Raw genomic sequence first — 72,089 nt, forward strand, 5'->3', positions numbered from 1 at the left:
AGTCCCCCACCTTTCTCCATAGAAATGACTGTCAATTGTCGGGTGCGATATGTCATTTGTCGAAAGCACAATCATTTTTATTTAACAAATCCCTCTTTTCCTCTGCTAGCCAATAACTCAGGGCTAAAAAAAAAGTAACCCAATACTGCATTGGAAGCAATATATCTTGTAAACCTAGGATCTGGCGGGACAAAGCCATTACTTTTTGTCCTTTTTAATGCCAGTACCTGGGATTTTCCCACGTGCTTTGTTTTGCTTAATATGGAGTTATTGATATGACACGGCTGGTCATGACATTTGTATCTACATATAATCCCTTAGATACAATAACAGAACCAGATGTTCAGCGGAGCTGGATAAATATACACAGTAGCGTCGAACAACGTGGTATCGTATTTACATATAAGAATAGTTTATCCATACGCTCTGCACAATGTATGGTTATGGATTTAAATCTCCTAATTCTAGTTAGATTTGTACATTGGTAATGAGGCGAAAGGAAGCCATTGTATCCCGTACTAATTGTTCAGTCCCTGAATTGGCAGAAACAGATGAGATGTAAAAAGTGCTGTAACTAAAGATCAGTGGATCAATGAGCGCAGGATTGAGTCCGACTCATATTTCCTAAAATTCAGTTTCATGTTAATCTGAAAATGTTGAGATTTGATTTGCAGTTAGCAAAAAACTTGCCTGGCACAATTTGCAACACTGTTGAAGCAAGACAGAGCTTCCCCACAATGTTCTCCTGCAGCTATTACAGTACATGTAGCAGATTTTCATACCTTGTACAGTGGTTGCCAGTACTCGGGCCATCACAGATCAGTGGTTTCCAATAGAGCATAATTTACAGCCGACTCGTTTGCTATCTTCAGAGTCACTAGATCTCACTTCTGTTGAGTGTAAGCTCTTATGGTCAGTGGAGTACTCTCTCTCCTGTAGTGTAAGTTCTTATGGCCAGCATAGTCCTCGCTTTCTCTAATTTTTAGTGTGTGAGATCACTTATGGTTAATCAGTTTCTCTCTCTCCCCTGGAAAGTGTAAGCCCATATGGTTACTGGGGTTCTCTCTCTCTTTCCTGCAGAGTATAAGCTCTTATGGTCTGTAGGGCCCTCTCTCTCTTTTTCTCTCTACTGTAGAGTTTTTGCTCTTGTGGCTCATGAGATCCTCTCTGTCTCACCTTTAGAGTGTAAGCTCTTATGGTCAGCAGAGTCCTCTCTCTCCTCTAATGCATAAGCTCTTATGGCTAATGGCTTCCACTCTTTCCGGTTGAGTGTAAGCCTGTATGGTCAGTTGGGTCGTCTCTCTTTCTTTTGTCTCTGCTGTAGTGTTTAAGCAGTTATGGCTCATGAGATCCTCTCTCTCTCTTTCTCCTGTAGAGCGCTGATGGATCTGCAGGGTCCTTTCTCTCTTTTCTCTCTCCTGTAGTGTGTACAGGAAAGATGTATATCTTTGTACCGTGTTAGTCAGTGGATAGAAAAATATTCAGGATTGAGAGTCCTCAGTAGTTGATACCTTTTAATGGCTAACTGAAAAGATGGTAATACATTGCAAGCTTTCGAGACTACTCAGGTCTCTTCATCAGGCTAGACTAATACAAAATCTGAAGTCACATATTTATGCACAATACAGCCTGTAGGAGCTGTATATCGCTGGTCGGGATCGCTGGTGCATCGCTAAGTGTGGCAGTACCTTAAAGTAGCTGGCCTCCAAAGGAAGGAGGGTGTCAGTGGCTGGAGAGGAACACTCCAGAGAAGTGGTGTGTGTTTTGCTTAGGCCAGAAGCATGGGTCTTTCTAACCCTGGGTAGGCTGATCCCCACTAATTCAAGGACTGTATCTAGTGTTGCTGTTTTGTTTTTGTTTTGCTGTTTTGCCCACAGGGCCATATTTATTTTTGTGCTTAAACTTGGTTATTGTTGTGTCTAATAAACCAATTGCATCTTTAAAGCCGCAGTGTTCCTGTACAGCTGAGTGAGCCGATCTACCACAGTCCGTATGATCAGCGGAGTCCTCTCTCTCCTGTAGAGTGTAAGATTTTATGGTCAGCAAGGTTCTTTCTCTTTCTAAATCCATCTACTATGACCTCTCAATAAATTCGCAGATGGGTCGGCATGGGCCTAACATATATCAGGCATGCTTTGACAGTGCACCCAATAAGACATGGCCTGTTAGATTGCCTATGAGTTTTTTACTAACAAGCCATAATACCTTGGTTTTCTGAGTATCATACATTGTCTCCCAGTAAGACTATTATTTATTGTTTTAGGCTTTGTCCCGCCCATAGATCTTAAAAGCTATTTTACAAATTATTAATACATCGGATCTCAGATATCAAGGTATCATTTTATTCCGCTTCCTATGACCTATATGCCCATGTAGACGTTATAGCAAGGTTCATTCTAATGACAGAATCCCTTTGAAAGCAAAATAAAACCATTTTTTTCCATAGCATATATGCTAGTTTTCTTTTCATTCTGCCTCCTTAATAAACAATAAAGCATATACAGTGGGGAAAAAAAGTATTTAGTCAGTCAGCAATAGTGCAAGTTCCACCACTTAAAAAGATGAGAGGCGTCTGTAATTTACATCATAGGTAGACCTCAACTATGGGAGACAAACTGAGAAAAAAAAAATCCAGAAAATCACATTGTCTGTTTTTTTTTCATTTTATTTGCATATTATGGTGGAAAATAAGTATTTGGTCAGAAACAAGCAATCAAGATTTCTGGCTCTCACAGACCTGTAACTTCTTCTTTAAGAGTCTCCTCTTTCCTCCACTCATTACCTGTAGTAATGGCACCTGTTTAAACTTGTTATCAGTATAAAAAGACACCTGTGCACACCCTCAAACAGTCTGACTCCAAACTCCACTATGGTGAAGACCAAAGAGCTGTCAAAGGACACCAGAAACAAAATTGTAGCCCTGCACCAGGCTGGGAAGACTGAATCTGCAATAGCCAACCAGCTTGGAGTGAAGAAATCAACTGTGGGAGCAATAATTAGAAAATGGAAGACATACAAGACCACTGATAATCTCCCTCGATCTGGTGCTCCACGCAAAATCCCACCCCGTGGGGTCAGAATGATCACAAGAACGGTGAGCAAAAATCCCAGAACCACGCGGGGGGACCTAGTGAATGAACTGCAGAGAGCTGGGACCAATGTAACAAGGCCTACCATAAGTAACACACTATGCCACCAGGGACTCAGATCCTGCAGTGCCAGACGTGTCCCACTGCTTAAGCCTGTACATGTCCGGGCCCATCTGAAGTTTGCTAGAGAGCATTTGGCTGATCCAGAGGAGTTTTGGGAGAATGTCCTATGGTCTGATGAAACCAAACTGGAACTGTTTGGTAGAAACACAACTTGTCGTGTTTGGAGGAAAAAGAATACTGAGTTGCATCCATCAAACACCATACCTACTGTAAAGCATGGTGGTGGAAACATCATGCTTTGGGGCTGTTTCTCTGCAAAGGGGCCAGGACGACTGATCCGGGTACATGAAAGAATGAATGGGGCCATGTATCGTGAGATTTTGAGTGCAAACCTCCTTCCATCAGCAAGGGCATTGAAGATGAAACGTGGCTGGGTCTTTCAACATGACAATGATCCAAAGCACACCGCCAGGGCAGCGAAGGAGTGGCTTCGTAAGAAGCATTTCAAGGTCCTGGAGTGGCCTAGCCAGTCTCCAGATCTCAACCCTATAGAAAACCTTTGGAGGGAGTTGAAAGTCCGTGTTGCCAAGCGAAAAGCCAAAAACATCACTGCTCTAGAGGAGATCTGCATGGAGGAATGGGCCAACATACCAACAACAGTGTGTGGCAACCTTGTGAAGACTTACAGAAAACGTTTGACCTCTGTCATTGCCAACAAAGGATATATCACAAAGTATTGAGATGAAATTTTGTTTCTGACCAAATACTTATTTTCCACCATAATATGCAAATAAAATGAAAAAAAAACAGACAATGTGATTTTCTGGATTTTTTTTTCTCAGTTTGTCTCCCATAGTTGAGGTCTACCTATGATGTAAATTACAGACGCCTCTCATCTTTTTAAGTGGTGGAACTTGCACTATTGCTGACTGACTAAATACTTTTTTTCCCCACTGTATATCAATAAAGCATATATCATATATAAAATATCAACCCCAAAGTAGTTCTATTAAATTATGACTCGTCTTGGAAAAAAGAAAAACTCCCGATATATTTATAGCAAAAGAAAATTGAAAAAAGTTCTAGCTCTTAAAAATACAGTATCTGTGTCTATAGTTTTTGCATTTTTGCAAAGGTCTAAGTGCGAACACTTTAATAAATCTGCACCAAGGTATTAACTTGTTCTACAAAAAAAAGGTTTATCGTAGTTAATATTCTTTACAATTTTTTTATGCATTATTTAGGTGTCACCATTCTCCATACTTGGATCATTATTAATTTTTTATTATTTTATTATGGCAGGTTGTATTTCATACCAAAGTATCACGTGACCAATCACTCGCAATTCTAGGAGAATTGTTGGAAATTCTTCTCCCTGGCTCTGTAGAAACATCAGAAAAGAGAAAGACGATTTGCAGAAAACATGTGGTTGTTATTTAATGAATGTGTTATCATTTTTCATTGTGACATTGAAGCGGTTGTATAGAGAGTTCAGGGCGCTGCACATTGTAAGAGGTAATGTGAACTGAGGGCTACCGCTCCTTACCACAGGAAACGTGATTCACAAACAATTTCAGAGTAACGGCCAGGTGATGGGCCACAGAGAACCAGAAGCTCTAGAAACGTTAACCATTGTTTCTGGACAATATAATACTTTGCAGAAAATGACTTAAAAGAGCCCAGCTACATTGTTTCCTCACCCAGGAGGATTAGAAACCCCCTGCCAGACTTTTTCCTTCTTAAGTTACCAAATATTAACACATCTTCATGTACGCCGCATGGGATTGTAAAGCAGAAGATAAATAGTCAAACTTCTAGTAAAATCTCCATGTATCCTTCCTCCATCATCATTTTGTAAAATATATTAAAAGGAGTGTGACGTGTTAATATTAGGTTTTCATTGTAAATGTATTGTGGTTTTTTTTTTTTTTTCATTTTCTTATATTTTATATTAATTTTTCACATCATTATATATCTTTAAAGGGAACCACAACCAACATGATTTTTAATCTGGCTGCATTATTTCAGCCGCGAATGTTTTAGAAACTCTATGGCACTTCAGAGAAAACATACTTTGAATAGCTGTCCAGTATGAATATACATCTTAATTGACTAGCCTCCATCATGGTACCCTAGACGGACAGGTCTCTGTCACGGGGCGACTGGCCCTGAGTGACGTGACCCGACGATCGGTCGGTTACAAAACCAACAAAGACAAACAAGGGGACATCGGGGAAAATAACAGACAGGGAAAAACAACAACACTTAGCTTGCTCTGCAGTCATGCACCGGACCGCAGAGTAAGGCACCCGAACACAGCTTCTGGCAGGATAACCACTGCTCCAGATCAGCTGCAAACAGCACTGCTCAAGATAGCTTCTCTCTTCAGCACGGTTGGCTTCCAAATGACCAGTATTACCAACAGAGAGCTGCAGCACCAGGTGGGCTTATAAAGGGAGGTGGGAGGGGCACCATCTGCATAGATAATTAATACAATGCAGTAACACCAGCGGCCTCAGGGGGAAAAACCCAACAGCATGCTAACTAAAGTTGTTATAACACCAGCGGCCACTGGTGGGGAAAAGCCCAGCAGCAGACTCACTAAACTTGCTGTAACACCAGCGGCCACCGGGGCAAAAAACAATATTAACCCCCGAGGGTCAGAAAGGAAAAAGGTTTATATAAGAGAGTCCACACTCTGACACAAATCCAAAAATGGATCGTGACAGTCTCTTTCTCTGTGGATGCATAGGGTGCATAGGGAGAAACCTGTCAATCAAATCATTCAGGGAGGGGAGAAGCTGGCATAGGACTGCACAGCTGAGACACGAAGCAGTTGTTCACTCCAGTCTTGATAAATTGGGACCATAATCTCTGGCCAACTTTTCAAGGTATGATTGACTCTAAAACTCGGTGGCATTTTCGAGAAAAAATACTTGAAATGTTGCCCAGGGATTGTGCTTTTTGGATGACTTGTCTCCGCCATACTGATGTATAATGACAGGTCTCTCTGTGGGTGCATAGAGAGAAACTTGTCAATTGAATGAATTGGGGTGGCAAGAAGCCATGAGGGACCTACTTAGGATTGCACAGTTGAGATACATAGGCCCTGATTCATCAAAGCTTTCACTTCTTAATTCTGACATAAAAGCTTTGAAAAGTTACAAAATTTAGGCGCAACTCCACTTGTTCCTAAATTTTGCAACTTTTGGCATTTCCACTCCAGTGTCTCTCAACTAAGTCAAAATGGGCACAGCTTCAGCAGGACAGGGTCATTGGGATTATGACACTACAGTTCATCAAATTCATGAAAGCTGTGGCCTTCCATATGTAGGGAAGGTGACCTGATTGGTGGACGGACTTGTCAGACTAGAAAGAGAAGGGTTGCACACTTTAGACAGATATCAGTTATGACAGTGGGAAAACAGCTAGGAAAGTGTAGATGACGTGCAGTACCTTGGGTTGACCACAAGATGGCAGGGAGGAATGTGAGTTCAGGACTTGACAGCAGCTTAGGGCTTTAGAAACCGTTGGTCCAGGGGGTATGGAGTTACAGGGAACCGGGAAAGATATAAATTTGACAGGAGGGTTCCAGAAAGTTCCAGTCCCCGGGAGGAGCTCAAGAGACAAGAAGTCTGTGACAATTGGAGTGTTGTGAGGAGAGCCTAACCAGAGGACTGAGGAGAAAGGAAGTCAGGGGCGTGGTCCTGACAGAAAGTACCGCAGTACAGACGAGGCCCCGGGGGAAAACATACCGAATTAAGGATGACAACAGATCAGTAAAATTGCTGTCGGTGTACAGGCCTTAGGCGGCCACAGTGACTGAGCTGTCAGGAACGTCGCTAAGTTTGAAAAAGGGACGGTGCGTATATTTACGTCTCTAGTGCAAAGTACGGTGTGTACCGGGGCCTAGAAACGGAAGGCCGTGAAAAGGATTGCAGTGTATTGCTGGGGCCGTCAGACGGACGGTGAGAAATAAACTTGGACCTGTTGCACCCGAAAGTTGCCTCCATCTTGTGTCTGTTACGTCACTGTGCGGTATACAGAGGGACCACCCCCCAGTCCGGCCCACGACCCTACACATACACCAGAAATCTCACCCCAATCCCTCACTGGAGTAAGATTTCTGGCATACTGCATGGAGATTCTCACTGTGGTATCCCACAAAGTGGCCATTTCTATGGGATACCGGATATATAGCGTGTTTTCATATAAATGCTGTGAATTTTTATGTGGACTGTGCATTTTAAATACATTGTAAGACCTGCTGACAGGCAGCACGAAAAGGGTTAATCTTCTCCTCCCAGGCTTGATCAGGTGACCCAGCTCTTTTTTGGTATGCAGAAGGTTTTGGAAAAACGCCTCAGGGCAGTCAGCCAATGACTGCATCTCTTCAATCACATAGAAGGGGGAGGAGACAAGTCCTGGGGGATTAGGTTTTAAATTTGAAGTGGCAGTTGGTGGTCGGACATCTTGAGAAGAGGAAGCAATTTTGTAGGTGAAGGAATTACCTACTTTCTTCTCCATGCCAGCTTTGCTTAAAAAGGGGACTGGCACTATAAAGGGAGTTAATAGTCTTCATATGAGGAAGACTACCATTGCACCTCTAGGAGGAAGAATTACCTCAGTGCAGAAACAGCACAGTGCTGAAGAAGAGAAGAAGAGATATTCAGACTTAATAAAACCAGAGGTTACTAAGATCTGCCTGTCTGCAGGTACACAGCAATCATCAACCATGAGTGTAATCCTGTACCTCAGTTTACTGCTGCTTGCAAATAATAATTTGCCCCATTACCTTCAGTAAAAAGACTTCTGTTAAAAATTCTTATGGCTGCTTCATGACTGGGGCTCAAATGCACCAACTACTACCACCATCATCATTTTCTGCCTAGAGGCAGTTACTGTGCAAACAGATAGCTTGGCCACCGTAAGATACATCATACCTTGTCAGGACAATAGACACAGAAAAGAAAAGCGATCAAAAAAGGTCCAAAAAAAACTAGATAATTCAAAAGATAAAACATTAAATCTTTATTGAAATATGACCAAGGTACAGGGAAAGTGAAAACAAGTCAAACATGACCATGGTAGCACAAGGGCGACAAAGTGGGGCATACATTGGGCTTATGGACAGTGTAGGGGAAAGCAAATTACTTAGGCATTGTTATGTTGGCAACATTGAAAATATAGCACCCATCCCCAAAATACACATATTATAAATACCACCCAACAGGATATATTAATATGAAGACACTAAGTCAAGGTATACACATCTTTACCTGTTGGAATGGGAGATGGAAGTCCACCCAGGTATGACCCCCCCCAACGCACGTTTCGGCAACTGGCCTTTCTCAAGGGGTAATGGGAAACAAGGGAAGTGAGGGATATTTAAGATAGAGTCCACCAATAAGATGGTAGATCACACACATGTGAGAAATCAGGCCAATCATATGGTTAATAGGAATCACTCACAGGGGTGGCGCTTGTAACCATGGTTGCATCACAAAAACCACATAGCTCCATATGACAACAACTCATGTAGCAATATCCAGCAGGAAAAGGGCAGACAAATGCTACATCCAATATGTAATTATAATACAAGAACCATCACTATCCCATGGAGAGTATCACAAAAGATCTCTAATGTATGAACATGGAAAAGCTGCGCCCAGTCCTATATTGATGACATCAGCGGGCACACTAGTAATGGGCAGTAGTAGCGTCAGGACGGCCACTCCCCCTACTGGGTCACATGAGAAAGCACGTCCTGTCATAGTGACGCGGTCACGGAGGAGACCACGTCATGAGCTCCTCCCCTTAAGGACTCAGAGGTAGCGACACGTCCAACCTTAATGACGCACTCCGTCACCTTGGCAACCCTGGCGGCGGACTACGTCAGCATCGCCCAGTCATGCCCATGTCACCAGCTCCTCCCCCCTATGAGTCATATGTGACGCAGCGTCCAACCTTAATGACGCGCTCCGTCACCCTGGCAACCCTGACGGCGGCCAGCGTCGGCATCGTCTGGTCATGACGCCGCAATGGTTGGTCACATGACCCGATGCCGAAAGCCGACCGACATGTGGGAGACAGTGGCGCGTGCGCGTACGGCGGGATCGCCTAACACATATCAGAGAAGCATGTTGATACAAAACATAAACACATACAAGTGTTAATACTGTAACTACAGGAGGAAGAGGGGTCAAAGGCAAGTATAATAATAACAATTAGATAACATAACATTAGTTACTAGTGCATGGAGCAAATGTGGTTATTGGATCATACGTACAACCATATGAGGATTTAGTATAAATATATAGCGCTAACAGGGCATATGCAGACAGAGGAAGAAAGACATAACATGGATATATTATAATAGCATTATATAATAACATAGATGGAGCATCAATAGAGGTACACCAAAGACCATAGATAGACGATGTACGTTGCCACGAAGATACCCATAGCATTCCTCATCTGAAAGACTCAATATGCCCAAAGGTATCCAAATATGAAAGGGCCATAAGGATTTCCAAAAGTTAAAACACAAACGTGTAGGATTGGAGAACTCTAAGAATAAAAACATACAAAGTTAGAAACTAAAAATAAAACATAAAAACATAGGTCCAAGGCCACAACACGGCCATGTAAACAGATAGAAGCCGTTTAGAGGAATGGAGCAAAACTGATAGCCTCGTTTAATCCCTTTGGATGAACCGTATCCAATAACCAAATCCAGCGTGTCTCACACTGAAGGAGTCGCTGGGTTAGATTACCGCCACGAACTCCTGGATTGATGGCGTCTATGCCGCGAACGCGGAGCAGCGATGCGTCACAATCATGTTTCAATTTAAAATGACGCGGTAAAGTCCTAAGTGTGGCTGGATCATCATGACCGACTGCCGCCTGTATCCCCAATACATGCTCGCGGACTCGAATCTTCAATGGCCGAGTAGTCATGCCTACTTATATCAAGGACATATCAAGTTACAAGGACATAATGCAAAGTAAATGACATACCGGGTAGTACACGATATACGATGCCGAATAGTAAATGTCCTATTCCTTGATGAATTGAAGAACGCGTCCGCCTGATCAATATTGGGGCAGGCGACACATCGGCCACAGGGAGCACAGCCACACCTAGGACGTCTCACGTTCAAGAAAGTATGTTTGGGTTCGGACTGGTAATGGCTATGAACCAAATAATCTTTAAGATTCATAGAATGCCGAATAGTAATACTAGGTTTGTGAGGAATTAACTGGTTCAAAATGGGGTCCGTTTGAAGGATGGGCCAAGCCCTTTGTAAACAACTTCTCATTTTAGAAAATTGAGCGTGATAATTAGTGATAAAGCGAATTTTATTACAAGATCTATTATCTCTCTGCTTGTATAGCAGGGATTGGCGCGTAGACCATCTAGCACGATTGTAAGCTCTCTTAATGGCTCGCCTGCTATAACCCCTCTCCAAGAACCTATCCGAAAGATCCTGGGCTTGGGATTCAAAATCTTTGTCACTGGAACAGATCCTGCGTAAACGCAGGAACTGTCCAATTGGAATCGAATTTATCAGTGATTTAGGGTGAGCTGAGGAGGCATGAAGCAGCATATTAGAAGAAGTTTCCTTTCTAAATATGCTAGTCTGGAGTATGTTATCATTATCTCTCCACACATTGACATCGAGAAAGCTTACCTTGGTCATATCATAATGATATGTTAAATGAATGTTTCTGTCATTTGAGTTTATCCCCTCCATGAAAATGGATAGTTGTACCTCATTTCCCTGCCAGACCAGAAAAATATCGTCGATGTACCGCACCCAAAAGGGGATGCGGTCCATCGACTGATACTGGTCAGACAGGGGGAGGTCCCTCTCCCACAGCCCCAGGAACAGGTTGGCATATGATGGTGCAAAAGATGCCCCCATCGCTGTCCCCTGGAGCTGCAGGTAGAAGGACCCCATGAAGGTAAAAAAATTATGTGTTAGGGAAAACTCAAGCAATTCCAGAACCAAGGAAACAATCTCAGAAGGTAAGTTGGACATATTAAGAAAATATTTTATAGCTGAAAGTCCATCTTTATGCCGAATGCTGGTGTATAAGGATTCTACATCACCTGTCACCAGCATAGTACCGATGCCAATATGAAGCCCATCAATTCTCTTTAAAAATTCACCCGTGTCCAATAAAAAGGAGGGCAGGCTCTCCACAAGAGGCTGTAGCTTAGAGTCAACCAGTTAATTCCTCACAAACCTAGTATTACTATTCGGCATTCTATGAATCTTAAAGATTATTTGGTTCATAGCCATTACCAGTCCGAACCCAAACATACTTTCTTGAACGTGAGACGTCCTAGGTGTGGCTGTGCTCCCTGTGGCCGATGTGTCGCCTGCCCCAATATTGATCAGGCGGACGCGTTCTTCAATTCATCAAGGAATAGGACATTTACTATTCGGCATCGTATATCGTGTACTACCCGGTATGTCATTTACTTTGCATTATGTCCTTGTAACTTGATATGTCCTTGATATATGTAGGCATGACTACTCGGCCATTGAAGATTCGAGTCCGCGAGCATGTATTGGGGATACAGGCGGCAGTCGGTCATGATGATCCAGCCACACTTAGGACTTTACCGCGTCATTTTAAATTGAAACATGATTGTGACGCATCGCTGCTCCGCGTTCGCGGCATAGACGCCATCAATCCAGGAGTTCGTGGCGGTAATCTAACCCAGCGACTCCTTCAGTGTGAGACACGCTGGATTTGGTTATTGGATACGGTTCATCCAAAGGGATTAAACGAGGCTATCAGTTTTGCTCCATTCCTCTAAACGGCTTCTATCTGTTTACATGGCCGTGTTGTGGCCTTGGACCTATGTTTTTATGTTTTATTTTTAGTTTCTAACTTTGTATGTTTTTATTCTTAGAGTTCTCCAATCCTACACGTTTGTGTTTTAACTTTTGGAAATCCTTATGGCCCTTTCATATTTGGATACCTTTGGGCATATTGAGTCTTTCAGATGAGGAATGCTATGGGTATCTTCGTGGCAACGTACATCGTCTATCTATGGTCTTTGGTGTACCTCTATTGATGCTCCATCTATGTTATTATATAATGCTATTATAATATATCCATGTTATGTCTTTCTTCCTCTGTCTGCATATGCCCTGTTAGCGCTATATATTTATACTAAATCCTCATATGGTTGTACGTATGATCCAATAACCACATTTGCTCCATGCACTAGTAACTAATGTTATGTTATCTAATTGTTATTATTATACTTGCCTTTGACCCCTCTTCCTCCTGTAGTTACAGTATTAACACTTGTATGTGTTTATGTTTTGTATCAACATGCTTCTCTGATATGTGTTAGGCGATCCCGCCGTACGCGCACGCGCCACTGTCTCCCACATGTCGGTCGGCTTTCGGCATCGGGTCATGTGACCAACCATTGCGGCGTCATGACCAGACGATGCCGACGCTGGCCGCCGTCAGGGTTGCCAGGGTGACGGAGCGCGTCATTAAGGTTGGACGCTGCGTCACATATGACTCATAGGGGGGAGGAGCTGGTGACATGGGCATGACTGGGCGATGCTGACGTAGTCCGCCGCCAGGGTTGCCAAGGTGACGGAGTGCGTCATTAAGGTTGGACGTGTCGCTACCTCTGAGTCCTTAAGGGGAGGAGCTCATGACGTGGTCTCCTCCGTGACCGCGTCACTATGACAGGACGTGCTTTCTCATGTGACCCAGTAGGGGGAGTGGCCGTCCTGACGCTACTACTGCCCATTACTAGTGTGCCCGCTGATGTCATCAATATAGGACTGGGCGCAGCTTTTCCATGTTCATACATTAGAGATCTTTTGTGATACTCTCCATGGGATAGTGATGGTTCTTGTATTATAATTACATATTGGATGTAGCATTTGTCTGCCCTTTTCCTGCTGGATATTGCTACATGAGTTGTTGTCATATGGAGCTATGTGGTTTTTGTGATGCAACCATGGTTACAAGCGCCACCCCTGTGAGTGATTCCTATTAACCATATGATTGGCCTGATTTCTCACATGTGTGTGATCTACCATCTTATTGGTGGACTCTATCTTAAATATCCCTCACTTCCCTTGTTTCCCATTACCCCTTGAGAAAGGCCAGTTGCCGAAACGTGCGTTGGGGGGGGTCATACCTGGGTGGACTTCCATCTCCCATTCCAACAGGTAAAGATGTGTATACCTTGACTTAGTGTCTTCATATTAATATATCCTGTTGGGTGGTATTTATAATATGTGTATTTTGGGGATGGGTGCTATATTTTCAATGTTGCCAACATAACAATGCCTAAGTAATTTGCTTTCCCCTACACTGTCCATAAGCCCAATGTATGCCCCACTTTGTCGCCCTTGTGCTACCATGGTCATGTTTGACTTGTTTTCACTTTCCCTGTACCTTGGTCATATTTCAATAAAGATTTAATGTTTTATCTTTTGAATTATCTAGTTTTTTTTGGACCTTTTTTGATCGCTTTTCTTTTCTGTGTCTATTGTTATGTTTTTGCGATTGTCCACATGTTCCCTAAACCCTTCACTTTATTGTATACATTAGTGTTTATGGGTTGCTTATCCTTAATGTGGCTATATATCATACCTTGTCAGGAGTACAACCCTCAGCTTATATAATACCATGGCTGCCGGGGGGTAGCCTCCTCAGCCGCTCCAGTACTCACAGTGCTGGAGGCTGTTCCATCCCTAGTACGCTGCTCACCTTTGAGTTTCAAATTACTGCAGACAGCGGCTGGAAACAACTTAAACAGTTCAACTTTATTCTCTTCAGGGCACAGCACATCCCAAACGCCATCAGGACTCTTTGCATGATACCAATAGTACATGGTCTTCTACAGCAGCACAACACTTCTTCTGTTACACACAAGTGGACCACACAAGCAACCGAGCATGCAACACAGAAACGGAGATCATGGCACTTCGACCCCTCTTCCTGCGACCGACTTCAGCCCACGAAGGTACCTGTCTACTCCGTTATAGTTCACCCCTTTACGGCACTGTTGCTCCTGTACATGTACTAGGCTTGCAGCTCACTTGATTCTTGAAACAACTCCTGCACTCTAGCTGTCACTTCCACAGGGACTCACTCACTGACCTCCCTGGCTTGACCACTTCCAGACATGGGCTAATTTCCACAGACTGGCTTTACTGTAACTTCAGTTCCTCGACTCAGGGTGACTTGACTCCAGAGGCTCTCCTGTTAGCCTCTCTAGCCCTTTAGCTCCCAGTCTCTAGCTAAAAAGGGCCTCCAGTGACCCTCCTCACTGGCTGCTGCTGTAGGCACTTTCTTCAGACTTCTGCTCAGGATGGCTACCCCAGGCTCAACTCACTTAAGCAGGAAATCTCTCTTCCTTTTGCTCCCGGCTAGCCACTCCACTCATGTCCCTCTAGTTAACCGTTCTAAAGGCTCCCATCTGGTTGTGCTAAGTGCCCCCATCTAGTGTCCCTTTACTAATACTACATCACCTATTGTGTCTCTACAATACCCTATGGCCGTAAACACATATTATACACTCAAATATGTCAGTTATAACCAGGCAAATCATGACAGCAAATTAGCCAGGCCTAAGTCCTGGCACCCTCTTACACATACACCACATGAGAACGCCACATCACCCCTCATCAGATGCTCCAGATTTACTCAGAGGTGTAAATAGATGCATATTACTCATATGAACTGGCATGAACAGCACCAGTCTTCATGGCCCATAATCTTGGCCATCTTTTCAAAGTATGTTGGTCTCTGAAACTCTGCAGCATTTCAGAGAAAACATACACTTTGAAACATTGGTCATGGATTATGCTACTTGGCAGACTAGTCCGAGGTAGGTATTGTGAATCGTGGATCCTGTGTTATCTACTGTATATAGAAGTGTTATTAGTCATTGTACAGGAGGAGGTGAGCTGTGAAATCACCTATTGTGAATGGTGGATCTTATGCTATCTATTGTATATAGAGGCATTATCAGTCATTGTACAGGAGTGAGAGGAGGTGAGCTGTGACATCACCTATTGTGAATGGTGGATCCTGTGTTATCTACTGTGTATAGAAGTGTTATTAGTCATTGTACAGGAGGAGGTGAGCTGTGAAATCACCTATTGTGAATGGTGGATCTTATGCTATCTATTGTATATAGAGGCATTAACAGTCATTGTACAGGAGTGAGAGGAGGTGAGCTGTGACATCACCTATTGTGAATTGTGGATTGTGTGTTATCTACTGCTTTTAAAAGTATTATCAATCATTGTACCGGAAGTGGGGGAGGTGAGCTGCGACATTGCCTATTGTTTCTGGCGCCATGGGAGTGATTCTGAGATGCTTCAGATACATTTTGCATTTTATACAGTCTTGCTTTTAATTTATTTAGGAGGCCGTAATGACACAGCGAATATTAAAAACGTAGGACTGCCCCATATGAGAATGCCTTGGCATGGTGGGGTGGCTCAAAAAATTGATCAATTATTATATAAAGTACAGTTGGAAATTAATATGTGTATATGCACTTTATGTATTGCGTTCTAACCTTACGCAGCGCTGGCTTCTCTTTTTTATTGTAAATGTTGGATTATGTGTCATACACAGTATATAGAGGTTTTAGCAATCATTCTACAGGGAGAGGAGGTGAGCTATTATATCACCTGTTGTAAATGTTGAATCTTGTGTAATCTACTGTATATAGAGGTTTATTGAGTCATTGTACAGGAGGAGGAGGTGAGCTGTGACATCACCTATTGTGAATGATAGATCATGTGTTATCAACTGTATATAGAAGTGTTATCAGTCATTGTACAGGAGGAAGAGATGAGCCATGATACTGAAGCATCAGCGTCCTGGCATGCTTCTCCTCTCGCCCAGCAGGGATGCAGAATCACTCACTGCCCTGACCCCCTTCCTCCTACTTTCTTTTTGGCTGCTGCCCGGGGTCTTCGCACTGGGCGCAGATCCCCGAATACAGTGCTTAGGGCTCACAAACATGCGCTCCCTCCTTCTTAAAGGGGCCGTGCACGCTGTCCTAAAGTGTCCCTTTGCCTGCGCAGCGTTGTTAGTTTGTTCATAGAATCATAAAATCATAGAATCGTAGAGTTGGAAGGGACCTCCTGGGCCATCTTGTCCAACCCCCTGCTCAAAGCAGGATTCGCTAAATCATCCCAGACAGATGTCTGTCCAGCCTCTGTTTGAAGACTTCCATTGAAGGAGAACTCACCACCTCTCGTGGCAGCCTGTTCCACTCATTGATCACTCTAACTGTCAAAAAGTTTTTTCTAATATCTAATCTGTGTCTCCTCCCATTCAGTTTCATCCCATTGCTTCTAGTCTTTGCTTGTGCAAATGAGAATAAAGTTGATCCTTCTACAATGTGACAGCCCTTGAGATATTTGTAGACAGCTATTAAGTCTCCTCTCAGTCTTCTCTTTTGCAAGCTAAACAATCCCAAATCCTGCAACCTTTCCTCATAAGACAGGGTTTGCAGTCCGGTCACCATTCTGGTTGCTCTTTTCTGAACTTGCTCCAGTTTGTTGATGTCTTTTTTAAAATGTGGTGCCCAAAACTGGACACAATATTCCAGATGAGGTCTGACCAAAGAGGAGTAGAGGAAAATAATGACTTCACGTGATCTAGACTGTATGCTTCTGTTAATACATCCTAGAATTGCATTTGCCTTTTTTGCTGCTGCATCACACTGTTGACTCATATTCAGTCTGTGATCTATTAGTATACCCAAGTCTTTTTCACATGTGTTGTTGCTTAGGCCTATGCCTCCCATTCTGTATATGCTTTTTTCATTTTTATTGCCCAGATGTAGTACTTTGCATTTCTCCCTGTTAAAAACCATTCTGTTAGTTGCTGCCCACTTCTCCAGTTTATTTAAATCTTTTTGAATCCTCTCTCTCTCTTCTCTAGTATTAGCTATCCCTCCTAGCTTTGTGTCATCAGCAAATTTAATCAGTTTACCCTCAATTCCTTCATCTAAATCGTTGATAAAGATGTTGAACAATACAGGGCCCAGGACAGAGCCCTGTGGTACCCCACTTGAGACATTCTTCCAACTGGATGTGCAGCCATTTATGACCACTCTTTGGGTCCGATCACTAAGCCAGTTATGAATCCACCTAACAGTTGCCTTGTCCATTCCTTGTGCCCAACACACTTGCTAGTTCTCAGATTCCCGTCCATTAGTTCCCATTTAGTTCCACTAGTGTCTATCCACTAGTGTCTATCCATCCCTAACCTCCATGCCAGTACCTGCCTTGTCAGTCTGTATTTTAGCTGCCAGAACCACCGGCACTAGCCGTGCCAATCTGTACATCAGCCAAACCTGCCTGCTGCTGTCATGCCAGTCAGATCCAACCAAACCTGACAGTACCTATCTGTGTACTAGTGTACCCATCTGCATCTGTGATACCTGTTTTCCTGCCGTGCCTGCCTGTATCAGCTGTACTCTCCTACCGAGCCATTCCAGCTACCTGTCCCTTGGGAGGCAACTGCCATGCACCCAAGGTCTGTCCTGGAGTAGCACATGGTGTCCATCCAGAGCCAAACCTAACCCCACCATCAGGGGCTCAGGTGCTCAACTAGTCACACCCCTGGTTCCATCACTCCCATTATAGATTCCACCTATTGTGAATGGTTGAAACTGTGTAACATACTGTATATGGAGGTTTTATCAGTTATTGTACATGAGGGGCAGAAGGTGAACTGTTACATCACCTATTGTAAATGGTGGATCCTGTGATATCTACTGTGGATACAGGTGTTATCAGTCATTGTAGATGAAGAGGTAGTGAGCTGTGATGAAGCGATGGCCGGGGAACCACCACAGTGCAGGGAGACTACCGTACACAAGATGAGGTGCAAACAACAAAGGATAAAATTATTGGAAGGCAAGGAATGAAGGGGATGAGGGAGGTGCAAACAGGGGTATGCAATGGCAAAATATAACTTACAAGAGTTGTATTCTTTAGCTGGGCCGTCAAATAGCACAGTGCTCCAACAATTGCAGAATCAATATATGTCTCACAAGCAAATGCAAACAATAAACAGAGAATGATGCTACTCTACGTATAACCTCCCTGGCCTCTACTAAGCAAGCCACACGGCTGCCGTGTTCTGTCTGGTGAAGCCTACACTAGGCCCTGACATGTGCACAAACGGGAACATGCTCACGGTGATATAGGGGACTCAGATCAAGCCCCAGGGGCGTCCCCAACAGTCTAGTACGGTGATGTGCATGGCCCTCTGCCAGCTCCGTGAAAGGTGATCTTCTCCTTGCTTCTGGGTCCGAGAGGTGCTCCTGGAAACTCTATATCCCTTTCTCGGTATCTTCGTGGCTTCTCAAACTAGCACAGGACACCCTTGCTACACCCGAAGAGTCTGTCCAATTTCACGAGTCCAATCCGTCACAGGCTGTGGGACCTCTTTCACAGCTACAAGCACAGACGTTCTGTACAGCAGCTCAGCTCACACGCTGTCCAGGCTCAACCCCTCCCCTCAGCACAGGGCAGTTTATTAACACAGTCTATTGCAGGGGGCAGCAGAACATTCCATCACACCAGACAAGGGGTTGCTGTCTCTTAAAGTGGCAGTGTGTTCCTTGCTGTTCCTAAAAGCCACACCCCTACATTGACATCAACTAATGAGAATGGTGAATTCCGCTTTATCTACTGTATATAGAGGTTTTATCAGTCATTGTACAGGAGGAGGAGGTGAGCTGTGACATCACCTATTGTGAATGGTGGATCTCGTGTTATCTACGTTATCTACTTTATATAGAGGTGCAAACAAGAAAAAATGGGGAAAAGAAAAACCACAAAAAATACTAAAGATACATAATTATTAAATCAATAATACATGCATAGATAGGATGCATTAAACATCAAGCTACAAAGAGGAGAATAACCAAGGAAACATGCTGATGCAGCAGGGATAAAGAGGGTCACAAGTTTCCAGAGGTATGCAGGAACAGAACTGGAGTCAAATACATGCAGTGGTATGTGACCTACATAATGAGCAAAGGCTGGTGAATGATCATAAAGGTGTCAGTACTAGAGATGAGCGAACAAAATAATGTTCTATTCGAATCTAATTTCGAATCGAACTGCAAAAAGTGCGGTTCGATTCGAAAATGTTCGAATTCATTTCGAATTCAAATAGAACATTGTTCGACTACACTTTTATCTGCGAGTGTGTTCGCGTGTGCACTGACTACTAACTGCCACTTGTCTGCGAAACTGACTGCTTTGCTTGCTCTAACTCTCCAACCACCTACTACTATCTGAGCTCCCACAAAACAGCGTCCGGCAAACGCGCTCTCGAGTCTTTTATACGGGCGATGACGCGATCGAGGACGCGAGCGCTGACGCGACAGATGACGCGCCGCTCTGAGCCAATCAGTGTAATGCCAGGAACGAACATGGCCGCGGCACCCTTCCCTCGCTTCATGATGATTGGTTCTATTTGCGGTGACACAATGTCGGGCGTGGCGGCAAAACTGAAAGTGCGACGCAACAGCCATTTCGAACACAACAGCCATTTTGAACACGATTTCGAACACGATTTCGAACAGTATCAGACCGCACAACCAGTTCGAAATCGATCGAACTGCACAAAAACCGCTAATGTTCGATAAAAATGTTTGAAATTCGAACATGTGCGGTTCTATTAGCTCAACTCTAGTCAGTACATCTATCCCGCTAAGCTCCCATGCCCCAATGGCTTAAGGCCCCATCACACACAGCGAGATCGCTAGCGAGATCGCTGATTTTGTGACGTCACAGCAATCTCACCAGCGACATCGCTGTGTGTGACACGCATCAGCGACCGGCCCCCCCGCCGGGTATCGCTGATTGTGCAGCAATGTCCTGGGCCATTTTTTGATCGTTGGTCTCCCGCTGGCCAGCGTGCATCGCTGCGTGTGGCAGCGGGAGAGCAATGATCAGCGATGCCGGGAGCTGGTATCCAAGGTAAATAGCGGGTATCTAAGAGCCGCGCGGCTCTTAGATACCTGCTGTTTACCTTGGATACCAGCTTGCTCGCTGGTCCTGATCGCTGGTGAGCCTGTCTATGTGACAGCTCACCAGCGATCAGCTATGTCCCAGCGATCCAATCCACGTCGGATCGTTGGTGGGATCGCTGGGACATTGAAGCGTGTAACGGGGCCTTTAGTCCTGCCTACCCATCATCAATGGTAGTGGACACACGTCTCCCTGCTATAAAAGTAAAGTGTAAGAAATAGCTCTTACCAATCAAACCAGGGAGCCACCTGTAGGCTGCGATGTTTTGGGGATGTTGCCCCACATCAGTACAGAGAGTACTTGTCTGAGAAGCTCCAGATATTGCTAGAAATAGGCTTCTCATTCAGCCAATACTCTGATCTGATGAAGGTCCCAAACCAAAAACATTGTTCTCTACAGAAGGGTTTGCCTAGTATAGACTATTTTGTATACAAAAATGTACTGTTTTAATAAATATTTTTATCCTGATGACACATTCTTTAGAAAGAGGCAGTCCAGGCTGTCAAGAGACTTAAAGAAATAAATGAGAAATAATTGCTGATGCAACATCCCTTTTCATCCTGCACTAGTGATGAGTGGATCTTTTGAAAGTCAATTTTGTAAGCTTCATCGAATTTTCCCTCAAACATTCATTGGAGGTGAATAAATTTGAGAGAATTTTAGTAATTAAAAGTAGTAAAGCTTGTAATTGCTTGGAAAATAGGTGTGATGGAGACAGAAAGAACCGGGCTGACCATAAGATCTTACACACTGCAGTAGAGAAAGGCTCCCTCTGACCGTAAGAGCTTACACTCTACAGTAGAGAGAGGACCTGGCTGACCATAAGAGCTTACACTCTACAGTAGAGAGAGGACCCCACTGACCATAAGAGCTTACACTCTACAGTAGAGAGAGGACCCAGCTGACCATAAGAGCTTACACTCTACAGGAGAGAGAGAGGACCCTACTGACCATAAGAGCTTACACTCTACAGGAGAGAGAGAGGACCCTACTGACCATAAGAGCTTACACTCTACAGGAAAGAGAGAGGACGCTGCTGACCATAAGAGCTTACACTCTACAGGAAAGAGAGAGGACTACATTGATCATAAGAGCCTACATTCTACAGGAGAGAAAAAAGAGAGAGAGGACATCACTGATCATAATAGCTTACACTCTACAGGAGAGAGAAAGGACCCCACTGACCATAAGAGCTTACACTTTACAGGAGAGAGAGGATCCCACTATCCATAAGGGCTTACACTCTACAGGCGAGAGAGAGGACCTCTGACCATAATAGCTTGCACTTTACAGGGGAGAGAGGACACCACTGATCACAAGAGCTTAAACTCTACAGGAGGAACAGAGGAACTCACTGACCATAAGAGCTTACACTTTACAGGAGAGAGGACCCCACTGACCATAAGAGCTTACACTCTACATGAGAGTGAAGACCCCACTATCCATAAGAGCTTGCACTCTACAGGAGAGAGAGAGAGGACCCCGCTGACCATAAGAGCTTACACTCTATAGGAGAGAGGGAATACCCCACTGACCATAGTAACACGCACTCCACAGGGGAGAGAGGACTCCACTGACCATAAGAGCTTACACTCTACAGGAGAGAGAGGAACCCTCTGACCATAAGAGGTTACAGGAGAGAGAGAAGATCCCACTGATCATGAGAGCTTACACTCTACATGAGGGACAGAGGAACCCAATGACCATAAGAGCTTACACTCTACAGGAGAGAGAGGAACCCACTGACCATAACAGCTTACACTTTACAGGAGATAGACGACCGCACTCACCATAAGAGCTTACACTCTACATGAGAGAGGACCCTGCTGACCATAAGAGCTTACACTCTACAGGAGAGAGAGAGGACCCCACTGACCATAAGAGCTTACACTCTACAGGAGAGAGAAGATCCCACTATCCATAAGAGCTTACGCTCTACAGGTGAGAAAGAGGAAACCTGATCATAATAGCTTGCACTATACACAGCAAAGAGGACTACGCTGACCATAAGAGCTTCCACTCTACAGGAGACAGAGAGAGAGAGAGAGGACCCCACTGATCACAAGAGCTTGCATTCTACAGGAGAGACAGAGGAACCCACTGACCATAAGAGCTTACACTCTACAGGAGAGAGAGTACCCCTCTTACCATAAGAGCTTACACTATACAGGAGGGACAGAGAAACTCACTGACCATAAGAGCTTACACTTTACAAGAGAGAAAGTGGTCCCCACTGAACATAAGAGCTTACACTCTACATGAGAATGAGGACCCCACTATCCATAAGGATTTACTGAGCAGGCAAATAACAAGTAATACTCCACGAAGGGAGGCAAGATTAGTAAGGCAGCGACAGGAATGGCACACAAACGCAATGCCTTAGAATAAGATATACACAAAACAAGGTAACTTATCGCTTGCAGTACTTGCAGGGGAAAGGCGGTAAAATCTCCAGGCGGCGGCGCAAATCGTGAACAAAGTCTCTGGCTCTGCTACAGAGGAATGAGAAGCACTGTCTCCCGACGGTGCTGATTGATCTGGTTTTGCTTGGCTTGAGTGTGCTGGTATGTGGAAACTGTCCGTTATGAAGATTCCTCAGAAATGGCGCTGAACATGAGCCATGTGAATGATCACAGACCGCCACAGTGGTCAGTTCTTGGGAGTAGTCTCTGGGCAGCTTATCTGTTACCACAGACAGGACAGGGCTGTCCAAGAAAACAGGGTCAGACAATAACTTAATAGCATCAAAGTCAATCTTATAGTCAGCACTCTGAGGGGTGAGTGACGTGGAGTTGTCAGTCGGAGCAGCGGCTCAACCTTCTCTTGTCGCTTTCCCGCCAAGTCTAACCCGTTCCCACCCTCAGTCCTCCTTATTAGAGTTGAGCGAAACGGGTCGAAAAAATTCAAAAGTCGCCGACTTTTGGCAAAGTTGGGTTTCATGAAACGAAACCCGACCCTAGGATGAGGTCGGCCACGAGGTCGGCGACTTACGCGCCAAAGTCGCTTTTCAAAAGTTTGTTTTGCGCTCTTTTTCAGCCAATCAGGATCCACGGACACTGTGGGCAACGTGATGACCTAGGCACGGGTCACCACCATCTTTCAGAAGGGCATGCAAGTGATTGGCTTGCTTTGGTGGGCGTCACAGGGGGTATAAAAGGGCGTGCACGCCGACCGCCATCTTACTTCTGCCGATCTTAGTATAGGGAGAGGTTGCTGCTGATTCTGTAGGGAGAGCGTTAGGCAGGGAAGAAGACAAAAAAACTGCTTCTGCTGCTAGCGATTTGGCCTGCACAACACACAAGTCACTGTGTGTATAGTGCAAGGGGAGGCTATATAGTGGTGTATCAGTGGTGTTGGTTGTTGGGCTGCCTTTTAAGGCTTCCTGACACGCTGGCATTGCTGTTTACCCACTGCTCCGCAAACTGCTTTTTTAAAAGCAATCCAATCTCCCTTATCCTCTAGTCACTTTTGTCACAGCTGTGCCATCGAGCCTGTCACATAGCGCTCAGATATCAGTGGGCCTCACACAATCCACAAGTGTCCAGTGTCCAAAAGTGTGCGCAGAGATTCAAAATCTCCATTATCCTCTCGTCACTTTTGTCACAGGCAGCTGTGCCATCGAGCCTGTCACATAGCGCTCAGATATCAGTGGGCCTCACACAATCCACAAGTGTCCAGTGTCCAAAAGTGTGCGCAGAGATTCAAAATCTCCATTATCCTCTCGTCACTTTTGTCACAGGCAGCTGTGCCATCGAGCCTGTCACATAGCGCTTAGATATCAGTGGGCCTCACACAATCCACAAGTGTCCAGTGTTCAAAAGTGTGCGCAGAGATTCAAAATCTCCATTATCCTCTCGTCACTTTTGTCACAGGCAGCTGTGCCATCGAGCCTGTCACATGGCGCTCAGATATCAGTGGGCCTCACACAATCCACAAGTGTCCAGTGTCCAAAAGTGTGCGCAGAGATTCAAAATCTCCATTATCCTCTCGTCACTTTTGTCACAGGCAGCTGTGCCATCGAGCCTGTCACATAGCGCTCAGATATCAGTGGGCCTCACACAATCCACAAGTGTCCAGTGTCCAAAAGTGTGCGCAGAGATTCAAAATCTCCATTATCCTCTCGTCACTTTTGTCACAGGCAGCTGTGCCATCGAGCCTGTCACATAGCGCTCAGATATCAGTGGGCCTCACACAATCCACAAGTGTCCAGTGTCCAAAAGTGTGCGCAGAGATTCAAAATCTCCATTATCCTCTCGTCACTTTTGTCACAGGCAGCTGTGCCATCGAGCCTGTCACATAGCGCTCAGATATCAGTGGGCCTCACACAATCCACAAGTGTCCAGTGTCCAAAAGTGTGCGCAGAGATTCAAAATCTCCATTATCCTCTCGTCACTTTTGTCACAGGCAGCTGTGCCATCGAGCCTGTCACATAGCGCTCAGATATCAGTGGGCCTCACACAATCCACAAGTGTCCAGTGTCCAAAAGTGTGCGCAGAGATTCAAAATCTCCATTATCCTCTCGTCACTTTTGTCACAGGCAGCTGTGCCATCGAGCCTGTCACATGGCGCTCAGATATCAGTGGGCCTCACACAATCCACAAGTGTCCAGTGTCCAAAAGTGTGCGCAGAGATTCAAAATCTCCATTATCCTCTCGTCACTTTTGTCACAGGCAGCTGTGCCATCGAGCCTGTCACATAGCGCTCAGATATCAGTGGGCCTCACACAATCCACAAGTGTCCAGTGTCCAAAAGTGTGCGCAGAGATTCAAAATCTCCATTATCCTCTCGTCACTTTTGTCACAGGCAGCTGTGCCATCGAGCCTGTCACATAACGCTCAGATATCAGTGGGCCTCACACAATCCACAAGTGTCCAGTGTCCAAAAGTGTGCGCAGAGATTCAAAATCTCCATTATCCTCTCGTCACTTTTGTCACAGGCAGCTGTGCCATCGAGCCTGTCACATAGCGCTCAGATATCAGTGGGCCTCACACAATCCACAAGTGTCCAGTGTCCAAAAGTGTGCGCAGAGATTCAAAATCTCCATTATCCTCTCGTCACTTTTGTCACAGGCAGCTGTGCCATCGAGCCTGTCACATAGCGCTCAGATATCAGTGGGCCTCACACAATCCACAAGTGTCCAGTGTCCAAAAGTGTGCGCAGAGATTCAAAATCTCCCTTATCCTCTCGTCACTTTGGTCACAGCTGTGCCATCGAGCCTGTCACATAGCGCTCAGATATCAGTGGGCCTCACACAATCCAAAAGTGTCCACTGTCCACAAGTGTGTGCAGAAATTCTAAATCTCCCCTGTCCTATAGACACCTTTAACCTTGTTTTACATTACTATATAGTTTGTTGGATTTTGTCTACATTTCTACCAAAAATGAGGAAGGCTGGTGGAAGAGGCCGTGGAATTGGGCGGGGGTAGGCAGCTGGTAATGATGGTGTTGGTGGTGGATCTGATGGTAGTGGCAAGAGCAAAATAGGACCGAATGCAGGAGGTGCTGACCCTGCGTCATCGTCTGGCTACATAAGGCCTCGAACGCTTAGTTTTCTAGGAGTTGGCAAACCGCTTTTAAAGCCAGAGCTTCAGGAAAAAGTTTTGGCTTACATTGCTGACTCAGCCTCCAGCTCTATCACCTCCTCTTCTTCAGTTGTAAAAAGTAAAAGCACTGAGTCGTCATTGGAGGCTCATGTTCATGAACCACACCTTTCCTTGTGTCCTTCACCCCAACCAAGATTGAAGGATGACGCAGGCCATACTACTGATTACTCCATGGAGCTGTTTTCACATACCATGCCTGGATTATCAAGTGAAATGGTGAATTACCCAGGCCAAGATGAATCTGACATGGAGTGCACTGATGCACAGCCGCTGATGGATGATTCTGCTGGTACATTCACTCAGAGCACTACATTGTCCTCGCAGTGTACAGAGCCAGATTCTGACCCTGATGAGTCTCAGGTGCCCCTTCCCGCACACTATACCACCATACACGGTGACACAGAGGAAGGTGCACATGACATAGAAGAGGAGGTGATGGATGACCCAGTTGTTGACCCAGATTGGCATCCATTGGGGGAAGAGGGTGCTGCTTCCAATGGCTCAGATGAGGAGCATCCACAGCAGACATCGACATCGCAACAGCTGTTATCTGGCAGGCCCGGAGCACTCCAAAGACAGGTTCCAAACATCAAAAGAGTTGCTGGACAGCTTGTCCAGAGGGTCAAAAGATCACAGCGTGCTAGGCCGCAAAATGTCTGCCAAAGTAGGAAGAGTGCAGTGTGGCACTTTTTTGAACAAAATCCTCATGATCAGGCCAAGGTTATCTGTAAGAAGTGCGCAAAGACCTTTAGCCGAGGGAAAAATCTGAAAAATTTGAAAACCAGTTGCATGCTTAGACATTTAACCAGCATGCACTTGCAAGCGTGGACACAACACCAAACCTCAAGTGCCACATGTGCAACTGATCACAACGAAGGTAGTCAGCAACGCTACATTGTTTCCCCCACTGTAAGCCCACCGGTTAGCACAGCAGCAAATGTTGAGGTGTCGTTGCAAGACCACAGCAGTCAGGGAATCCCACTGTTATATCAACGAAAGACTGATTCTAGGCCATCAGAAAGAACACCAACTCCATCACCATCATCAACCCTCTCTCAGTCCGCCCTGACCACCGCTACTTCCACCATATGCAGCTCTCAAGTCCAGCTCACCCTCCCAGACACTATGAGTAGGTCAAGAAAGTACTCAGTCTCTCATCCGCGTACACTGGGTTTGAACGCCCACATTGCCAAACTAATCTCGTTTGAGATGATGCCCTTTCGGTTGTTGGAAAGCACAGCTTTCCGCGAACTCATGGCCTATGCAGTACCACGCTATGACCTACCCAGTCGCCACTTCTTCTCTCGCAAAGCCATCCCAGCCCTCCACCATCATGTGAAAGACCGCATTGTCCATGCACTCAAGCAGTCAGTGAGCGGAAAGGTGCACCTCACAACTGATGCATGGTCCAGTCGGCATGGCCAGGGCCGTTACGTGTCCATCACTGCGCACTGGGTTAATGTGGTGGATGCAGGGTCCACAGGGGACAGCGGTGGTGGGACAGTGCTGCCTAGCCCACGGTATAGGAAACAGTTGGCTGTAGGCGTTCCACCCTCCTCCTCCTCCAGAAGCGAAAGCTCGTCCACAGAGCGCAGTCGTACGAGCACTCCATCTGCAGCTGCCACTGTTGCACACGATGTGTCCCTCTATCGAGCAGCTAGTGGAAAGCGTCAGCAGGCTGTGTTGCAGATGATGTGTTTGGGCGACAGACACACCGCCGAGGTGCTGGCCGAGTACTTGAAGCGACAAACTGAGTCATGGCTGGGCAGTGTACATCTTGAGGCAGGCAAGGTAGTTAGTGATAACGGCCGTAATTTTGTGGCAGCCATAGCCCTTTCAAAACTCAGCCACATACCTTGCTTGGCTCACACCTTGAACCTGGTGGTGCAGTGCTTCCTCAAAAATTATCCGGAGTTAACAGCCCTGCTCCAGAAGGTGCGAAGACTGTGCGCGCACATCTGCCGGTCGCCTGTACACTCCGTTCGTATGCAGAAGCTGCAGCGATTGCTCCACCTTCCCAACCACCGCCTCATTATCAACATTGTAACAAGGTGGAACTCCACCCTGCACATGGTGGAGCGGCTGTGCGAGCAGAGGCAGGCCATAATGCATTTGTGGGAGGATACACGGCCAGGCACTTTGAGAGCAGACATGGAGTTGACAGGCGTGCAGTGGTCGAAGCTGAAAGACCTTTGTAAAGTCCTTCAGTGTTTTGAGGAATGCACACGGCTGGTAAGCGCAGACGACGCCATCCTAAGCATGACCATCCCACTTATGCGTCTGCTCATGCAAACTTTGATGCACCTTAAGGAGCAGGCGTCTGCAGCCAATGTTGATAAGGAGGAAGAGGAGGAGGGAATCCTTGATGACATTCAGCCATTGTCTGCTCAGGGACCTCTCCTGGACGAGGTGGAGGAAGAAGAGGAGGAGGAGGAGGAGGATGATGGGGATGATTACTTAGGGGAGGAGGATGCATCTCGTGGGGCAAGTGAAAATGTTGGCGTGGCAAGGTCTGGTACAGGGTTTGTGCGTGACTGGAGGGATGTGGATTTGCCAGAAAGTGCTCCTCCACCCAGCACTCGCAGTGCATCATTGACACCGGGAACATTGGCCCACATGTCAGATTATGCCTTGCGGATCCTAAAAAGGGACCCCCGCATTGCCAAAATGTTGAACGATGACGACTACTGGTTGGCCAGCATCCTGGATCCACGCTATAAAGGCAAATTACAAAACATCATGCCACAGGAGAACCTTGACCTAATATTGGCTAATAAACAAGCAACTCTGGTAAATCGGTTGCTTGAGGCATTCCCAGCACACAGCAGCGGTGATGGTTCTCACACGAGCCGTATGGGCCGGGGGCAGCTTGGCAGAGGTGTTTGTGGTGCACACAGCAGAAGTGGCGTTGGAGACAGGGGTTTCATGACAATGTTGTGGACTGATTTTTCAAATACCGCTCACACAACTGGTAATACTGCATCGATGGAAAGTGACAGGAGACAGCAGTTGTCAACTATGGTTACAAACTACTTTTCCTCCCATATCGATGTTCTCCCACACAGGTCATTCCCCTTTGACTATTGGGCCGCTAAACTGGACACCTGGCCTGAATTGGCCCAATATGCCTTACAGGAGCTCGCTTGCCCAGCTGCAAGTGTGCTATCGGAAAGAGTCTTCAGTGCAGCTGGATCAATCCTGACAGAAAAAAGGACCCGTCTGTCAACCCAAAATGTGGATGATCTAACCTTCATTAAAATGAACCACGCATGGGTTTCCAAGGACTTTGTCCCACCTTCCCCTGATGACACATAGGGTGACAGAAAAATGGCTTGCTTTGGTCCACCTCTTCCTGGTACTTCACTTATTTCGCCTTTTGCATCAGCTGAATGTCCAACATCAACATATGCCACTTTCTAAAACTCCCTAACTGTGCTGCCTCCCCCCCCATGGCCGGGGTCAACACCTAGCGCACGACACCGTGCGAGTGCCGTTGCCCTGGACAGGTGGGTAGGCCGACTCTTGGGCGCGGGCACTGGCACAGGGTCCCTCATAGTGCAATCAAGTGTCTCTGACGGTGGTGGTGCACACCCGCCGTCAGACACACCGCTGTACTATGAGGGGCCCAGTGCCAGTACCGACGCCCACGAGTGGGCCCCCCTTGCTTGGGCAGGGCCCCAGCATTTGCAATCTTTACCTCTCCCTGCTCCTCCGCTGTGTAATCTGGGCCGTCAAATCCATACTGGGCCTAACACCGTCTGAGCCTGCCTCCTGAGACATATATTTTGAATGTGTACGCTATCCATACATGTTATCCAGGGATACGGTACCCTTTCTAACCTTTGTGAAATCACGTGCAATCCATACTGGGCCTAACACCGTCTGAGCCTGCCTCATGCTGTATAGACATATATTTTGAATGTGTACGCTATCCATACATGTTATCCAGGGATACGGTACCCTTTCTAACCTTTGTGCAATCACGTGCAATCCATACTGGGCCTAACACCGTCTGAGCCTGCCTCCTGAGACATATATTTTGAATGTGTACGCTATCCATACATGTTATCCAGGGATACGGTACCCTTTCTAACCTTTGTGCAATCACGTGCAATCCATACTGGGCCTAACACCGTCTGAGCCTGCCTCATGCTGTATAGACATATATTTTGAATGTGTACGCTATCCAGACATGTTATCCAGGGATACGGTACCCTTTCTAACCTTTGTGCAATCACGTGCAATCCATACTGGGCCTAACACCGTCTGAGCCTGCCTCATGCTGTATAGACATATATTTTGAATGTGTACGCTATCCATACATGTTATCCAGGGATACGGTACCCTTTCTAACCTTTGTGCAATCACGTGCAATCCATACTGGGCCTAACACCGTCTGAGCCTGCCTCATGCTGTATAGACATATATTTTGAATGTGTACGCTATCCATACATGTTATCCAGGGATACGGTACCCTTTCTAACCTTTGTTAGCTGTTACAAGTGGTTCAGCCGCTCGACCCTTATTCACATTCACGCCACTTGGCAAGTGAAAAGGTTTTAAATACTAGAGTAGGGACTGTCCCACAAGGGTTGCCGTGACGTGGCGGGATGGCTTGTTCATTATTTTGATCAAAATTATGTTTACTAAATAACCTTATTATTATTATTACCTTTATGCATTATTTGCAGTATATTTTTTACTTTTAGTTCAGGATATTTGTGTTTTTTGCTTTTTGTTTTCTCTGGTTAATGGTCATGTGTTAATATGCACTTACATTGTGCATACACATTAACTTACTTTTCTCAGTTCAGATTTGTTTTTTATTCATTTCATTGTGCATTCAGTGCATATATGGGTGTGACCGCCCTCTTTCTGAGCTGGGAAAGCCATCCAGTCTGGCCTAAGCTGTTACAAGTGGTTCAGCCGCTCGACCCTTATTCACATTCACGCCACTTGGCAAGTGAAAAGGTTTTAAATACTAGAGTAGGGACTGTCCCACAAGGGTTGCCGTGACGTGGCGGGATGGCTTGTTCATTATTTTGATCAAAATTATGTTTACTAAATACCCTTATTATTATTATTACCTTTATGCATTATTTGCAGTATATTTTTTACTTTTAGTTCAGGATATTTGTGTTTTTTGCTTTTTGTTTTCTCTGGTTAATGGTCATGTGTTAATATGCACTTACATTGTGCATACACATTAACTTACTTTTCTCAGTTCAGATTTGTTTTTTATATATTTTGAATGTGTACGCTATCCATACATGTTATCCAGGGATACGGTACCCTTTCTAACCTTTGTGCAATCACGTGCAATCCATACTGGGCCTAACACCGTCTGAGCCTGCCTCCTGAGACATATATTTTGAATGTGTACGCTATCCATACATGTTATCCAGGGATACGGTACCCTTTCTAACCTTTGTGCAATCACGTGCAATCCATACTGGGCCTAACACCGTCTGAGCCTGCCTCATGCTGTATAGACATATATTTTGAATGTGTACGCTATCCATACATGTTATCCAGGGATACGGTACCCTTTCTAACCTTTGTGCAATCACGTGCAATCCATACTGGGCCTAACACCGTCTGAGCCTGCCTCATGCTGTATAGACATATATTTTGAATGTGTACGCTATCCATACATGTTATCCAGGGATACGGTACCCTTTCTAACCTTTGTGCAATCACGTGCAATCCATACTGGGCCTAACACCGTCTGAGCCTGCCTCCTGAGACATATATTTTGAATGTGTACGCTATCCATACATGTTATCCAGGGATACGGTACCCTTTCTAACTTTTGTGCAATCACGTGCAATCCATACTGGGCATAACACCGTCTGAGCCTGCCTCCTGAGACATATATTTTGAATGTGTACGCTATCCATACATGTTATCCAGGGATACGGTACCCTTTCTAACCTTTGTGCAATCACGTGCAATCCATACTGGGCATGAGAACGGCTGGCGAGCTGTTAAGCAAGCTACAGCACCTGTCCAGACAAGTACAGGGATTCCCTAGCGAGGAGACTTATTTGATTGTTTTCAATGTTGGGACAGCAATTTTTGGGGAGCACTATACTCTGGAGAATGATAGATGGGGCCCACCATACACTGGAACATTCCAAAGGTGGACATCAGACACTGGAGCAGCATTTACAGGGCCCATTATACACTAGAGCATTAGAAATGTGGCCCATTATGTTTGGAGCATTATTTGGGCCCATAAGACAGTGGAGCTTCATCCATGGGGACCAACATATACTGTAGCATTATGTGGAGCTCATCATATACTGTTTCAAACATTATATGGGACCAATGATTCTGTATGGAGAAATAGATGGGCCTCGTCATGAGATGTAAAAAGTGAGGTATTTTTCATTGTACTATACCGCTATTTATCTGCCGTATCGGAGCATGATGAGTTGTGGTATGTGTTAAAAGGGTGCTCTTTCGCCCAGGGCACATGAAAACCTGCAGCCAGCCCTCCCCCCCCCACAACTTTAGCCAAATAACCCCCATTTTTCAGTGCGTAACTTGTATTATGAAGTTAATTAAGGTTGACAAGCTTAAGTAAGAAGAATTGATGCTTTTGGCATTCAAATGGGCACTGTAGGTGTGTATCCTGTCCTCCTCTCACTGCCGACTTTTATTCCCCATTGACTTACATTGGGTTTCGTGTTTCGGGACGACCCCGACTTTTCCCTATAATCGGACGATCTTGCTCGACCCGACTTTTGGAAAAGTCGGGTTTCACGAAACGAAACGCGACCCTAAAAAACCAAAAGTCGCTCAACTCTACTCCTTATATTTCCCACTCCCCCTGCTGTCCAAGGTGAAGGTCCTTCCTTCCCAGAAGAAGCCTCCCCAGGCAACAGTGTTGACAGTCCCAATAGTTCCAGCCTTAAAGGGCACCGGAAACCTCTAACTCTGTCTCGGCTCATCTTACATTTACACTCTACAGGAGAGAGAGTGGACCCCACTTACCATAAGAGCTTGCACTCTACAGGGGAGACAGGACGAGAAGACCCTGCTGACCGTAAGAGCTTACACTCTACAGGAGAGAGAGCAAGGAACCCGCTGACCATAAGAGCTCACACTCTACAGGAGAGAGAGGACCCCACTGACCATAAGAGCTTACACTCTACGGGAGGGACAGAGGAATCCACTGACCATAAGAGCTTACACTTTACAGGAGAGAGAAAGGATCCCACTATCCATAAGAGCTTGCACACTACAGGAGAGAGAGAGGACCCCGCTGACCATAAGAGCTTACACTCTACAGGAGAGAGAGAGGATCCCACTGACTATAAGAGCTCACACTGTACTGAATAGAGAGACTTACCCAGTGGCTGGAGATGGAAAATGACTCTGCCATAAAAACTTGAGGCCGTCCAAAAACCATTCAACAATTCTCTGATGCTTTAGCAGTATGAAAGATTGTGCCAAGCAGGATTTATTTTTTGCAAAACACAAATGGAATATCAAAATGTGTGAATTTGCATTAAACTGCAAATTTCAGGAAACTCAACTCAAACTTGATTAGTTTGAGCAAATCATCAAGATCTGCTGCTTGCATCTCCCCTTTCACTCGCCGATCAATAATTTCCTAAATGTGCTCAAAGGGAGTCAAGTCCAGAGGCACTGCAGGCTATGGTGGCAAGTTTGGGCCATGCAGGCTGCTCACAGAAACACAAGCAACATGCTGCATGACAATCGCACAGGAAGCTGCCAGCAGTGGATCTTGATGATTTGTATTTAGTGCATTCAATGCGTCAGAACATTTCTAAGGCAACTATTATTGATATTCTTCAGTTACTTGTTTACATCATTGCACAACTTCTCCTTTTTAGTGTTCAAGTTCAACCAAGTGACATGCTGGGACTCGCTACATCTGTAGTTCCAGGGGACAGCAGAGTTGACAATGTTCGAACCCCCATTCAATGGATATTTATGGCATATCCTACCAACATGTAATCAGTATGTCTCATGAGACAATCCCTTTAATGCAGAGTGAGATTTGCTAGCTAACAACATACATCTGTAGTGGCAGGCCATAACCATAGTGTTATGGACATAAACGGCTATATATTTCTTTAGTAAAATGCTGAGCGAATATATACAAAAGTTAAAGACAAAATAGGAAAAATTCTAATCTGAGATCTAGAAAGAAAGTTAGCATAAAGAAAAGGAGGAACAAATTTCAGTTTTATGGAGATCTAAAATTTTCAAAAAAATAAAAAGCAACCGGAATCTTAGGATGTCCCCAAGGTCTTTTTTTGGAGAGAAATCCATGATGAACAGTCCAGTAGTGACAACAGACCAACATAAAAGCATCCCAAGCACTACGAGTTATCAAAATATGAGCAGACAGCATAAAGCAAGCAAACATAGAAACAGGCAGCAAGAGTCTGGCAGGGAGACGGCTTCAGGGAATAGATGTGGAGTCTCAGCAGCAATAAAGTGGTGACAGTGAGTTTTCCCATCACCACTGGACTGGATCTCTCATGAAGCACCACGGCCAAGATGATTAGTAGAGTTGAGCGATACCGTCCGATACTTCAAAGTATCGGATCGGAATGGATCGGCCGATCTTAAAAAAAAGTATCGGTATCGCCGATTCCGATACCGGAAGTCCCATTCAAGTCTATGGGACTTCCGGTATCGGAATAAGAAAAACCCTGTTTTTCCCTTGTACAGCCTCTCTGGGGTCTGTACGGGCCTTTCGGGGGGGCTGTGCCGGCCTGCCAGGGGGTCTGTGCAGGCTCCGGTGGTCTGTGCCGGCCTGCCGGGGGGCTGTGCCGGCCTGCCGGGGGGGCTGTGCAGGCTCCGGTGGGCTGTGCCGGCCTGCCGGGGGGCTGTGCAGGCTCCGGTGGGCTGTGCCGGCCTGCCGGGGGGCTGTGCCGGCCTGCCGGTGGTCTGTGCAGGCTCCGGTGGGCTGTGCCGGCCTGCCGGGGGGCTGTGCCGGCCTGCCGGGGGGCTGTGCAGGCTTCGGGGGTCTGTGCAGGCATCGTCCGATGGGACTACAAGTCCCATCTGGCGATGCCTGCTACCATGACAGTGATTGACACATTAGCCAATGATGGGACAGTAGTAGTCCCATCATCCGGCTAATGTGTTGAATGTAAAAAAAAAAAATAAAATTACATGCTACATACATGCTACATTCATACTACATACATGCTACATTCATACTACATAAATACTACATGCAACATACATACTACATATATACTACATGCATGCAACATGCATACTACATATATACTACATGCATGCAACATGCATACTACATATATACTACATGCTACATACATACTACATATATGCTACATATATACTACATGCATGCTACATACATAATGCATGCTACATACATACTACATATATACTACATGCATGGTACATACATACTACATATATACTACATACATACTACATGCATGCTACATGCTACATACATACCACATACATACTACATACATACTACATATATACTACATGCATGCTACATACATACTACATGCTACATATATACTACATGCTACATACATACTACATGCATGCTACATACATACTACATACATACTACATGCATGCTACATGCATACTACATATATACTACATGCTACATACATACTACATATATGCTACATATATACTACATGCATGCTACATACATAATGCATGCTACATACATACTACATATATACTACATGCATGCTACATACATACTACATATATACTACATACATACTACATGCATGCTACATGCTACATACATACCACATACATACTACATACATACTACATACATACTACATATATACTACATGCATGCTACATACATACTACATGCTACATATATACTACATGCTACATACATACTACATGCATGCTACATACATACTACATACATACTACATGCATGCTACATACATACTACATGCTACATACATACTACATATATACTACATGCATGCTACATACATACTACATGCTACATATATACTACATGCTACATACATACTACATGCATGCTACATACATACTACATACATACTACATGCATGCTACATACATACTACATGCTACATACATACCACATACATACTACATATATACTACATGCATGCTACATACATACTGCATGCTACATACATACCACATACATACTACATATATACTACATGCATGCTACATACATACTGCATGCTACATGCATGCTACATACATACTGCATGCTACATGCATGCTACATACATACTACATACATACTACATGCTACATACATACCACATATATACTACATACATACTACATACAATACATTCATACAATACATACATAGACATACAGTACATATAACATAGAGTAACATACTTACCAATACTTGTCACATTGTTCCCCGAAGCCATTGTCTTTTAAAGGAATAAATATTAACATAACAAACCACAAAAATACTCACCCACGATCCGAAGCAGTCCACGAGTGTGTCCCACGACGATCTTGGGTAGAGAACTGCAGCATCAGCTGATGCCGCCGTTCTCTACGGGCTGCAGGAATCCAATGACGGAAGGTAGGTATCCTTCCGCACTGTATTCCTCCGCCACTTAAAAAAAAAAAAGTCCCTAGTCTCACTTTATGCCATTGCTGCGTGGGAAATTCCCACACAAAAAGGTATGTTGTCAGCGAACCTGCAAAGAAGACCTGTCATTTCAGGCAACTTTTCAGTATAGCAGCTGAAATACAGTGTGGAAAATAAGTATTTGATACACGGCCGATTTTGCAGGTTTTCCCACCTACTAAGAATGGAGAGGTCTGTAATTTTATAGTAGGTACACTTCACCTGTGAGAAGCAGAATCTAAAAAGAAAAACAGAAAATCACACTGCATGATTTTCAGCAAATTAAATTGCATATTATAGCATGAAATAAGTATTTGATCACCTACCAACCATGAAGAATTCTGGCTCTCACAGACCTACAGTTGTGCTCAAAAGTTTACATACCCTGGCAGAATTTTTGCTTTCTTGGCCTTTTTTCAGAGAATATGAATAATGACACCAAAACTTTTTCTCCACTCATGGTTAGTGGTTGGGTGAAGCCATTTATTGTCAAACTACTGTATTTTCTCTTTTTAAATCATAATGACAACCCAAAACATCCAAATGACCCTGATCAAAAGTTTACATACCCTGATGATTTTGGCCTGATAACATGCACAGAAGTTGGCACAAATGGGTTTGAATGGCTACTAAAGGTAACATCCTTACCTGTGACTTGTTTGCTTGTAATTAGTGTATGTGCATAAAAACTGAGTGAGTTTCTGGGATCTAGACAGACTCTTGCATCTTTCATCTAGCCACTGACGTTTCTGGATTGTGAGTCATGGAGAAAGCAAAAGAATTGTCAATGGATTATGGGAAAATGTAGTTGAACTGTATAAAACAGGAAAGGGATACAAAAAGATATCCAAGGAATTGGTAATGCCAGCCGGCAGTGTTCAAACTGTGATTAACAAATGGAAAATCAAGGGCTCTGTAAAAAACAAAACCACGATCAAGTAGACCAATAAAAATTTTGTCCACAACTGCCAGGAAAATTGTTCAGGATTCCAGGAAAAACCCACAAATAGCATCAGCTGAAATACTGGACTCTCTGAAAACTAGCGGTGTGGCTGTTTCAAGATGCACAATAAGGAGGCACTTGAAGAAAAATGGGCTGCATGGTGGAGTTGCCAGAAGAAAGCCATTAATACACAAATGCCACAAAGTAGCCTACAATATGCAAAACAGCACAGAGACAAGCCTCAAAACTTCTGGAACATGGTCATTTAGAGTGATGAGACCAAAATTGAACTTTTTGGCCACAACCAAAAACATTACATTTGGAGAGAGGTCAACAAGACCTATGATGAAAGGAATACCAATCCTACTGTAAAGCATAGAGGTTGATTGCTGAAGTTTTGGGGATGTGTGAGCGACAAAGGCACAGGAAACTTGTTCAAAGTTGAAGGAAAAATGAATGCAGCACGTTATCAGCAACTACTGGAGGCAAATTTGCAATCATCAGCCCAAAAGCTGCGCACGGGACGTACTTGGACGTTTCAACATGACAACAATCCAAAACACAAGGCCAAGTAGACCTGTCATTGGCTACAGCAGAACAAAGTGAAGGTTTTGAAGTGGCCATCTCAGTCTCCTGTCTTCAATATCATTGAGCCATTCTGGGGAGATCTAAAGCGCACAGTTCATGCTAGATAGCCCAGGAATTTACAGGAACTTGAGGCTTTTTGCTAAGAAGAGTGGGGAGCTTTACCATCTGAAAAATTAAAGAACCTCATCCACAACTACCACAAAAGACTTCAAGTTGTCATTGATGTTAGAGGGGTAATACACGGTATTAAGAAATGGGGTATGTGAACTTTTGATCAGGGTCATTTGTATGTTTTGGGCTGTCATTATAATATAAAAAGGAGAAAACACATTTGTTTGACAATAAATGGCTTCACCTAACCACTAACAATGAGTGGAGAAATAATTTTGATGTTATCATTCATATTCTCTAAAAAAAGGCCAAGAATGCAAAAATTCTACATGAGTATGTGAACTTGTCAGCACAACTGTGTTAGTTTTTCTTTAAGAAGCCCTCCTACTCTGCACTCATTACCTACATTAATTACCCCTTGTGTGAACTCATTACCTGTATAAAAGGCGCCTATTCACACATTAAATCACACTCCAATATTGAAACCATGGCCAAGACCAAAGAACTGTCTAAGGGTGAGTGCACACGCTGCGGATTCACCTGCAGATTTTTCCGCTCGGATTTGCAGGTAAAACCGCAGGTAAAGTGATTTTCCAGCGGTTTTCCCCTGCTGATTGACACCTGGACAATGGAACAGCAGAAAGAATTGACGTGCTGCGGATTTAAAACAGCAGCAAATCCGCATGGAAAAATCTGCAGCATGTGCACGGCGGATTTGAAATCCTATTGGCTAACATTGTACTATACAATGTCTGAGGAACTGCTGCGGATCCGCAGGGCTAAATCCGCAGCGGATCCGCAGCAGAATCCGCAGCGTGTGCGCATAGCCTAAGGGTGCTAGGGACAAAAATTGTAGACCTGCACAAGACTGTGATAAGCTACAGAACAAGAGGAAAGCAGCTTGGTGAGAAGGCAACAACTGCTGGTACAATTATTAGAAAATGGAAGAAACACAAGATGACTGTCAATCTTCCTCAGTCTGGGGATTCTTGCAAGATCATGCCTCGTGGGGTAAGGGTACCGTTACACCTAGCAATGCACCAGCGATCCCGACCAGCGATATGACGCGGTCAGGATCGCTGGTGCATCGCTAGGTGGTCACTAGTGAGCTGCCACACAGGCAGATCTCACCAGCGACATCGCTGGGGACGGGGATCACTACTTACCTGTCACACCAGGCGATCCTGCATCCTCCCGCCCGGCTCCACGCATCGCTCGTCGTCACAGCAGGAAGCGCCGCAGGAAGTGACCGACGAGGAATGGTCCAGCAGCTTCTCGCGCGATCAGCGATTACCAGCGGGGGAGCCGGTCGGAGGTAAGTATCACATGCAGCGATATCGCTAGCAATATCGCTGCAACGTCACAAAATCAGTGACTTTGCAGCGATATTGCTAGCGATATCGCAGTGTGTAACGGGGGCTTAAGGATGATTCTGAGAAAGATCAGGAATCAGACAAGCACTACACAGGAGGACAAGGTCAATGACCTTAAAAGAGCTGTGATAACAGTCTCAAACATTATAATTAGTAGCACACTACGCTGTCATGGATTAAAATCCTGCATGGCACGCAAGATCCCCCTGCTCATGCCGGTACATGTCCAGGCCCGTTTGTAGTTTGCAAATCATGATCTGGATGATCCAGAGAAGGCATAGGAGAAGGTCATGTGGTGATATGAGACAAAAGTTGAACTTTATGGAATTAACTCCACTTGCCGTATTTGGAGAAAGAAGGATAAGTACAACCCCAAGAACAGCATCCAAACCGTGAAGTATGGTGGGGTAAACATCATACTTTGGGAGTGCTTTTCTGCAAAGGGAACAGAACAACTGCACAGTATTAAAGGGAGATTAGATGGAGTCAGGTATCGTGAGACTTTGACCAACAACCTCCTTGGAAATGAGTTATGGCTGGGTCTTCCAGCATGACAATGACCTGAAAAACACAGCCAGGGCAACTAATGAGTGGCTCCATAAGAAGCACTCCAAGGCCCTGGAGTGGCTTATCCAATCTGCAGACCTGAGCCCAAAAGAAAATCTATGGAGGAAGCTAAACTCAGTGTTGCCCAGCAACAGTCCTGGAATCTGAAAGATCTGGAGAAGATCTGCATGGAGAAGTGGGACAAAATCCCTGCTGCAGTGTGTGCAAACATGGTCAAGAACTACAGGGAATGTCTGACCTCTGTAATTGCAAACAAAAGTTTCTGTACCAAATATTAAGTTCTGCTTTTCGATTATAACAAATACTTATTTCATGCAATAAAATGCAACTTAATTATGTAAAAATCATACGAAGTGAATTTCTGTTTTTTTTATTTAAGATTCTGTCTCCCACATTTGAAGTGTACTTACTATAAAAATTATAGACCTCTCCATTCTTTGGGAAAACTTGCAAAATCAGCAGTGTATCAAATACTTATTTTACTATTGTAATATAGAGCAATTATATGCTTGTGTCCGGAATTGTCAGCTCTACAGTTTTCATCTGCAATATTCAGTTACCTCTGAGCCGGGAGTATAACGATCGCAATCGCAGAGGTTGCCACCACAACCAGGCCTGTGCTAAAGAGGGGCCCTCCAACACCACTGGTTCCTTGCACTGAAATGAACACTGCCAGATGACCATGGTAAGTCACGGGCAGAACATACGAGGGGCGATCCAAAAGTAATGATAATCTGTTATTTCTATTGCACACAGAAATTAAAATAAAATGTTTTCTTCTCTCTTAGGTACCCACTAGTCCAGGAAAAAAAAATCACTTAAATAGGCCACGATTCCCGGGAGCTACATTCATTTGAATATGAACTGCCAAGGAGTGAACATCAAAATGGAAAAAAACGAGCTCAGAGCTGTCATCAAATACCTCTGCTTGAAAAAAATGTCTACCAAAGACATACACAGCGACTTGGTGGAAACATTGGGGGACTCTTCTCCTCCATATTCCACAGTTGCACGCTGGGCCAAGGAATTTAAGCTGGGAAGAACATTGACGGAAGATGAACATCGCAAAGGACGCCCATCCACGTCCCTCAATGAAGAAAACATGAAAAAAGTTGAAGAAGTTGTGTTGGCAGATCGAAGAGTGACTATCAGGCATGTAGCTGAGGTCACAGGGATCTCATATGGCAGTATTCAAAGAATCCTTGCAAAAGAATTGCATATGAGAAAGGTCTCCGCGCGTTGGGTGCCAAAAATGTTAACCGACAAGCAAAAGAAGAAACGAGTTGACATTTCAATAGCAAATCTCGAAAAGTTCCAAGCAGACAAGGAGAATTTTTTGTCACGTTTTTTGACCATGGATGAGACCTGGATCCACCACTTTGATCCCGAAACTAAACAACAATCGATGACATGGAAACGAGCCGACAAACCGACGCCGAAGAAATTCAAAGTGTCAAGCTCAGCAGGGAAGGTTATGGCGTCCTTTTTTGGGACACTGAAGGAATTATTATGGTGGACTATTTGGAGAAGGGAGCCACTATTATAGGCTCCTACTACGCAGAACAAATAACAAGATTGCGGGAGGCTATCAAGGAGAAAAGGCGCAGCAAACTGCAGGCTGGAGTGCTGTTTCACCAAGATAACGCACCGGCTCACAAAGCTGCAGTTGCAATGGCTACCATTCAAGAAGCGGGCTTTGAACTGGTGGAACACCCCCCCTATTTGCCAGATCTAGCCCCCAGTGACTTCTTTCACTTTCCTCGGCTCAAGGAACACCTTCGGGGCAAGAAATTTGACAACAATAGCGACGTGATAACCGCTGTTAGGGAGTTTTTTGAGGGTCAAGATCAAGAATTTTTTTCGAAGGGAATTCTAAGTTTAGAAAAGAGATGGACTAAATGTACAGACTTGTTAGGAGACTATGTAGAAAAATAAATGTTTTTTTGACTATATTCATTGTGTTTATTATTGATTATCATTACTTTTGGATCGCCCCTCGTAGCAGCGACATCATGTGCTACCTGCCGCTTGCATGCCTAAATAATTGCACCACCTATAGGTGAGGACACCACACGTCTTGGATGCAAAGGAAGGTAAGAAGAATAGTTTATTTTATTTTTTATACATTTTTTGGAGAAGAGCATCAGAACAAGACATTATTGATGGAAAGGGCCAGAATGGGGGACGTTATATAAGGATAGGGGACATTGTACCAGGAAAGGAAGACATTATATCAGGAAGGGGTCCATGGTGGAGGACATCGTACTAGGAAGGGGCTCAGGATGGAGGTCATTATACCAGGAAAGAAAGACTTTATACCAGGGAGGAGCAGAGAAAGGAGATCATTATACCAGGAAAGGGAGACGTTATACCAGGAAGATGCTCAGGATTGAGACATTTTACCAGGATGGAGATATTATACCAGGAAAGGAAGACATTATGCCAGGAAGAGGTCCATGGTGGAATGGTGGAAGACATACCAGGAAGGGGCTCAGAATGGAGACATTTCATCAGGATGGGGCATATTATACCATTGGATGGAGATGGTGACTCTAGAGATGGAAAACTACCCTGCCGTATAAACTGTGCTTCGCTGAGATCTGCTGATCTGTGATGGCCTAGACATTGACCACCACTGCAACAGGTATGATAATCTGCTGGATGTCATTGTTGCAGGGTATTTTGGGGAGGCCTGCACGGCTATGCAAAATACATTAGCTTTTTCTTGAATGCTTCAGTAGTGTGGGAAATTATGCAGACCAAGTTTTTCATTTCTTTGCAAATTTAATTCCCGAGAAAACCTTGAATTTCTGGAAATTTAACTCAAACCGGATCCTTGATCTGCTAATCACTTGAAAACAAGCCCTAAAAAAACTCCTGTATTATTCTTACCCTGTATAAATCATATAATGTATCTGGAATTTGGTATCTAACAAACTTACCAACTAACTAGCTAAATACTTTAAATGGGTTCTTTAAATAATTTCCCAGGGTGACCAGGCTAACTTCGCGTAACTCATATCCTGTTGTTAAAAACTCATAAACAAATACCCTTAATAAGCTATAAATTCTTGACTGTCTTGACCACGGAAAATCAAAATTCTAGATTTAATTTACTTAAAAAAACATTTTACAAAACCTTATTGTTCTTATGGAAATAATACACTTTACTGTAAAATCATTAGTGCTGCATTAGAAAACACCACAAACTTCACTAATTTGCCCTGTGAAACTATAAATGGGAAAATTCTTGATACAATTTGTTTTAAAGATTTCATAATTGGTAACTGCGTATCAGCTATTGTGTGGTTATAGATGTATAAAAGTTATATCCAGTATAACTATAATAGAAGTCTATTGTTATTCTTTCCAAAAACATTAAAAATATACAAAGAAAACATATTAACGTGAGAATTAAAGGCACTGTGTCGTCCTCCTGGGACTAACCAATTATTCTCCTATTTAGTATATATACACTGACGAGCTAAAGGGTAACAATCCATATCTCACCATCCACTACTGTTTCAAATGTAAGACTACCATAATTTTATAGACGATCATTTTAGCGATCTCATACAAAAATTTGATTTGCAACTATTTAGCTTAACATTAGTTATTCATGTCATGTCACTGCATTGTTACTGTTTTGCTATTGGTGATGGGAAAATCTTTTTCATTCTGTATACTACAAATTAAAACCTGTTCTCACATTCCCTAATAGCTCAGTGTATTATTAGGTTGATTACAAAGCAAAAGTTACTGGTTCGAATCGAGCAGCCATGAAGACAATTTTCCAAGGAAAGAGAAACAGCATCATCCAGCTCATCGATAGTGATCTCTCAGCCAAGAAAATTACCAAACTGCATCATGTGTGGGCCATGACAGTTGGAAGAATATGAAATTAAGTTTATCCATCCATTCAAAAGCCAAGAGGTGGTCGTCCAGGCAAAGTATCGGAGTCAACAATTCGGCTTGTCAGAAAGTCTATCAGTTCTGGTGCAACAAACACGGCGGTAGAGGTGGCTCATATGCTTCATAATAGTGAGATCACAGATGTCCGTGTAAGCAGTATGTGACACACATTACATACGTCTAGCGTGGTGGCACGAAAAAATGGTGAAGAAGCCTCAACTTTAATATTGTCATAAGAAGTGTCAGCTCGACTTTTCAAAAAAAGTACCAAAAGTGAACAGTATAAGATTGGAAACGGGTGAATAGGAGTGATGAGACAAAAGTCTATAGACTATGCTCTGATGGTTGTATGGGTCGCCCTCTCAGGGCTGTGGGGTACTCGGTACCGGGCGGGGATCAGCGGGATGTGTCACAGGAGCGGGGACCCGATCCGTGGCCCTGGGCGCCCAAGTAATGGGGGAATGTAATGGTTTAAAAGAATAGTTCGTGACGCCACATGGTGTTCGGCAAGTGAGATGTTAGGCCGACACTGCATGCAGATCCTCTGGGGCTGGTGGTGTGTTGCAGCCAAGATGGTGAAGCTCCCCACAGGTGAAGCTGTAGCCCCAGGGCAGTGTAGATGTGGCGTTAGAGGAGAGGCACAAGCGGTGTAGAAGCTGGTACCCAAAGGTAGCAGTGCTGGGTGTGTTGGCACAAAAATCAATGGAGGACACCAGGGCTTGTAGTTCCAAAGCTTTACTCACAGTTTGTAGTACACACCGGTGCCTGCCTCCGTGCCATGTCCTCCGGGTCAGGGACTCAGTCAACCTCCAGGCTAGATGGAATGCTCCCTTCCAACGCTCGGCCAGCATGTGCCTTTCTGAACGTCTCCTCTATAGCGCCTTTAAGTGTGAAGTACTCCCAGTATTGAGCTACACTGGAGTGCCTCCTGACAGATGTTCCCAAGAACTCTACTTGTACGGCAGACAGCTGAAGCCTGCTTCGGGGACTCCCTACTCCTGAGTCCCGGCTCACTATCCAAGTTGCTGTTGTGCCCCCAAGTCTTAGATCGGAGTAGTGCACTTACAGCCCACTACTCCACCTGTGTCTGCTGCAGAACCATTAGCGTCCATACAACCTCGGGGACCGGGCCCCGGCCTTGCGCTTAGAACTTCTAGGCAGGGTTCTTCCTCTAACCCATGTCCTCTCTGTTCCCTTTTACTCCTTCATTTCATTCTAATCTCTCTCTCTTATGGAAAATCAGGTTTCAGTTCAATGTCTTTCTCCTTCTTTCCTTTCCCGTGCCAGCAGACCCAGGTCACTCAGGTCTGCTGCAGCACCTCCTTCCTCCATCCCTCTCTCAGGGATCTTCTTTCCTCACTCCTCTCTGAGTGGCTTCCTCTCCCAGACTGACCTGTAATTCTAAACCTTCCCGCTCTTTTATGTATTCTCAACTCCACCCGCCTCCCAGCACGTTTCGTGTTCCAAGCAGAGAGCCACCAAAGGTGCTCTGCTACTCTCTAAGCAAGGAGCTGCAATGTGGCTTTGCTGAACTACTCTGTTGTGTGGGATGCGAGTGTTGGAGCATGGTCAGGAGTCTCCAACTTACCTGGATGGTGGGGCACCACACCTCAGGAGGAGGTGCAGTACCTCTGTGGCGACTGAGCCTCAGGGGCACCACATGTACATGGGTCTGGAAGAAAAAGAGGAAAAAGGGGATAACAGATCGAGAAATTGCAGAAACTGTCAAGTTTGGTGGAGGAAGCCTGATGATATGGGGTTGTTTCATAGCCAAAGGCATTGGATATTTGACAAAAATAGATGACCTATATGTGAGTAATGTATCCTACAAAATGAGTTACTTTGTGCACTCAAGAACTAATGGTAGGAAAAGGATGACATTGTGTTCCAGAAGGACAATGACCAGAAGCATACATCGAGATCATACATCGAGATTGGCGAAGAAATAGTTTAACAGCAATGAAGGAGAGTTGCTGGATTGGTCCCTACAGTCCCCAGACCTCACCTCAAACAGTTGTGGGTAGAGTTGAAGAAAAAGCTGTATACATACCCAAGTGATTCAACGAGTATTCACCAACTTTGGGAACTTATACAAGACACCTGGAATCAGAATTCAGTCGAGACATGTTTGAATCTGACCGAGAGTAGCCCAGAAAGATTCAGGCAATGTTGAAAGCCAAAGGTAGATTCACAAAATATAATTTTTTTTTTAATTTTTTGGAGCAAAACAGTAACAATGCAGTGACCTGATGAGTACAGATGAGCGAATTTGTTCGGATTTGGTTCCGAATACGATCGGAATAAAATATTATTTCTGCAATATTTGTCGAACACTGCCGAACGTCATTAGAGTCAATGGGAGTAGAAATTATCGAATAGGTTTAGAACCGATCGTAAGACAAACATTCGCCTCAAATAGTGTTCGAATATGGCTCGAATATGTCGAAATCAGATTCTGGGACAAAATCCGAACAAATTCGCTCATCTCTACTGAAGAGAATCTTCATAACTAATCATTTACCAAATAGGTTCAAGTCAAATTTATATATGAAATAGCCAAGATGATTGTCTATAAAATGGTGGCAGTCTCATGTTCGAAGCAGTAGTGGATGGTGAGATATGGAGCCTGATAATCAAAAGCTCAAAACATTGTTACTCTTTTGCTTGTCACTGTAAAAATGGTCCTTTGGTGACCTAAAGTCTCAGCTGGGCACCGGTACCCACAATAGTGGGGCGTTATGGTCCTGTTGAAAATGTATTCATTCTTGTATAGGAGACACAACCGGTATTTTTCTTCTAAATTTTGTCAAAAACTCAAATTTTTCAAGTAACAAATTTAATCTATTACTGTGACATGCTAACAAAACCAGCAGGATGTAACATGCACAATTATGGCGATACCAAATTTATGTTGATTTGTCTATGTTTTCTTACTTATATGCAATATATATTCTGTTTGAAGGATTCAGTTATGCACAGATTGTGTAAAACACTCCAGACCAAGAGGCACAGAGCTTATAGCAAATATGGGGATAGGATCCGCCAAAATACTACAAGAAAGACCCTTTTTCCGGGCAAAATGAGCATCCACAATATTGGTCTCCATCCCACTTTCCAAAAAGCTTGAAACAAATTATTTTTTCATACCTACAGCAACCTCTGCAGGGAATACAAAATGAGACACACATACGGTGGAGATATGAACACCTAGGTTGTATTCCTCCTCGCAACCTGAGATTAGAAGTTTTTCAATGGCTTTTTTTTGTTTAGGTACAGAGGGACAGACTCCAATGAAATGACCCCTTTAACCACAAAATAAGCAAATCATCTTACGGCGAACCGGAGGAGGTCCAGACTGAAGGACCACCCCCCAGTTGCAAATATTCAGCAGAGCATATGGGAGGAATTTCATCACTAGAGAGTACTACTGTGGAAGGGTACATCACAAGTCTATCCCTGATGTATCTATCAGTCCGAATGGCTAAGACCATAGCGGTCTCTAAGGACTCAGGAGTATCATACAAAATAAAAGCAACATTTAAACTTTCTGACAGACCCTGACAAAAATTACTCTAAGGGCTAAGTCATTCCACCTGGTGTCAGTGGCCCATCTGCGGAAGTCTGAACAAAACACCTCCACTGGTCGATCTCCCTGTTGAAGCCTACACAGTGAGGACTCAGCAAGGAGACTTGATAGGATCATCATATATGAGGCTTAGGGTGCAAAGAAAACATCTACTGGCCGTAGAGACTGAGGGTCAGGTGGAACTGAAAAGTCCAGGAATGAGGATCCCCTTGAAGGAGAGAAATAACAATCCCCACCCGCTGTTCCTCACTACCAGAGGAATGTGAACGAAGCCTGAAGTAGAGTTTGCAAGCTTCTCTAAACACCACAAATTTATCCTACCCCCAAAAAAAACTGTCTGGGAGGGTCACATGGGTCACATTGGGTTGAGGTTGAGTCTGGCAGGCTGCCGAGACCACCGGACCCGAATCTGCTGTTACAAAACCAATAACCACAGATCTGACACTTTCAGAGACAGACTCTGCATTTGTTTTAGAAGGGCAGCAACAAATCCATGTTTGAACCTTGAAAAAGAAAATAGGTCCAGTTATAATGTCATTGCAGAGCAAGGAAATGTTTGGCGTGCGACGCAAACAAGTGAAAGAAGGTAAAAGATGTCCCAATGAAAGGGAAAGGGGAGAAGGGACACCCTTAAGCATTCACCTGAGACTGCACCCTGTACTACCTGTCGTCCTTAGACTGTTACGCTGTCACATGCCTAAGCCCTGGCTGGCACTGGGCTAGCCCTAACTAGTGAGTAGACGAATAAGACACTAGTCTCGCTACTAAGGTAAGGAAACACAGAGAGGGAAACAAGCAAGTAGAAATTAAACAACAAATGGCACTCCACAGCTTAAACCGGAACAACTTCTCCAGGGACTGGAACAACTTCTCCAAGGAGATCAGGATAGGAAACCTATAACCAGCATAGGAGTAGGAGACAGCTAAGAGAAAGTTTAAACAGAGACAGTGGCAGCATCTCAGATTAGAGCCATATGGAATCCAAACAAGGTCAAAAGGGAAGTCTTAACCCCTTGCTACACCATGTGAAAATCAATCTGCATGTGAAAATCAATCTGCACAACGGTAAGCGGACTCCAAAGAGGAACTGCGGTCCACCAACTGCTGCAACCTTCTGATCCCTGATACCCCAAAGATCTCAACAGGATGTGGCACTTTCATGACAAGGAGGCAGGAGACATGAAGTTCTCTAGTGATATTCTTCTGTTGATAAAACAATAATTTTTATTGAGACAGCAAGACACAAATCCATGTTTGGACATAACATATGTTACATATGTCATGTAACATATGTCTGAAGCTCAAAAATTTACAGATGTGAACACTTTTCTAGCCTTCATTGAGAACTGTAATATGATGTTAAATAAAAAAAAGTACGGTACATTAAGTCCTCTATTCCAACTAACTGTCCATGCATTTTAGGTGGTTGGCAACCCAGCATTAGGAGAAGGAATTCATTTTTTTACCACTAATTGTTCAATAGATAAGTAGGAGTTCTGCAGTAAAAATGTTTTTGACTTGTTCTTGATTTTAGAGACTATCAGTGATTTTGTTTTAATTATATGGAACACCATGTGTAAGATTTCAAGCTGAAAGAGTCAGACAGTTCATGTGTTAACCAAGAAGTACTCCCAATATGTTATTATTGTGTTACCTAAGAGACTATCTCCTAAACAGAAGCCCTCGTGAATCCTCTGGAGAGACCTCAGACACTTTTTAACTCTGTACTACAATGTGTATATATGACTTGGCCAGAGTTCATCTCACAGAAGATTAACTGGTGGTTTTTGTGCCAGAATTCTATTACACTTGACCTTGACCTTTTGGCTATCCAGAAAAAAAAACAAGACGGCACCCATTTTTATCATTTTTAACTTCTGTTTTTAACATATTTAAATGGATGCTTCATTTGAAATGAATTCGAGAAACATGTTCATCGCAGAATTCCTCTCTTCTTCATCCAGTTTTTTTCAGTGCTTGGATTGTCCTGAGCATTACATCAATCCACATGCCAAAATGAAGGAGTCTTCTTGAAGCATTCCGCTTCTGGTATCCAAAAAGCAAAACATAAATACAACACATCCCACATGAAAAGCACACAGTTTGAAAAAGAAGTTTTGTTTCTAATCTAACATTTCTTTTCTTTTTTTTTTTCTTATTTTATAAGCAAAACAAAATGTTCCGGTTGATCTATGGCCAATTCTCGAAATGTGTCTTGTTTTACTCATTGAGCTTCACAACACGAAGACAAAAGACCGCAAGTAAGCAATAACTTGAAAATGCCATCATTGAAAACAAATAACTCCGACGACCTTATAAGGGAAACTTTCTTGAGATTTCTTTGTCGTGTTCTTCAAACGAATACCAAGTAATGTAAAACAATTAGCAAATAAAACTTCCTTTAAAGGGGGTTATTTTTGTCAATAAATGATGTCAGTATATATTTTTTAGCCAAATATCAAATTAAAGAAAAGCTATTTATTAGTTCATAGTTAATACTTGCTAAAATATTTTGGGCAAAACTGATACAGGGACTCAGTGGCTCCTCCCTCTGCTCCCCCCAGGCCATGATTCCCCACATGACCTTGAACCTCTGATTCCTACCTAATATAAAGGGATTAGACACAAATGATGGAATGAACTGACCAGCCTTTTATTAAACTCACACAACATAAATGAACATTATATAGCAATGTCTATTCCCAAATATCCCAACCAATGGAAGGACAATGGTCCTCAAAGCCTTATAAGTCTGGCGAGTCAACTATATGTATGCCTTGATGCCTTGATTGCTCTGATCATATTACCTCTAGCCAGTTCGACATCCGCTCAGAAGTACCATAACAAGAACAACCTGGCATCTTATGTTAACACTACCCACTGGCCAAGCAAGGTCTGTTTCTGTGAGCGCCCCAGTACTCGCCATGATTGAATTAAGTCCATCAGGGGGGTCCAGAGCCATGGTCGGATCCCCCTGAACCATCCCGTATGAACCGAATTTACAACTTCAAGGACCACTCCACCCCACTGTTGTGACAATATTGAGAAAAATTCCATAATTACCAAAACATCCTTTCTTACCTACTTATTTTCCACAAATACCCAACATAATTAAAGGGAACCTGTCAGCTCACTTTTCCTCAATAAGCTGCGGCCACTGCCTTTCGGGGCTTATCTACAGCATTCTATAATGATGTAGATAAGCTCCTGATCTAACCTGAAAGAGAAGAAAAACAAGTTTTATTATATTCACCTGGAGGCGGTCCGGTCCAATGGGCATCGCATGTCTGGGTCCGGCGCCTCCCATGATCTAGCGCCCTCCTCCTTGCTTCATGTTGCGACTCCTGTGCAAGCATACTGATCTGCCCTGTTGAGGACAGAGCAAAGTACTACAGTGCGCAGGTGCCGGGAAAGGTGAGAGAGGTCCAGCGCCTGCGCACTGCAGCACTTTGCTCTGCCTTAAACACGGCAGATCAGTACGCCTGCGTAGGATCCATGAGGAGAAGATGGGAGGCGCCGGACACGCACCTGTGACGCCCATCAGACCGGACCGCCCCTGGGTAAGTATAATAAAGCTTGTTTTTATTCTCTTTCAGGTTAAATCGGGGGCTTATCTACAGCATTACAGAAAGGCAGTGGCCACAGCTTATTGCGGAAAAATGAGCTGACAGATTTCCTTTAACAAAAAAAGGGAGGGAGGGATGGAGTTTCTGTGGTGGCTGTGTAAGAAGGTGAGCCAGAACAGAGTCAGCAATTCTCTATGCACGTTAGGGCCGGAACTATCGGGACTGTCACCACTGTTGCCGGGGGACGATTTGTCCGAGTGGAGAGGACCTTTGCACTGGACAGTAGGGGGCAAGGGGGAGATAAAAAGGACTCAGCACAGGAACAGGAAAGATTTGGCGGGAAGGCAACACGAGAACAGGGTGAAGATTGACTCCCTCCCCACTGCTCTGACGGCGAACGCCACATACTCGAGTTCCCTGCAGATTGACTTACCCTCGGAGAGCGTCCTGACTGAGCTGCCCTTGGATGTTCCCGTACCAGCCCGGTACTTATTGCTCGCAGTGAAAGATACTTTTACTCGCCCTGAACATAGCGAGCCCTTTAGAGGTCCGCACACTATCGTGGCCTGCGAGCCTGCGTGCTGCTTATGTTCTGTGACATCCCAGAGGAATCAAGAAAAGAAACTGTTCCCACATAACAAGGTACTCAAGCCAAGCAAGCCCGAATACATCAGCACGGTTTCGGAGACAGTGCATTTCGTTCCTCCGCAATAGAGTCAGAGACATTGTCCATGGACTATGACGCCGGTGGGAGATATTCCAGCCTCTCCCCCACAAGAACTTCAAGCGATAAGTTACCTATTTTGTACACCCCCATCCCCCCAAATATTGTGTTTTTGTGCAAATTCTGTTGTTGCGCTCAGTGTTCCTGCGCCATTTCATTGTTGAGTTCATCTCCCTGTGTGGAGTATCCCTTTTACTCAATATCCTATTTAAAGTAAACTCTGTTAATCCCTTCTCTGCCTCCTGCTCTTCACTGCATTCAACGAACCACACTTCTAGTATCTCTTACAACTGTGCTAATTATGGTTACCTCATCCCTAAGTGTCCCCAGCTTTTATAACCCCCTCTTGGCCCCCAGATTATTTGATCTAAAGCTGACCCTAAACTCCAACCCGACCTTTGTCTCACATCCTACACTTATTTTAACCCCTTACATTTCTTCACAAACCCAGTCTCGATGGCCTTTCTTCCAGGCTTCATTCGGCTTTACTTGATAGCACAAGACTGGAAGAAGACCCACTCTGCCTCTAAAGGTGCCCAATACACTTTGGATAACAATTGTATAAACTTTTAATTGATCATCAACTATCTCTTTTGATCACCCAAAGACTGAGCTTAGTGTGTATGTGTTTTCAATGGAAAATACATGAAAAGTCCCAGTAACTGACTCATTTGTTGGCTGCTTATCTCTTTGCAGACATAAAAAGTATGGCACATTGAAATTTCACTGGCCTTATCCCTCATCTGTCATTATAGATAAGATAGACATATGATGATTCATTTATAGTGATGAGTGGATCAGGCAAAATTTGAATTTGCCTATTGTACGGATTTTCCCTGGAAATTTGATTCACAGTGAACATAATAAATGTAATATGTAAAAAAAATACTTATACTCCCTCATCTCTCATCTTTCCAGTCCCTTCGATACTAACAACCACTCGTCATATCCTCGCCTCATCTTCTCATCACTCACCACTCATGTTGAATTCTTCGGGTCTCCACCATTGGTCCGAACTTCCAGTTCACAAGGTACCTGGGAGGATTCTGTGCAAGCTTGGGAGATCAAAGGCATCATGATGTCACAATGTGTACCATGACCTTCCTGTTTAAAAGTGCAAAACCCTCCCTTGTGTCATGACAGCTGGAAGATGGAACAGTGTGAGAGGCCCAATTATTGCAATGCGAGTGGCTGGGGATCAGAAAATGCAACAAGGACAGGATTGGTGGTGGTAATTAGAGGAGGGGCCAGAGAGGTGAGGTGAGTATAAGGATTTTATTTTTTTTTTTTACCCTTTTGATGGCCGATTACGGTTCATAAAAATGGCATCCAAAGTCAGCCATTCATCTGAATCCACACAGAAGTGAATTCCCCAGAAATCTGCATTTTGACAATTGTGATCAAATTAACATAGTAACATAGTATTTAAGGTTGAAGGAAGACTTTATGACCATCTAGTTCAACCCATATCCTACATGTTGATCCAGAGGAAGGCAAAAAAAACTCATGTGGCAAACACTAAGCTCCACATTGGGGAATCAGACTAGTTCCCTGGATCAACGCCGTATGAAGGTATCCAATATGTATAACCTGTAACATTATACTTTTCAAGAAAGGGATCCAGTCCCTTTTTAAATTTTAGTAGTGAATCACTCATTACAACATCATATGGCACAGAGTTCCATAGTCTCACTGCTCTACAGTAAATAATCCTAGTCTGTGATTATGATTAAACCTTCTTTCCTCCAGATGTAGAGGATGCCCCCTTGTCCCTGTATCAGGTCTAAGAGTAAAGAACTGTACACAGTATTCTAATTTTGGTTGCACTAGTGACTTGTATAGAGGTAAAATTATCTTCTCCTCATGAGCATCTATGCTTCTTTTAATGCATCCCATTATTTTGTTTGCCTTTGCAGTAGCTGCTTGACATTGGCAACTAAACATGAGTTTGATGTTCACCCATGCACCCAGGTCTTTTTCAGTGACAGTTTTGCCCAGTGTTTTACAATTAAGCACATAATTATACATCTTATTCGTTCTACCCAAGTGCATGACCTTACATTTATCCACATTAAAGCTCATTTGCTATTTATCAGCCCAAGCTTCTAGTTTACATAAATCTTTCTGTAATACTAAAATGTCCTCTGTATTGATTACCCTGCAGAATTTAGTGTCATCTGCAAATATTGAAATTCTACTCTGTATGCCCCCACAAGGTCATTAATAAATATGTTAAAAAGAAGCGGGCCCAATACTGACCCCAGTGGTACCCCACTGCTAACTGTGACCCAGTCCGAGTGTGCTCCATTAATAATCACCCTTTGTTTCCTATCCCTGAGCCAGCTCTTAACCCACTTACACATATTTTCCCCTATCCCTATTGTTCTCATTTTATGTATCAACCTTTTGTGTGGCACCGTATCAAAAGCTTTTGAAAAGTCCATGTACACCACGTCCACTGCATTTCCTTGGTCCAGTCCGGAACTTACCTCTTCATAAAAGCTCATCAGATTAGTCTGACAGGACTGGTCCCTCGTAAACCCGTGTTGATATTGGGTCATAAGGTTATTCTTCTCCAGATACTCCAGTATAGTATCTCTTAGAAAACCCTCCAGGATTTTACCCACAGTTGAGGTTAAACTTACTGGCCTATAATTTCCAAGTTCAGTTTTTGTCTCCTTTTTGAATATTGGCACCACATTTGCTATACGCCAGTCCTATGGTACAGACCCTGTTATTATGGACTGTTTAAAGATTAAAAATAATGGTCTATCTATGACTGTACTTAATTCCTGCAGTACTCGAGGGGTGTATCCCATCCGGGCCCGGGGATTTGTCAATTTTAGTGATTTTCAGACGCCGCCGTACTTCCTGCTGGGTTAAGCAGGTGACATTTAATGGAGAATTTTGGTTATCCCTGATCATGTTATCCGCCATGGGATTTTCTTGTGTAAATGCTGTTGAAAAAAGTCATTTAGCATATTGGCTTTCTCCTCATCCTCATTCACCATTTCACCCAGACTATTTTTAAGGGGGCCAACACTATCATGTTTTAGTTTCTTACTATTTAAGTAGTTGAACTAGAGAAGAACTCAACTGCACTTGAATTTATTGGCTCACCTCTATCAGCTGGTCTAACAGAAATCTGTGGGTTCAGACAACAATTAGCTAAAGTATGGGCGCCTAAAGTTTTGAGCTGGGGTACGTTTCTGTCTTTAAAGCCATGTGAACCAGTTTTTAATGGACAAAGTTTCTGATGTAAAATACTGACTATATACTGAAAATGTGAAGGTAACCTAAAAAAAATTACTAAAACAGGAGAAAGTCATTTAAATATACTGGGCTCTAAAATTATACATCTATGTCTAATGCTGTTGGCTCATTTCATATTTTGCTAAAAGATCTGAAACAACTGGGGGCGACAAATATGCAAAAATAAAAGAAACCAGAACATAGGGGCAAATACATTTTCACAACACTGTATTGTGGAGATGGTTTTGGTGATAAATCTGTTTATCGTAAGTCTTTAAAGATAAAAATAAAATGTTTCCAAAAATGTCCATGATGTTTTACTTCTCATTTTGGGAAGCATATGCATTAAATCACAGTCTTGTGTACACATTTGTTCTTTGTCCAAAAAAGTCGGTTGAGAAAACGTAATTAAAAACTACAAAATACTCATCTGAACATTAATGTCACACTTGAAAAATGTCTGACGGGCCATCTGAGAAGAAACATCTGATTTGCAAATATAGACGCTTTTCTATGTCTTAGTGTAAACCACAATAAAATAGTGATTATTCTTGATGGAGACTTTGTAAACAGTGCCGCTCCAGAAGAAGTCAAACGTTCTAATCTTAGGAGGATATATGGTGGCTAAACGTTCCATGTATTAAACCGTGTTTATAGAAGCCACAGCTAAAACCTGAACTTAGAGTAGATTAAAGTCCTTAGAGCCAATAGTTTGTGTATATCACTTTCAGTTTTGGCGAGGGACGTACAAACTCAGGCTGGCAATTTGCAAGTACAGCGTTAACAATTTCAGCTTGTAAAATAAACTAAATATTTTAGGAAAACCATATTGCAAGATAGTTGGAAGAAAGTAATGTGTGTCCTTGTCTCATTCTGCAAAAAATGGCCTACAAAATGTATTTTGAAGTATTCCCATTCAAGAATAATATCTCAATGGTATCATATAACCAATGGGAAGAGTAAAATGTAACAACACTGCTGGCATGGCTGAATGGCCTCCCATTCTCCACTCACCAACTTTCTCACTGCTCCAGGACATGCTGTGATTTCTGTCTACTGCCAGCTCCATGCTCTGTCTCCTGTCTGCTATGAGCATGTTTCCTCGCTGTGTGTATAGGGGGGTGGCACCAGAACTCTCTGGTTCTTATGGAGTCAGGGTGCACCTGTCAAATCTGTCCTTGACCAATTACCAATAGCCCTCTAGTATTTAGGGCAGCTTCACCCACTGGAACCTTGCCTGTGCAATGTGTTAACTCAGATAGTGTCTTGATACTGAACTGCCAGGTCTTGCTCTGTGTTTCTCCTTCTCTGGAGGTCTTACTGCTAGTTTTGCTTGGTACCATCTGTCTGCCCTCCAGGAGGCAGAATATCCTGGTTTCTGTGTCTTTGTCCTAGCCTTGCCTTGTATCTGTCTCTCTGCCCTCTAGGAGGCAGTATTTCCTGGTCCCTGTGCTATCGCTCCTAGCCTTGCTTTGTATCTTTGTGTACTCTGGTCTCTGTGTCCTTGGTCCTGTTTCTTGTGTCGCACTATTACCTTGTCTGAACTCTGTCCTACCTCTGTCTGCCTGACTCCCTGTCTTTGGCTTCTTTCCCTGCTGTGTCTTTCCTTGTGTTCTCCCTGTCTGCTTGTGTTCCTCACTCTTGTGGTTCTGCATTGTCCTGCTTCTGCTGCTGCAGAACCTCTGGCTGCTCTCCAGCTCTTCTCCACAGCCTTGCAGCTCTCCTCCTGTGTGAAGAGGTCCAAACCTGTTCCATCATACTCTACTCCTTCCTGCCTATATCTGTACCTGCACCTCCTTTGTGAACAGGTCCAAACCTGTTTTGTCATACTCCTCTCCGTTCTGCCTGTTCTAGTACCTGCACCTGCTGTGTGAACAGGTCTCTACCTGTTCCTTCATATACCACTCCTGCCTGCCCTGTGTCACTGCCAGGCCAGCCTGCCCTGTGTCTCTTCCGTGCAAGCTTGCCCTGTGTCTCTGCCATGCCAGCCTGCCCTGTGTCTCTGCCGTGCCAGCCTGCCCTGTGTCTCAGCCGTGCCAGCCTACCATGTGTCTCTGCCTTGCCAGCCTGTTCTGTGTCTCTGCCATGTCAGCCTTCCCTGTGTCTCAGCCATACCAGCCTGCCCTGTGTCTCAGCCATGCCAGCCTGCCCTGTGTCTCAGCTGTGCCAGCCTGCCCTGTGTCTCAGCCATGCCAGCCTGCCCTGTGTCTCAGCCGTGCCTACCTGCCCTGTGTCTCAGCCATGCCCACCTGCCAGTGTCTCAGCTGTACCTGCCTGCTTGTGTCCCTGCCGTGCCTGCCTGCCAGTGTCTCAGCCATGCCACTGTCTCCCCAAGTGGGATCAGCAGCCACAGCCAGACACCACCCTGGAGTGGCACCTGGCAGCTGCCTGCCGCACAAGCCTGACCTCACCATCAGAGGCTCCAGTGAACACCAAGGCAGCTGTCCTAGTCACGCCCCTTCCAGGGTAGTCTGGTTTGTGGCACAGTGGGGCCACAACCCCCTTGCTCACGCCCACTAGTCAGGGCGTGAGCGTGACATAGAAGTTGGTCATAGACATTTTATTCATAAATTTTGCTCCAATTTTTTGCTGATGTGAGCTAATTTTTTAGATTTATATTGAGGTTTTCAAATGTGAAGAAGATCAGAAGAACTAGTAATGTGCACATCAGAATGAACACAAGGGATAATCACACAACAAAGGTAGCTTCTCTCGTACAGAAATATGCTCAGTTATCCATGAAAAGGTTCTTAAATTTTATCTATCATTTGGAGAAAAATATCATCTTTATAAAAAATATTATGTCTACTACATATCTTTCAAGATTGAAGGGTTATTTGTATTGCTATTGTTAAAAACTATCAGCTATTCAACTTGGAGGTCATGAAGCTCCAGTCCCCACAATCCCCATAATGGGCTGTGAAATGACCCTCAGTTACAGAGTGGTGGTTGACAGCGGCAATAATTGACATCAGCATTTAAGAGGTTAACGACAGATGCTTGCTTTAAAATGTAGCCTGTATCCATCCTCTGTAGCTTTTGTTCAGCTCCTAATCTCAATCCAAACACTTTGACATGTTCCATATTGTTCATAACCATCATGGAACAAATAGGGATAAATCTACTGAGACAAAGAGTGGCGGACTATGATATGAAGGCACAAAGGGGGCATTTTTATTGCGTGTAGGTAAATAGAGGCTCCAAGGGTAGGGACAGCAACTCAATATGGAAAATAGGTACCACTCCAAAAACTACTAATGACTCTGCCAGCGGATCTTGTTCAGACTAGAGCTCCTTACCCTGCAGTCCCTAGTGGTTCCTGGTGAGCTGAGATATCCCTAACAACAGACTAGATCAGTGGTTCCCAAACTCCAGTCCTCGCGGACCCCAACAAGTCATGTTTTCAGGATTTCCATAGTGTTACACATGTGAGAGAATTCATGATGCCTTGATGATACTTCCATCACCTGTGAAATACTAATGAAACCCTGAAAACATGACCCGTTGGGGTCCGCGAGGACTGGAGTTTGGGAACCACTGGACTAGATGATGGCAACTTCGACCTATGCTGCCTGAAAGGCTGTCAAGTGCTTCACGTTCTTTTTAAAGAACAGGAGGGCAGAGCAGAGTGTAAATTAACTACACAAGAGAAAGTGTGCAGAAATAGCAAGAGATCCCAGAGTGAGTAAAAGAAACCACAAAATACTAAATAAATGATTAAATACTTACTGCTAAAGAATATGCCGCCTACTTTCTAAAAAGAAACAGAAGACAGGTGCAGGGTAAAAAGCAAACAGCTGAGATATAAACCCTAACTGGTATTTCACTGACAGGCTTAAACTACAGCAATATGGCTGGACATTCAAATGAGACTATCACCAGCAGGAAATACCAGCAGGGGGAGAGTATAGAGGGCCGCATCCGAAAAAGGTGATAGGGCAGACAAATGAGTAAATGAAAACACCTGCTTCCCTTAAAAGTCTGAAGCAAGGATAACAGAAACTAAACACCCATAAAAAAAGTGTATCTGCTGTGGCTCGATGGACAGAGAATCTGACCGCAAAGCACAGGATAAAGGATTCGCACCCAGGTTACCCTAACCAAGGGTTTGAACCCAAACGTATGACACAGTATTATCATAGCGCGAACAAAAGAGATGTGCTATTACTACTGAGCATAGGAGAAGATGATTATTACTGTCTAACACATTATGAATGGCTGTGAAATGCTATAGCACAATGGAACAGCAGAAAGAAACCAGCCAAAGATGTGTTAAATTCCGCAGAGACGAGATGTGGATGTTTTCATGGCAGCCTTGGACAGATGGAGAAGGGAAAATGAATAACTGAAGCCAGAGGAGACAACACCTGTAGGTCACTGAATTTACCTACATAATAATCAAATAGGTGTAATATACTGTACCTGTCAGTTCATTTTTATAAAAAGGGATTTATTTTATTATTTGTCCAGCATATAGTGGAATTATTGGCTACATTGGCCTTGTAATGCTAGATTTTGTTCAATACTAGTACTGAGGTATAATTTAGTCACTGTGGAAGAAAAAAGGGTTGTTTCAGCTCCTGGGTAAAATTCTTCTTTTTAGTAACATTTTAAAATTCATATAAAAAACAGAGTGGAAGATAGAAACAAATGACTACGTCATTCGAATTCTATCCGACATTGTTTGTCAAAGACATTGGGAAAATTTTCCCAGCAGTCCAAAATATCCCAACCTTCCAACGAAAGAGGATATCAAAGACATATAATTTGAATGAATAAGAAAAAACACAGCTGTGAATAATAATTTAAAAAAAAACAGTAAAAACAACATACGCAAACGTATAGAATACAGTTGTGCTCAAAAGTTTACATACCCCGGACGAATTTTTACTTTCTTCACCTTTTTTCAGAGAATATGAATGATAACAACAAAACTTTTTCTCTACTCATGGTTAGTGGTTGGGTCAAGCCATTTATTGTCAAACTACTGTGTTTTCTCTTTTTCAGTCATAATGACAACCCAAAACATCCAAATGACCCCGATCAAAAGTTTGAATACCCCATTTCTTAATACCGTGAATTTCCCCCTCTATAATCAATGACAGCTTGAAATCTTTTGTGGTAGTTGTTGAAGAGGTTCTAAATTTTCTCAGATGGTAAAACTGCCCACTCATCTTGGCAAAAAGCCTCCAGTTCCTGTAAATTCCTGGGCTGTCTAGCATGAACTATGCGCTTGAGCTCTCCCCTGAGTGGCTCAATGATATTGAGGTCAGAAGACTGAGATGGCCACTCCAGAACCTTCACTTTATTCTGCTGTAGCCAATGACAGGTCAATTTGACCTTGTGTTTTGGATCGTTGTCATGTTGGAATGTCCAAGTGAGTGCCATGCACAGCTTCTGGGCTGATGATTGCAAATTTGCCTCCAGTATTTGCTGATATCATGCTGCATTCATCTTTCCTTTAACTTTGACCAAGTTTCCTGTGCCTTTGTAGCTCACATATTCCCAAAACATCAATGATCCACCTCTGTGATTTACAGTTGGAATGGTGTTCCTTTCATCATAGGCCTTGTTGACCTCTCTCCAAATGTAACATTTATGGTTGTGGCCAAAAAGTTTAATTTTGGTCTTATCACTCCAAATTACCTTGTTCCTGAAGTTTTGAGGTTTCTTTTTGTGCTGTTTTGCAAATTGTAGCCAAGATACTTTGTGGCATTTGAGCAGTAATAGCTATCTTCTGGCAACTCGACCATGCAGCCCATTTTTCTTCAAGTGCCTCCTTATTGTGTATCTTGACACAGCCACACCACTAGTTTTCAGAGAGTCAAGTATTTCAGCTGATGTTATTTGTGGGTTTTTCTTTGCATCCAGAACAATTTTCCTGGCAGTTGTGGACGAAATTTTTGTTGGTCTACCTGACCGTGATTTTATTTTTACAGAGCCCCTCATTTTCCTTTTGTTAATCACAGGCTGAATGCTGCTGACTGACATTATCATGTCCTTGGATATCTTTTTGTATTCCTTTCCTGTTTTTTACAGTTCAACAACCTTTTCCCGTAGATCCGTTGATAATTGTTTTGCTTTCCCCATGACTCACAATCCTGAAACGTCAGTGATTGGATGAAAGATGCAAGAGTCTGTCTGGATCCCAGAAACTCACTCAGCTTTTATGCACACACTGATTACAAGCAAACAGGTCATAGGTGAGGATGTTACCTTTACTAGCAATTCAAACCCATTTTTGTCAACTTATTTGCATTTTATCAGGCCAAAAATCACCAAGGTGGGTAAACTTTTGATCAGGGTGATTTGGCTGTTTTGGGTTGTCGTTATGATTTAAAAAGAGAAAACACAGTAGTTTGACAATGAATGGCTTCACCCAACCACTAACCATGAGCGGAAAAGAAGTTTTTGTGTTATCACTCATAGTCTCTAAAAAAAGGCAAAGAAAGCAAAAATTCTGCCGGGGTATGTAAACTTTTGAGCACAACTGTAACTATTAATAATGATACATGATTTTTCTATATAGATTGAGACCATCTGGAAACCTGGAACCAAGATTAAAAATTCAAAAAGCCTCCTTGGTTAGTAAAGCATCTCTTCATATCGCCTCCCCATACCAGTCTGTTAACTTTTTCAATACTAAAATCTATAAACAATGAAACCTGTCTGTGATGACTATGAATGAAATGTTCAGCAGCAGAAGACACATTGCAAGTAGAACTACATGCTTTGGTAGTACCATTAAGGTGCTCATAAATGTGAAAGTTCAGGTTACCAAAAGTACAACCAATATCAAGCTTCTGGCATAAAGTACGTCTTATTCCATAAACTACATAAACTACAATTTACAAAATATATATTGTTTGAATTGCATTGGCAAATTGAGTACATTGTAATGTATATTTGCAGATTTTACATCTGTTCACCCAACATTTATAAAAACCCTTGTACATAAGCCATATTTTCTTATTATCAGAGGTACTAAAGACAAACCTAGGAGAGATAATAATACCCAAAAGATGGTGCTCTACATTAGCCAGTACATGACATCCGCTGGGTAGAAAAGTAGCTAAAATGTCATCCTCAAAACGTATTGGCAAATATTTGTTGATAACATGTTTGATGGACGTGAACTGGGAACTATACTGTAAAGACCAAACTGGTTTTAAAGATTATGGTAATGGTTTAGAAAAACATACTCATGCCATAAGATTGCAGCATTTTTTGGTCTGTGTAATGTGTTTTCCTTTATTCAACATCCATCGCTAATAACCTCTATCATTTTATCTTGCATATGAATTGTCGATTTCCTGGGCAGCATTGGTAGAATCACTACAATTTCTCACACTTCTTATATGCAAATTGCCTCTTCAGAAAGGAAGAGGACTTAAACTCCGTAGCGCCACCTGTTGGAAGCAGCAATCCAACAAGTCACTATGCGCCCTATAAGGAGCCTTGTAATATGACTTAGGGTAAAGCCAAATGAGAATCTCAATTTGCAGACACGGTGTTTTGATGTATGGACCCTATTCAGTGCAAAGTATGAGAACTGATTTGGCTCAGTGAGAGGCTCTGGAATGAGGTCTGAGGGGTAACGTTTCTCTTTGTGGAGAGTGACATAATGGCTCTGGCATGCCAAAAATTCACCTACAGGTACAGCTCAAGCAACATGCTTTGGATGACTACTTGCAGCTGTGAGGCAGCGACAGAGTCATATGTTAGGGTCACTATGTGTCCCCCAGGATGCGCTCAGAAGCGTATTAGATCCGCTGGAGTGCCTTGTTGTCACAGCAGCATGCCTGTGACTCACAAGGTGGAATAAAAGTAAGCTGAACCCGGTCAAGCTAATTTGACCAAGGAGTTTGTTCAGGAGAACCTGGTATGGGCTTTTATTTTTTAAATGGACTACAGGAAGGTAGGGGGGTCGGGTCCGTTTCCTCCAGCCCAGGTCTTATAAGTGGCCTGTGGCCACAGATTGGGAGAAGGGGAAAAAACCCTGCAGGAAGAGTTTTGGGTGTGTCAGTTCTGCCTTACAAAGACACAGAGCAATGGTCTGCAGAGCATTCCCTGTGTGAGGCACACAGGGCCAAGCTGAGCCAAAAGGTCTTGCACCCCTTGCATACCCGGAAGCACAGTCGCTCATGGCAACTGGCCACAGACTGTTTTGTTGTTTCCCGGCTGCCATCAGGAGGATACGGCCTGCTGTGCACTGTGTGAGTTTTGTTGGACATTAAACACATTTTTGTTTTTGAACTTGCTTTGGTCACTGCCTCATCACTGCACAGTGTGGACACCGCTGCTTTACACAGCATATAAGATGGTATTACCAGCTGAAGGTTTGCAGTTCTGCGCACACGCGCTGCACAGACAGCAATCCTAACACTGCCTGGGTTGCCGTACCAGCCACACCTCACATGGGCATGACGTCATCACAGGCCCTTCACCTCTATCATTTATCACTTTCATCGGGCAGGAAGCTGATTGGTGCTCCTCTGGCCATGCACCCCACCTAAAAAAATAGCGGTTTTCCTAACCAATCCAGCAGAGGTAAGAAAAGAGAGAAATTAAAAAAAATATATATTAAATCTTCCCTACTATTGGTACCTCCTCCCACAACCTGCCGCCTTAGGCACTCGCCCTCAGATCCCTAGTGGCAAATATAGCTTGCCTATAGCCCAAAGGACTCTTACTACTTCACTGCATTTGTAGCAAGTGAGATTGAACTACTAAGACCTTGAGGGTAATTAGCACAAAATAGATGATTTTCCAGAAGTAGTAAATACGCCATATGTGAAATGTTTTCCACACTGCTTACTGATTTAGCAAACTCTTCTTCCAAACAAGACATTTCTTTCATAGATAAGACATGGAAATATGGTCATGCACGTGGAAAAAAAAAACTGGCAGAATTTTTATTAACAAAGAACAAGCAGTTATTCTGATTTACAGCGTCTGTGTTAAATCTTATAATGTCAACAATCATGCACGGTAGGCACCAAAAGCTTTTAAGCTGAAGTGGTTCATTTGACATGTCCAGCCGAGTTCTGAATGTGAAGATATAATTAACCACATGTTCTGTCTTATCAAAACAGTAGTGTAAAAACAGAAAAATACATTTTTTATTTCAATGCTTCAAAAGTTTTTGAAATGGAGCAAACAATGTCAAGACAGATTTATTTCTGTGTATGCAGTCAAAGAAATGGAATTTCGAAAGAGAAAATCGGAGTTTGTAAACCAGAATATCTCGTGATGGCTCCTTGGAATTATATAGAAGTGTGAGCTACCAGTGCGATGTGGACAGTTCTTGAGCCAAAATATTTGTCTAAACATTATTTGGAGCACAATGTGTAGTATATTCATCTATCTAAACAGCAACTGTTTGAAATAGAATTGAAAGATGCATTTCAGTAAAATAGACATGGCGTCTACTCATCCATTTAGCATTATAAACCAATATTACTAACTCAAGTGATGTAAACAGTTTTTTCTAAAGGGTATCTAGTAGTCTTGATGGTTTTGGATATTTTCTACAACCTTTACAACTGTTCTCCGCGACATTTGTCTATGATGTTCATATGGCATAATTGTCACATGTCAGAGTCCACAGGCTCAAAAAGGCTATCTTGGACACACTTAGCACAAGCCACTCTGTCAGATTCCAGGTCAACCTCAACCTTCAACTTCCATTAGATTCCTTCCACTGAAATGCTCCTGTCCGGAGAAGAGAATCCGAGACAAAAAGGGTTGCCTTGCAAGTTCAATGCCAAGGTGTCATGTAAGGAGTAAAATAAAAAGAACAAGAGAATGGTCAAAATTTAAGCCGAGGTCACAAAATTGGAGAAAGCAAGACGACAACACAAGAGCAAAGACAAGAGATACAAGCCAAGTAAACAGACTCACTGACTTGCAGTAGAATTCAGAGACCACGGCTTTCAAAAATGAATAATCAAAACCATGCAATTAGCCAAAAAACTCACTGATCTAGTGGCATGTAAAGTCACAGTAAAAAAAACAGGATCGACACAGTCATACGTCACCTGCAACAATGGTGCCTCATAGCTGGTAAGCAGAAACATAGGGGCAGAAATCAGAATAGTTATTATTATTATTATTATTATTATTTATTGTTATAGCGCCATTTATTCCATGGCGCTTTACATGTGAGGGGGGTATACATAAAAACAAGTACAATAATCTTAAACAATACAAGTCATAACTGGTACAGGAGGAGAGAGGACCCTGCCCGCGAGGGCTCACAATCTTCAAGGGATGGGTGATAATACAGTAGGCGAGGGTAGAGCTGGTCGTGCAGCGGTTTGGTCGATCGGTGGTTACTGCAGGTTATAGGCTTGTCGGAAGAGGTGGGTCTTCAGGCTCTTTTTGAAGGTTTCGATGGTAGGTGAGAGTCTGATATGTTGTGGTAGAGAGTTCCAGAGTAGGGGTGATGCGCGAGAGAAATCTTGTATGCGATTGTGGGAAGAGGAGATAAGAGGGGAGTAGAGAAGGAGATCTTGTGAGGATCGGAGGTTGCGTGCAGGAAAGTACCGGGAGACGAGGTCACAGATGTATGGAGGAGACAAGTTGTGGATGGCTTTGTATGTCATGGTTAGGGTTTTGTAATGGAGTCTCTGGGCAATTGGGAGCCAGTGAAGGGATTGACAGAGGGGAGAAGCTGGGGAATAGCGGGGGGACAGGTGGATTAGTCGGGCAGCAGAGTTTAGAATAGATTGGAGGGGTGCGAGAGTGTTTGAGGGGAGGCCGCAGAGCATGAGGTTGCAGTAGTCAAGGCGAGAGATGATGAGGGCATGGACTAGGGTTTTTGCAGATTCTTGGGTGAGGAATGAACGGATGCGTGAAATATTTTTGAGTTGAAGTCGGCAGGAAGTGGAAAGGGTTTGGATATGTGGTTTGAAGGAGAGATCAGCATCAAGGATTACTCCGAGGCAGCGAGCTTGTGGGACTGGGGAGAGTGGGCAGTCATTTACTGTAATTGATAGGTTCGTAGGGGGGTCACGTGAGATGGGGGAAAGATGATGAATTCTGTTTTGTCCATGTTGAGTTTCAGATATCTAGTGGAGAAGAAGGATGAAATAGTGGACAGACATTGAGGGATTCTGGTTAGTAGGGAGGTGTAGTTGACACAATACTAATAAAAATTAATTAATCGATTAGTGACCAATCAAATTTGTTACAAAATTTTTGCTATTAGATTTGCACAAATTCTAACAAATTGGCAGCCAACCGGCAAACATTTTGTTAGATTCTGAGGTCTGAGAAGGGATGAAAAAAATCAATGGCTATACTAACCTCTGGTTGACCCTTCTCACACCTCTGCTCTGGTCCTCTAATTTGCTCTGCTGTCTTCTTACTTCAGCCTATCTTCTTTTTCAGTCTACCATTTTTCACTATTCTAAACACCACAATAAGTAAATAATGGAGGAATGGATAGAAGAAGACAGAAGAAAGAAGTCAGAGGAGCCAATAGGTAGACAGGCGGAAGCAGGAAGTGAGGGCTGGTGAGAGGTGAGGATAAAGGCTTTATACTAAACCTTCCTGGTGGATTTACTTCACACCAAATTTATTCAATGCAAATCATATTTCTTGCCAAAAGTTGAGCGAGGCCAACAAAGTCGAATTTCAGGTGATTCACTCATCTTTGCACATAAAGACATGAAGACAATAAGACTTGAGGACAGGAGATATTGCATATACAACCAGTATCAATAAATTATTATTATTATTTATAATTATAGCGCCATTTATTCCATGGCATTTTATATGTGAGGAGGGGTATACATAATACATTTAATTACAGTAATCTTAAACAATACAAGTCATGACTGGTACAGGATGAGAGAGGACCCTGCCCGCGAGGGCTCACAATCTACAACGGGATGGGTGAGAATACAGTATCCGAGGGTAGAGCTGGTCATGCAGCAGTTTGGTGGATCGGTGGTTGCTGCAAGTTGTAGGCTTGTCGGAAGAGGTAGGTCTTCAAGTTCTTTTTGAAGGTTTTCATGGTAGGCGAGAGTCTGATATTTTGTGGTAGAGAGTACCAGAGTAGAGGGGATGTGCGGGAGAAATCTTGTATGCGATTGTGGGAAGAGGAGATCAGAGGGGAGTACAGAAGGAGATCTTGTGAGGATCGGAGATTTCGTGCAGGTAAGTACCGGGAGACTAGGTCACAGATGTACGGAGGACTCAGGTTGTGGATGGCTTTGTATGTCATGGTTAGGGTTTTGAACTGGAGTCTTTGGATAATGGGGAGCCAGTGCAGGGATTGACAGAGAGGAGAGGCCGGGGAATAGCGGGGGGACAGGTGAATTAGTCGGGCAGCAGGGTTAAGAATAGATTGGAGGGGTGCGAGAGTGTTAGAGGGGAGGCCACAGAGCAGGAGGTTGCAGTAGTCAAGGCGGGAGATGATGAGGGCATGGACTAGGGTTTTTGCAGATTCTTGGTTGAGGAATGTACGGTTTCGTGAAATATTTTTGAGTTGAAGTCATCAGGAAGCGGAAAGGGCTTGGATATGTGGTTTGAAAGAGAGATCAGTGTCAAGGATAACCCCGAGGCAGCGAGCTTGTGGGACTGGGGAGAGTGGGCAGCCGTTTATTTTAATGGAAAGGTCCATTGGGGGGGTCACGTGAGATGGGCGAAAGATGATTAATTCTGTTTTGTCCATATTAAGTTTTAGAAATCTAGCGGAGAAGGATGAAATAGCAGACAGATATTGAGGAATTCTGTTTAGTAGGGAGGTGATATCTGGTCCAGAGATGTAGATCTGTGTGTCATCAGCATAGAGATAATACTGAAAGCCATGAGATTCTATGAGCTGTCTGAGGCCGAAGGTGTAAACGGAGAAGAGCAGGGGCCCTTGGACTGAACCTTGTGGGACTCTGACGGATAAGGGGCGCGGTGAGGAGGTGGTGTGCGAATGGGAGACGCTGAATGTCCGGTCTGCTAGGTATGACACAATCCAAGATAGGGCCAAGTCTGTGATACCAAGAGATGAGAGGGTCTGTAGTATTAGGGAATGGTCCACTGTGTCAAAGGCAGAGGACAGGTCCAGGAGGAGGAGGACAGAGTAGTGTCGCTTGGCCTTGGTGGCTAGTAGGTCATTGGTGACCTTAGTTAGGGCAGTTTCAGTGGAGTGGTGTGGCCGGAAGCCAGATTGCAAGTGGTCAAGTAGGGAGCAAGAAGTGGGAGGATAGTTGAAGATGGATGTGTTGATCCAGTAGTTTTGAGGCATAGGGGAGAAGTGATATAGGGCAATAGCTAGATACAGAGGATGGGTGTCAGAGACACCGCACTGCACTTGCTCATAGAGCCAGTGCGCGTGTCCTGAGTACAGAAGCAGTGCTAAAAGATACCTGTGGAGCAAGGCAGCAGAGGTGACCAGGCGTGCTTCAGGCTAATAGTGTCAGGGTAATAGCAAACAAGATTTCAAGGGCAGTGAACATATAATTATAGGTGGCCCTGACCCATGGTGACCACCCCATAACATGCACTAGCTGTGGAAAAACTCCCAATACTTTGTATACAAAAACACATGGAGTAAAGACATCCACCAAGGAAAATATAAAAAATAATTTTATTCTGAAAAGTTAATAATATAGACAATGAAGTACATAAAGACGGGTCACATAATAAAAGAGCTCCATATGATAAGGAATTCAGGTACAGAAAAAACACACATGTAGCAATACTAACAGCAATGGAATGTGTATAATGGATATGCAGAGATAAGTAAAGTGCCAGTGCTTAAAGTCTTTCTTTCAGATATCCAGAGAATCCCAAAAAGTGACCCCCTCACAGTAATAAACCATCACAACATAATAGCTCAAAATCTTAGTCTGGAGGCCACATAATGAAAAACCTGTTCAAAACCGCTTACCCATAGCTAATTAGTATGCCACACGTGTAGCCCCTACGCGCGTTTCGCGTGGGCTTCGTCGGGGGGCTGTGATGGCATGTTCTGTCCCACTCTCCCTTATATCACCCCATCACAGCTGTGGAGAGTCATCATAGATGGCGCATGTCATCACAACGGGACCTGGAGTTCGCGTCAATAAACGGCGCCAAAATGGCGGTGCGGCTCACCCAGAACAACTGGTGACGTCACTGAACCGCACACGTCATCAAACGGCGCCGGAAGTGGCACGCCGGTTATCTCAATGTGTAGGACATGCGCACTGATGATCTCCCAGAGCTGATCACCAGAACAACAGGTGAAGTCATCGGACCGCCCAGACAATACAGCGGCACCTAAAGATGACGCATCCATCGTCTCAGGATATGCGTTCTACCCATCTGGCGGTGCAATCTAGCAACTGGAATCAAAAACAAATCCAAAGGCGCATCTCCAACAATAATACAGGAGATCTATACGCTATGAACCAATGCAATATTATATGCACCGCTGAACAAGATATAAAGTATAATATTCACAAGACAGTAACGCATCAGTGCACAATTAGCCCAATCCAGACCATTATAGACACGAAAAACAAAAAATATATATATATGAGAAATAAAAAATAATAAATAATAAAAAATATAAGTGTTATACACATAAGTGTGTGATACCATATGCACTAGAGACACGAGGTGAGAAAAACCTCAATATGTATGAATACAGCTTTTTTCACAAAACTATCCCGCAGGATTATACAATAAAAAGGTGGAAATCTGAAGTGAAAATATATATATATATATACATACATATATATATAATGTGAAGAAAATTCATTTAGAATATAAATCAATACCAAAGGTGAAGTGAAAACGTAAAAAGTGAAATACAAAAAAATATAACATATTCAGACCACTATAAAGTGGAAACTATACCAAATAGTGCAAAACTGAGAAAAAAAAAACAAAACAAAAAAAAAACACATGTGTACATGTATATGTAGAAAGGTCGTGAATATATGATCCAGGCGCTCTAACATGTTTGAAAGTCTTCTTCCCGAAACCGTTGCTCGATGTCAGGGGTCCAAGAGGGAGGATGCTCACAGATACTCATTCTCATATGGCAATAAACTATAAAAGACACAGAACATACAAAATAAAAATAAATCCAAAAAACACAAATGTTATAAAAAGGAGGAAAAACTAATTTGCTCGTTTAAGCCTTTCGGTGTTACAGTGTCCAGAACTGCAATCCACTTGCATTCTCTCTGGGTGAGGAATCGCACCGCATCCCCACCTCTAATACCCAATTGGATACAGTCAATCCCATATATCTGCAAGTCATTTGGATTACAGTTATGTCTCAGTTTGAAGTGCCGGGGGAGCGACTTGAGTCCACCAACATCATCCACATCACGGGCGGCCATAATGTCCCTAACGTGTTCACGTGTCCTTACTCGTAACTCACGTGATGTTAATCCTACATATATTAGGTTACACTTGCACTTTGCGTAGTAAACAACATGTGTAGTTGTACATGTAATGAACATGTTGATGTTAAAGGTTTTAGCGCCGTCCGAAGATGTGAATGATGTGGCCCGTACATGGTTTTTACATGCCAGACAATTTTTACATGGAAAAAACCCCTTCCTCCTATCTGCATTTCCAAATAAGGATGGGGGCCTAGTCACATAGTGACTATTCACTAGCATGTCTTTAAGATTTCGACTACGACGGGCCGTCATTTGAGGCACCACTGGTAAATTTTTACTGAGAGTTTGGTCTGTCATAAGTATCGGCCAATGCTTTTTAAGAATCATCCGCATTGTTTCCCACTGTTGGTTTAATGTAGAAATAAACCTTAACCCGGCATCACATTCCTTTTTCTTATTCCGTGGGACTAAAAGATTCCTTCTCTCGGATTTCCTCGCTCTAGTATAGCCTCTCTTAATACTCCGCCTGCTGTACCCACGCTCTTGAAATCTGTCCCCAAGGTCAATGGCCTGCCGCTCAAATAGGCTGTCCGATGAACAAATCCTCCGGGCCCGGAGAAATTGGCCTACTGGGATAGCCTTAATAGTTGAGCCCAGGTGTGCAGACGAGGCATGTAGTAATGCATTAACTGCAGTTTCTTTACGAAACATGTCTGTATGAACAGAACCATCAGAATGCACCCTGAGCTCAATATCTAAAAAGGATATCTTCTCATGATGGAAATTGTAGGTAAGCCTGATGTTGGAGTCGTTGCGATTCAGACCCCCCATAAATGAGTGTAGTTCATCAGTGGTACCCTGCCATATAAACAATATGTCGTCTATAAAGCGGAACCATCCAAGTATATTGGGAGAGGCATGTGCGCCGTCGCAAAACAAACCCCTCTCCCAAAAACCGAGAAAGAGGTTTGCATACGAGGGCGCACATGCCGCTCCCATTGCGGTACCACGCGTTTGTAAGTAATATCTATCCTTGAATGTAAAGAAATTATGGGTAAGAATGAACCGCAACAACTCCAACACCAGTCCCCTCAGGTCAGCATCCAAATTACTAGCCTCAAGATAAAATTGAGCAGCTCGTATACCATCTTCATGAGAAATGCTCGTATACAGAGACTCTACATCTGCTACCACAAATAGCATATCGGGTTCGAGGAACAGTCCATCAACACGTTTCAGGACGTCCATAGTGTCTCTGACATAGGAGGGCAAAGTCTCCACCTGTGGTTTAAGATAATATTCAATAAATTTACATATTGGGTCGCATAGCCCTTCTATGCCAGAGACAATAGGACGCCCAGGAGGTGAGATAGAGTCTTTGTGGACCTTGGGTAACAGATAGAACGTGGGCACAACAGGGAACCTTACAGACAGCCCATCAAGGATTTTCTTAGAGATGATTCCTCTCTCATGTGCAATCTCCAAAATATTAACCAAAGCACCCTTAAAGGAGACAAGCGGATTTGTTGTAAGTTGGGCATATGTTTCCTTATCTTTGAGCTGTCTGAATGCTTCCCTCTCATATTTCTCTACCGGCCAGACCACCACATTCCCCCCCTTGTCCGCTGGTTTAATGACTACGTCACCCAGTTTT

Source organism: Dendrobates tinctorius, unplaced genomic scaffold, assembly GCF_039654945.1.
Source record: "Dendrobates tinctorius isolate UK_male_01 unplaced genomic scaffold, ASM3965494v1 ptg000021l, whole genome shotgun sequence".
NCBI classification, from domain to species: domain Eukaryota; kingdom Metazoa; phylum Chordata; class Amphibia; order Anura; family Dendrobatidae; genus Dendrobates; species Dendrobates tinctorius.